The 72,089-nt window shown below is 38.3% G+C and overlaps 1 protein-coding gene across 1 annotated transcript; it reads left to right on the top strand.

Annotated features, from left to right (window-relative positions):
* Positions 1-48,310: 48,310 nt before the first annotated feature.
* PELI1 (pellino E3 ubiquitin protein ligase 1) lies at positions 48,311-63,844 on the top strand. The gene is made up of 6 exons (XM_072409555.1): positions 48,311-49,325; positions 53,980-54,109; positions 54,873-54,974; positions 55,832-56,029; positions 56,895-57,083; positions 58,463-63,844. The coding sequence occupies exons 1-6, from the start codon at positions 49,255-49,257 to the stop codon at positions 59,027-59,029; spliced, it is 1,257 nt and encodes a 418-aa protein (XP_072265656.1). The 5' UTR covers positions 48,311-49,254; the 3' UTR covers positions 59,030-63,844.
* The last annotated feature ends 8,245 nt before the right edge of the window (positions 63,845-72,089 follow it).

The raw sequence follows: 72,089 nt of genomic DNA, 5'->3' as shown, positions 1-72,089 counted from the left end.
AGCTGTAATTAAAGCAAGAAAATCTCACCAATAAAGTTCCTAAAAATGGATAGAACTTGGGGTTGGTTCACATCACTACTAACTACATAAATGTGGACTTTCCAGACAGTCGTAAGAATAAAAGTAGGTCTAGCTGGTATACTCACCTCTTTTGTGCCACCTTTCCTTATATGAGGTTAAGGCCATGGTAAGAGCTGAGGGGACCCAGGGGATCAGCACTCCCCTGTGTCCTTTCCTAACTGAATATGTGGTATGCAGACTTCTTTTACATGTGTAAAATGTATACTCTAGAACAGTGGTCGCCAACCTTTTCAGACCCACGGACCACTAAATATACCGGCTCCAGACCGCAAGGGGAAGAAACTCCATAGTGATGTCATAATGCCAGAATCCGCCCACTCCCCCATCGTAGGTTTGAGCCTGTGATGGGAGAGTGGGCGGGTTCTGTCCAGAGACACAACTCACCCACTTCCCTAAGCCTGGGATTCATACAGGATACATTGTCTGCGGCTCTGGTCGGTGTGCACCCCCAGCGGGGTACTTCTCCTGACACCACTCGGGGCACACCAGCCAGAGCCGCGGATCACCAAAATTTTCTCGCGGACCACCAGTTGGCGACCACTGCCATAGAAAGCTATAAAGCAAAAATGTACTCAGAAGGGGAAAATTTACCATGGTAACATCTTGAAATGTTGATGGTACCCAAGCAGTACGCTAAAAATGTACATTTGTCCTGCTTTTTTCATGAAAAATAGCCATGCATTTCCTGGTAGTTGATGGTGCCCAGGCATTGCTTTGTCCACAGCATGAGATCTAAAGCTACAGACACGTGTTCAAGGCTGGAAACAATGATTAGGGAACTTTCTTCTTGGTAATTTAAAAGTATGTCCCTATGTAATTGATCATAGTTTCATACTGAAGTCATGGGTGGAAAGATTAGGTTCAGAGATACAACTGGCAAAACCAATGACTAGTTCTTTTTTTGTGCACAGACAGTTGCCATAAATCAAATAAATCTAGTTTGGAATCCATACATAATATATTGTAAAAAAAATTTTAATTTATGAAAGAAATAAAAGAAATTTATGTTAAACTTTGGAGAAAGGTCTTCAACATTTATGGTATAAAAAGGTATTAAAAATAATATATATATATATATATATGTATATATATATATGTATATATATATATATATATATATATATGATAAAGTGGTACATGAAAAGAACAACCCAATAAAACAAGTAAAACAGAAAGAAGAAAAACAAAAAGGAAAACCTTGTAGGGGAAAAATAGGGGAAAAATGTGACAACAACTGAAAGTCATTGCCTAAACATTACTTGGCATTACAAGGAGTCAGAACAGAGGAGATGCAGAGTCATAATGCTGAAAAACGAAATAAATCTTATAATCTCCCAGTTTTCAATCCACCAGTCCAGACGATCTGTCAGATTTGATACACGTATGTGATGTGTTATTAGAAACTGTTAAGGTGTGTTTGAAATGGATGAAGTCATATTTCAGGTTTAGTTCACCTCTAATGCTCCGTATTAATCTGGAGCATTTGGCTGCAGAGCAAACAATGATTGAAGACAACAAAACAGTATCATTTACCTGACACTCCTTTTTATAAAAAATCCAAGCCGTCCTTTTGAAAAAAACAGTAGCAGGTAGCATGTAAATGAATAAAGATGAGGACATTAGATTGGAATCAGACATTAGAATTCAGAGGGCAAGAACTAATGTGAACTGATCTGCAGAAATGAAAAAAAGTGCAAATAAAATGTTAAAAAACCCAAATAGGTACAAAAATAACACAAACAGCCTCAATCTACTAAAGCCTAATAGTATTTGTGGTCCTGTATTATGTGTTTTTAATTTTTCATTTTCCTTAAAGTTTTTTTTTCCTACAACCTAATTAATTAGTTCTGACATTACTTTTAGTTTCTGAAATATATCAATAATTACAACATAAAGTTAAGTAGTCTAAAGTAGACATTTCCCTTTGCCTATAAACATTTTTATTGCAATATAAACACAATCACAAGACAAGAAAACATTTGGAAAATTCCAAGAAATCACTCAGAGGTTTAATAGAGTCCGAAAAAGTAGGAAGGCACATTGTGACGTCGGGGTAGTCTTAAGTTGTATGAGGCAACCTTTCCGAGTCGTACGCTTCAGTATTGTTTCAACCAATACAACAGTCACCCCGCTCCGAGAATACCGATTCGCATAAGATTGTTTTATTTGTATATTTCTCAGATGCTCTTTTAGGAAAGTATGAGCTTACCTGTGTATTTTCTTTAATTGGTATATTTAATGGCATCAAATAGTTTGACTTTGATAACTATCATTTCTTGTTTGGTCTTAGATTCTAATGAAATAAACCCATAATGAGTGAGAAAAGCAAATAAATATTTAGCATTTCTTTAGTAATACCAAAGATAAAGCAACTAATCATAATAGTAACAATATTAATACTTCACTTAACCGTGAGCTGATCAATGAATCAGAGTCTCCACAGTCCTCGCCAGGCACCATTAGGAAGATCATCATTTTACAAATGTATTTATCTTTTTTAAAACATTCATATTAATGGTCCGCGGGATTTTAAATTATGAATTTAGTGGTCCGTGAGGTCCGAAAAGGTTGGCGACTACGGCTATATAATAAAGTGCCTAATGTATACAGGTTTACTAATTAGTATTATAAAGGAAAATTGCTTTTTTATTTAACTCAGTATGTTTTATTCTACACGAGTCACACATGACTATTCTGTAGGACCAAGCATTATTAGGGTATCAAGCTTAATTGTACCAACTCAAAAATCTGCGTATTGCAGGTTTTGTGCTGACTTCTGTGTTATTTGGGTATAATTTGATCCGATGGTGGCCAGCTCTGTTCAGAATGCCTACAGCTGAATGAATCGGAGCAGGGTTGCAGCCCTCCCTGGATTTAGTTTACAGCTTTTTGTCTTTGTATAACTGATACTTTATACAATCTAAAAGTGAGCAGCTAGTGCTGGTTACCTTATTTACAGGGTTTTCTATAGCTGCAGCTGAAGCATCCTTTAAAGACGAATGGCACACTGAAGAATGAATACGTCTTTTTTTATTTGTAAAATAAATATAATATACAAAAATAAAACTATGATATTAAATAAAATTTTATAAAATGTAAACTTTTTTAAAATGTATTTTACATAAAACTGGCTTAAACCACTATAATGCTTATAATACTATAAGCGCTTTTTCTAGAGCTGTCATCTTTTTTTCAGTACTTATTGTCACTGATCAAGAGAAAACATTTTTTTTTCAGGTGTCTGTTTACCTGATGTCCAATGCTTGTTCCAGGTTAATGACTTACTAAAGTAGTGAAACCATTTCACAATATGGCGCCGTTCTGTTCTATGGAGGGGGGGGACGACAGACCAACAACACGCTGCTCTCTCTCCCCTTCACTTGCACTACGATCGTTTTTCGTCCATCGTCTGTGGATCGGCCATTCGGACTGGCACTGTACACACGCAAGATTCTCGTCTGATATCAGCCCTGAGCCAATTATTGGACAAGAACCATTGCACATGTGTACGTAGCCTAAGTAGTAAAGAAACAGTCCGCTCAGGCAGCTCCCACAATTCTAGTCTGACAGCTATTTAACACTTTAGCCAGAGACAGAAGAGTCAAGAAATTGCTGCCGTGATGCCTGGTTTTATTTTCTGTCTGTGATACCCTAGGAAGATGTTTCCACCCTTACTGTCCCTGTGACACCCAGAAAATGGGAAGTACAGAACAAAAACATTTTAGAAATTCATTCTTTCCTTACAATGTTTTTTTTCTGCATCCCTGTCTGGTAGGAAATCTTACTAATGGGCACACATATAGCAAAATATAACAAAATGTCCGGGGCTATAACCCTCCTCTGTTCCATCCAATTGTGAATGAAGTTCCAAGGTCAGTATTAATGGGGTAGCACCTAGTATTACAATCTAATTGCCATGTATTTTTTTAATGACTGCAAAACATTGATATTTCACAACTGTCTGTTATATAAAATATATAAAATAAATAACATTGTTGTTCAGTGATCATTTGTGTATATTTGCTGATCAGTTTAGGAAATGAGTAATGTAGTGCTGCAAAGGTACACAGCGTTTTCTCTTCCTAATTATAGTCAAGTTGTCTTTACATGTTGTTACATACAAGAAGGACCTGTCATACTTGAGTCAAGCTTACTAAATTTGAAATTCAAAAAAACAAATACAACCAGGGAGGTTTTTTATTGAAGAAGAGACAAGTGATGTCTCGTCTGCAATAAAACAAACACACCTGCCTGTTTGCAATCCTTTCCAAAAATTACACTGAAATGCATAGCGCAGGGTACAATCCCAACATAGCTGGCTCCCAGGAATAAATAAAATCTCATGAGCATGTGCAGGATCTATGTCATTCTGGCTTAGCCAATCAAAATGACTGGAGATCCTAAACTTGAAAGAGATTTATGTGAAGATGTCTGTGCCATTGAAGGATCTGCTTTAAGTCAAAATTCACATAAACCATCACTTGGAGAAACTAGACTATCAGAGGAGATCCTCAGAGTTTCAACAAAGCTGGAATTGATTTCTTACAAATATAATTTGCTATTAGATGTCAAATGTTTTCAATACTGGACCAGATTTTTTCCAGGTTTGCTGGATCACCCTAGTTCTCTCCTATTGTGTGGTAATCCCCCCACCTACTAGATTGTAAGCTCTTCGGGGCAGGGCCCTCTCTTCCTGTGTCACTGTCTGTATTCGTTTGTTATTTGCAACCCCTATTTAATGTACATAATACATTACATAATGTATATATATCCTGTATATTAATAATAGTAATAATAATAATGATGGTCTATCTTCTCCAGTCTTGGAGAACTTTAATAAATCAGGCTCAGTAGTTGACCTAGATCAAGAGCCTGCCATAATAATGGGGTACAAAGACAGTAGACTGTCTTTCCTATACTGTACACTATAAGTGGTTCTGGCTTTACTTATGCTTCTTTAAGCATCCATTGATATTCAGTGCAATGTGGTCATGCCCACCCTTGCCATGGCAAGCTGTGCACACCACATGTCTTCTCCTTCTTGAAGTTTCCCTCATTTTAAAGTTCCAGGGTTGGAAGCTATACCAGTAACAGACATTTCTAGAATTGGTCTTATTTGTCTACTACATATGGACAGATAAAAGGTACAACAAGGCTGGAAGAAACAGCAGGTAAAAATTGGAGAGCTGATGTGGGATTGAGCTGTCATGCTGACCATGCTATGCTGTCATTGCCATTTAAGACACAGGAAGACAATGGAGGCAATGCTTGATATGGAAACACAGAAAAAATATTTGTTGTAATATCTTACCAGTAGGTAGCAGAAGACGTAAAGAAGAGCTATCGAGGAAGCAGGCTCAAACTGACACAGGTGTACAATAACTGTAATTGTACTATAACACACGTAAAACTCAATCACATGGAACATCATTGACAATAGCTAAAATGAAGTTGAAGAGTCAAAGGAATGCCATATATTTGAAAAGGCACCAAAACAACTTAAAAATTATGAAGAAAAGCATAGAAATGTTTTTCACTCTCAATAAGTCTGTTAGGGCTTCTGACAATACATCCAAGACAGTGATGTCCAGCAGCAGTCTCATGTCTTTTGTATGTCTAAACATTTATATCCTATATATCAAATCTAATAAATGTACAAATAATTTTATGGAAAGATGGCTGCAAAACATGGTCTGGTGAAAGGGTCTCTTGCCCTTTGTATGGCAGCTCCAAGGTTGTCATAGATGGGTTGCTTCCAGTAATGACAGCTGACAAGTGGACAGAACGCCAAGCGAAATACTAAAATATAAAGTATATGTAGTATGTTTTTGGCTGATGGTTGAGGAACCAGAAAGACAAGCATTACCATCCAATGGTCAAACAAAATTAACAATCAAGACAGTCAAGGGATAGGCAAGGGAAAGAAGCACACAGGCACTGATCAAGCAAATTAAATATATTCAACATAATTTGTGTAATACAATGGAGCCTGATTTATTAAAGCTCTCCAAGGCTGGAGAGGATATACTTTCATCAGTGAAGCTGGGTGATCCACCAAACCTGGAAAGATTTCTTAAAAGTCATTTTCTATTTGTTAGCAAATGTTTTCAATCCTGGACCAGATGCATTCCAGGTTTGTTGGATCACCCAGGTTCACTGATGAAAGTGTATCTTCTCCAGCTATGTCACAAATTTACCCCCAAACCTCCATTCCCATGTATAGATCCAGTGCTAGCATTTTTTCTCTTTTACCTTGTTCCCATAGTGACAAAACACCTTTCATTTCTCCCTGTGACATGTTTACCAGTCTTGTCAAATTCTTGAAGGCTTAACTGCTGGGGTATCATATTTACAAAGGAACCCCTAGAGCTACTTCTGAGAACATTTTCCCAACACAGTCCATGTGGGTAGTCTTTTGGGTGTTGGTTAGGGCAGTAACTGCATTGCTTCATGAATAGATGGTGCAGAGGTAACCCGAGGGTGGGGAGAGGTGGTAGTCCAATAGACAGAACTAATGCTGGTTGTAATTTCAAAAGGTTCTTTATGCATGACTGTATATACGGTAGTCAAGGAAAAAGTAGTAATTGCAGTAATTATTAGCATGTGGATTCATTCCTATACTTTTACATAACTTTAAGCATCTCCATGTGCATCCATACACATCATACATATTAGCTTTGGAACATGTGCATATGACATTATAAGAAAAAAGGAAGAATGCTTCATTATTTTACACATTTTAAATATGTATGCAATAATTAGTGTCTATGACTTCTCTGTGTCTTAGTCAGTTGAACAAGCACATGAGAGTGAAGCTGCCATTTAGGGAAAGTCAGAATGGGCTCATAGAGGTACAATCAATTTAATGTGTTACCAAGATTTATGTACTGTATGGTGTATCTGCTGTTGGTATGATGTTTTACTGTTTCAGTAATTTAAATATAAAATAGACCTTTGGAGGGAAACACTTTGCTGCCAATGTGTAACTCAGTGTAGGATACTAGGATATGTCAGGTATCCCATCATCACCTGGGGCTGCTGGGAATGAATGATCCCCTGCGCACGTGCAGGAGTTTTTTCATTCTGGCCTAGCCAATCAAGATGGTGGAAGACCCAGCACCAGGAAGAAGACTGGGAGAGGATGATGGCACCTGTGATGGAGCAAAGGCAAATAAGTGTAATTTAAACAATTGCAATCAGACAGGTAAGTTTATTTTATTGCAGAAGAGATATCACCTGTCCTTCCTGCAATAAAATACCTGTCTGGGCATTTTTTTTAATTTGGAAGGTTTAGTTCTACTTTAACACATGACAAAGGTCTACCTAAGCACAGTGAGTAAACTAAGTTGCCAGCACAGTAGTAATGATTTCTTTTTCGGCATGCTTTGTTGCAATTAAACCTTAAATAGAAATTACCGCTCTGTGTACATTTTTGGCTTCAGCTGTTGTAAACTCAAGCAAATTATTGTTTTTAAATAAATATCAAAGAGTCAGAAAAAACATGAAAGATGAAGATTGGGTATTTGCCAGCTGCCTGGATAAAATACTAATTTATGTTCATATTTAATACATAACTACCTGGCTAATACAAAATATTTTTTAAAAATTGGCTAAAGTTGCACTGTAAATTTACTTTCCATATAGATAAGAGACTGAATCATATTTTTCTTGGATACATAACTACCAGAATAAAAAAAAATATATAAGAAATTTGGCTGAAGTTGGACTTACATTCTTCTATACAGAATGTACATTAAAAAGGCTGTCCTTTTGCTATGCCACTGCTGAAAACTTCAGCAAAACAAACTAAATTGTGTGAAGGTGTAAGTATAAGTTTGGATAGGTTTAAGGCAGATTTGAACACATTCGTAATAGCTGCATTAAAACTGCATGGGCAGTCACCATATGCCACAGTTTGTTTTAGATTCAACAATGGGCTTACCATAGTGATAATTTTTCTGATATCTTTTTTTTCTTTTAATTAAATTTTAGTAATGCCGTGTAGAAGATCTCCATGACAAACAGAACAGTCACCATGATCAAGATACCCAAAATATGACTTATATTTCCTTACTATTCTGCAGTTCATAAACAATAGGCCCTAGCTTGCCCTTTGTGAATCACTGACGTTCTTTGACGATGACTTAATGTTATTAGAAACAGGTTGAGTAAGTCCATGTATCTGGATTGCCTTTAGCTAATAGAGGATCTGGAAATACCTGATCCAGCAACGCAGCCAAATATCCTACAGAATGATCATGTGCTATGCTTACCATTACATGAGTTACAACACCACCAGAAAAGCTTAAGCATCAAGAATATATAGGAACAGTAGGGGATGACCCCCAATACCTGGAAAAACAAACATGATGTTCTTCCTGGAGCTGGAATTCAATTTGGTACATCTCACATTACTCAAATAGAAGTTACAGTCCAACCAACCAACTTTTGTATAGTCTCCTAAAGCAGAATTCTGTGCTTGTTCACTAGATGCTGCTCTGCCAGCACATAAAACCAACAGTCCCATCTGTCATAGACACATTCCCGGTGAGAGATGAGCTTCAAGGCAAATTGTCTAATGCTATAAATATAATAAATTATGATATAATATATGTTAATACATTGTGAATATACCCAACATCATTCAAACCTCTTGTTGTGAGCTCAGGGATGTCAAGGTCCTATATCCTAGAGAAACGTCATCAAGCTACCCTGAACTCACAGAAGAATGCATTTGATAAAAACAATTACAAAATATTTTTCGCTTTCCTTCCTTCCTTTTTTTGGTAGGATCAGTCCTTGAACAAATGCAAAAAAAAATCTAAATTAAATCTGAACTCTGGAAAAGCAAATACAGTGGTACCTTGGTATAAGTCATTAATCTATACCAGATCCATGGATTTATACCAAACAGGACTTATACCAAAGTTATAGTTATAGCGCGGGTTGTTCACTGAATGGTAGCAACTCGTGTACTGCTGCTCGTGGGCAGTCGTGGCTTTGTCTCAAGGGAGGTAAATAATGGTAGCGCTCGGTGTTATGACTCATTTTGACCCATACAAGTTCTAGCACAAAGTGCCAAGTGCTGTACCAAGTTGGACTTATTCCAAAGCAGACTTATTCCGAGGTACCACTGTAATATATATATACAAGAAGCATATGTACTTTTACCTGAATCTTGCAATTTGTGTATTTCTTTCAGGTCTGTGCAGTAATCCAGTGTGAAAGTTTACTTCAACCTTACTTGCGAGGACATTGTTGCTCACAAAGTGGATTATAAAACTTTTTTGCTGTTTAGGAATAGATTTAATACCTGTTCTCTGTGCACCTTTTGTAGCTTCTTACAGCTCTTCTAACATTTGATTTTGGGAATTTGATGGGCCTACTCCCAAAGTGCACCCACATGGGGGAAAAGTTACTGTATAGTTGTGTTGATATATTGTTAGTTAGTCTTTCCCCTGTCATTGTGGTATTCTTTTTTTATTCCCCATGTAAAAATGATATCTTAGTGACATTCTCCTTTTAAATGCCCAGCATTGTTGACATTTTCTATATGACTATATGAGCTAGAACTAGTGCCATATACTCACTAGAAGCATTGTAGGGAATATAGAATATTATTATTAATAAACAGGATTTATATAGCGCCAACATATTACGCCGTGCTGAACATTAAATAGGGGTTGTAAGTGACAGACTAATACAGACAGTGATACAGGAGGAGAGGACCCTGCCCCGAAGAGCTTACAATCTAGTAGGTGGGGGAATTTACACACAATAGGAGGGGATATGTAGTGGTGGGAAGCAGTGATGGTTTCAAAAGACAGAGGAAGGTGGGTAGGCAAGTTTGAAAAAATGGGTTTTGAGTGCTCTTTTTAATGAGCAGAAAGTAGGAGCAAGCCAAATAGGACGAGGATTGCTTTACTCCCTTTTGGGGCAGCTCTAGAGAAGTCTTGTCTTCATGTGTGTGATGAGACCATGAGTGAGGAAGTCACCAGTAGGTCACCGGAGGAGCGGAGAGAGCGGCTGGGGGAGTACTCCCCTACCAGGTCAGAAAGGTAAGTGGGACAATAACTGTGGAAGAGGAATCCAGTGTAGAGATCTGCAAAGAGACGCAGCAGAAGAGGAGCGGAGGGAAGGATGGATGAGTCTGGCTGCAGCATTCATAATAGATTGTGGAGGAGAGAGTTGGGTTAGTGGAATACCAGAGAGGAGGATGTTACAGTAGTCCAGATGAGAGATGATAAGAGCGTGCATAAAGAGTTTGGTGGTCTCAGGGGACAGGTAGGGGCGGATTTTGGAGATGTTGCGTAGGTGAAAGTGACAGGATGAGCTGTGGCTAACTTTACAGATTTGATTCAATAATACTTTCATTAAATTTTCAGTCATTAGGACCCCATTAACACTTTACCATAATGTGGTGCACTATAATGCAAGTACATATCGCCGGTTGTACTGCCATTTAACACATTGTCGCAAGTACATAACTTCTACACATAAGTGCAAATGGGTCCTGAATATGCAAAGGACCAATTCACCTACAAAAACAAGAACAGTGAGGGTAAAATCAACCTCACAAAAGTTTTAACCATGACCTATTGGATGCAAGAAAATATTTTTATATATATTTTACCATGGCCATACTCCTTGGAACCCTAAGGAGGTAGCAAGGGGTTACATACATTACTGGGGATTAACCTTTCATCAGATGGTACCCACCTAGTTTTATGTACAATAGAGCCAATAAGCATTATGCCAATTATCAATTTAGCTGTCTGCAAAGGTTAAATTATGAACCATTATTTTCACTCAGTAACCACCTAAGTAAGTCTTATTACACTCACTGACCCCCAATTATTACTAGTTTCAGGAGTTCCTAGTAATTATTTCAAGGTTTCCTCTGGGTTACAAAAATTAAAAAATGTTGCCATATATTATCCACTATTATCACTACCAGCAACACTCTTTTTTCTGCTGTACATTTCAAATACGTCAGAGAGATGTGTATTTATAACCACCCAGTAGTTAGCAATACCAATCTTAGTAAATTTTACATGGACAATGCCAGAAAAAAACTAATAAATACCAAAATTATGATTGCTATACCGCAACCTTAAAATAAAACTTAAGAAGAAAAAAGGAATTAAATATATATAGAAACCCACCATGCCTAACCTAACCAAATATTACTGTGGTAAACTAATTACTTTACATGTATTACTTGGCCCTGTATTTTAGGATTCAAGGAAACTTGTAAAAGTAGAGACTTCTGCAATGGCAAATTGTGTAATTTTTACAGTACAAGATTCTATTTTTAAAAGGCCTTATTACTATGCAAATTACACTGACATTAGATGATTGTGTGCCTTTGTTTATCCAAATAGTAAGGGCCTATTAGAAGATATTTATTAAAGCAGCCTATTCATTTTGAAAGTGCTGGCAGTACACCATAAACCATAAAACAGACAAAACCCTTTAGTTATTGCCATGGTGGGTTGTAGTGTGGTAGTATTGCTACCTATTGTAGCCATACGTTGGTGTACCAATCTAAAAAATAGAAACACAAGTGTGTGCATTTAACTTTACATTACAGTAATGGATCAATGTAAAATAACCTGAAATATCAAGTTGTTCTTTTGCAAACCTGAACCATGGCCACCTGAAGCTACCACTTTTACCTTGTAACACTAGGGACCCAGTACACAAATCTTGGCCAGCACATAATCAACATGGAGTTTTTAATGTTCTTCCTGTGTTTTTTGGGGTTTTCATCCCAAAACCAAACTAGAAGCCTAATTGCTCTCCTCCACTCAAAAAAGAGCATGTTAGGGACATTACACTATGATTAAATTGTGAGCTCCTCTGAGTGACATAGTACCATAGTATGCCTGTGCTTTATAAATACATAGTTACATAAGTTCATTATGTAACATACATAAGTTACATACATAGTTAAGTTCAACCACTAGGGAAATAAACATATCCCAGATATAAAACCTTATGGACATAGTTGGTCCAGAGGAAGACAAAATAAAATTTTGCTTCAACAGGGCAAAAAAATTCCTGATTCAATAGCGCATTTGGATGTTCCCTGGATCAATGGCCTCTGCTATCTTTACTTTAAAGCTTTATTACCCATTTATATTCTGTGCTTCTAGAAAGGCATCCAGCCTTTTCTTTAAGCAATCTATAGTAGTTGTTGAAAACTACATCCTGAGGGAGCGGATTCCACATTTTCACAGACCTTACAGTGAAGAATCCCTTCCTTATTCGGAGCTTAAACTTCTTTTTCTCCAGACGCAAAGAGTGCCCTCTTGTTCTTTGTAATGATCTCAAAGTGAATAATTGGGAAGAGAGTTCTCTATATGAACATTTATATATTAATACCAGGTGATCATATCCCCTCTTGACATATTATTAATATGGTGACATAAAGCACTGTCAAAGATGCATGGAAAACCATGGGAGAAATGACACACAGAATGGAACAATGTGGAAAACACAAACAAAACGGAATGATTCAGAAATAAAAGTTTGAGAATGGAACTCCTTTGAGTCAGTTGGTGAAGGTGACCTATCCATCCCATCAGTTTCACAACACAAAAATGTGTCTGGATGACATCTGTGATGGTTCAGCTCTCTACTTTCTAGAAGTGAGATAATTTTCCCACAGCAAGTTCACAGAAATGCTATATATAGTCAGCGGACATCTGTGAATAGCAGGAAACTGTCCTCGGTCTATACTGGAATTCTGACTCAGCTTGGTGATGCACGTTGAGTATAACTAAGGAGGCTTCATACATGCATTTAATTTAATGCCTCCTACACAGAAATGCTAAAAAGCATACTTGGTGTAAGTGATGCTTGGTGTTAAAAAGATGGAAAATGAGGGCACTGTGTGCTTAATCTGTTCACATTACTCCACCTAGCAGCACCATAAACCAGAACTACACATGGAGTTCTGGGTGGAGAACTGTGCCATAATCATAGCTAAACACCTATAGTTCCTAGCAGTGCCATGTAAAGCAGAACTACTCATTGGTGCTGTGTATACTTGCTCATTATGGCACAGACTTACCTTTGTGCAGCCACCCTGCAGTGATGGTGAGGATGTAACTCCTGTGCATGGCTCTGTATATGGCACTGCCACACACAGAACTTAGCTCTACACGGCACATGTGTAGTTTAGTGTAGTAGGAATAAAAAGGGAAGGTAAGTTTAATACTGAAGCATGTAAGCAAATAAATTCACTTTGTATTCTTTGCAGATTTTTTTGTTAATATTTACACACACAGCATTACATCACATACATAAACATTATCATTAATGTATGCACTGCATTGCATACATAGACACAATCTAAACATTACACACAAACATATTGCATTACATACGTACATACAAACCTGTCTGTACAATATATACAATCACAACCCAGGCCCCCTACTTCCAAGAATTCTTACAGATTAAGAAGGAAGATCTCGCCTTCCAGCATCTTCTGATGTGAATAAACAAGGAGGTTAGCAGAGGCAGGCTTAACAGGTACTAGAGAGCTCTCAGGGGCCCTTAGAAATACGAGGGCCCTAGTCAACCACCCAGTTTGCCCCCCCATTACAAGCCCTGACCCCCCCATCCCCAGCCCATTTTGTGCCTGCCCATAAATAAAGAGGTGCAAAAGGTATAGGAGAGATAAAGGAAAATGATTAAGAGAAGGTAGATAGTGAGTAAGTGAAGTTTTTACAGCCACCCAGATCATCTCCACTGCATTGTTATGGTTATGCTTAGTTTTAAAACATGTCCACAGCAGCCTTAAGGTTGTTTAAACCCTTTGCTCGTCTTGAAGTATATGATTCAAAATATACACAATCATTCCACCTGCACTGAAAACAATAAAAGGCAACCGTCATGGAATTTATTTGACTTCATTCTTTCTATTGAAATATTAACAGACACTTACTACCACTAGTCACATTGCACCCAGAAAATCTATATTTCATCCCATACTAAACCAATGGATGCTGTATCATGTTGCATGTAAAGTGCGACACATGATAACATGAATTACCTAATGCATTCAATATATTTATAAAAGTGTTGTAAATAGGTTGAATGCTCGGTCACATGTAATGAAAGAGTTTAGATAACACTGTGATTTTTATCCTAAGAGAAAGAATTGAGTCATCAGAGCTATTTACTTCTGTCTGCCTTTTGTTATTTTAAGCACTATTTAGATCCTGCTCTATATATTTTGGACCTGTATCAGGACATACAACTATTGTGAAATGTTTTTCTACTTTGTATTCTAGATCAGTCTTTCTGAACCGTGGAACACTTAAAATTATTTTCAGGTCTCAGGGATGCCCTGCTAAAACAAAATCCCTGGGTCAATGGAAAAGATGTCTCTTATATTTGAGGTCAGTTGAAAAAATAAACCCCCCTTCCTTATAGCGGTGTCATGTCACTGCTTTATTGGTTTTGAAACTATGCAGGTGTCAATAAATGGGAAGTTTGTCACAGCTCAATAAACCCAATGCAACTTCTGGAGCAACTCTACGGTTTATGGTTGAAAATGGCTATTCTAGACATTACAGTGAACTTGTACCTTGTTCATTTGTGGCACAGAAATGATTGATTGATAGTTCTATTGGTGGCCAATTGTTACTCTGATCCATTGCTCACCTCTTGGAGCTCCTTAAAAAATCGCTCAGTCAGTGAATGAATAAACTCTTTCCTTGCCATCAAGTGCCCGTGCTGATCTTTAAAAACTGGATGATCATTCACCCAGCGCTGCAATATGGGATTTCAATTTGGACCTATCACCACATTTTTAAAGTTATATAAAAGCGTGGCTACCCCTTTTGTATAGATGTGTTTTTTAACTTTTTGGTTCCCTTTCATCTTTCCTGCTGCAGGGAACACCGTAGCCTTCTGGGATACATGCATCACATGTGTAGGCTGCTCCTTCTGTGCATGCCTTATATTAAACATATGTCATAGGGGCTTTCTAGGCATGAGCAGTGAGATCAGGACTTTTATGTGTTACATTTTCAGGAAAACACAACATTCAATTTCAGCCCTGCATCCATTGGTGTCGAAAAGAAGGAATCCAGGATGACACGGGACCTACTGGACTCAGATTGTGGAGGTATTGAGGACTTTTAAAAAGTAAATGTATTTGTTATTATTTTTTTTTCAATTGAGTTCACTTTAAGTAGAGAAAGCCACATACTGCCCCATAGCCCAAAATACCATATATTTCCTGGGATTCAGGGCAGGCAAGCAGGGGAGCATGAGAAAGGTAAGTATCAGCAGCAGTGGGGTGAGTTAACTAGTAAGCATGTTACTTTCCTCTAAATGGCAAAGGTTAAATTTACCAATGCACAAAATAAACCTGAACAAATGTTAGAAGGATATTTGTAATCAGCACAGAGCTATTCTATCTCAACTAAACTGGAGTTTCCTATCTCAACCAAATTGCAAGATGGAGCACCATTACAGAAACACTGTGCTACATTACCTTTACAGACATAGAATGGCAACTAGAAGCAGACAATGTAACAGAGGTTTCCTGAATTCTGGCTAGGGAAATAACACAGGAAGCCATAATGGATATCTGTGTGTGCACAGTAACACACTACAATAATGCCAAAAGTAAAGTATCAGTGTGTTACTAAGGCCTACTAAATGAACACTAAACAGTTTGAAGAGTACATTAGAAAGGATTCTGGAACATAAAATTGAACCCAATGTACCAAGCCGTATAATTATATTTTTATACAAATATATCTTCCAATAAATTATATTTGCAAAATATATTTTATTTAAATTGTAGGTCTGGAAAAAATAAACAAAATATTATTAAATATATATTGGTAAAACTTGAAAATTTTTCTATTTGTTTTACAGAAAAATATTTGGTAATCTTGCATGAAATCCAATGAGCTGCTAATGTTGTATTTAAGTTGACACAGTCCCACAGCTGCACTGAAATTCCAAGAAACGTCACCTCTGCATAAGTTCTATATTATATTAATTTTATTAGTATTTATATAGCTCCAACATATTATGCAGCGCTGTACATTACATGGGGGTTGCAGACAGTGACACAGGAGGAGGAGAGGACCCAGAAGAGCTTACAATCTTAACATTGTAACAATGCTTCTTTTGTTCTAAATGTGCATTTATACATGTCACAAACCTGCAGAAAACACACATAGCATGTTACATTGATAACACCCAATTAAGCTTAATTTGGGGTTACTAGTTAAGTACTGTTCTTTGGTATGTTAACAGCCGAACTCTGAGCAGGTAATTAGTAATACCCCTCTGACATCCTTTTTCAATTGTGGGGGTGGGGGACAGTTTATTATTCCCCTACTGTCTAAAAAAAGGCTTTAATATTTCATAAAGATTATGAAAAAAAAAAAATTTTCTAAATATTGCTGCCGAGCCATGTAAGTGAGAATTTACCCTTACTGTGCTACTACACTAAAATGGGGGCCTATCTGTAAATTTACAATCTGCATGAATAAATTCATGTCATGTCATTGTAAGGGAAAAAAACTGTATCTTTTGAGTAGGTTGAGAGGATGAATGTCATTAGGAGAATGATGTCATTAGTCTATTGTAGGCAGGAGAAAAGCATTTTGTGCAATCCACCCTCCCCAGTAATCTTGCTGATGAGGCTAATACTATTAGGAGACAGCACAAAATGAAGCCTTGGCTGCAACTAAACTAAAAAGAGTTACCAGTGTTCTCTCTGGGCTTTCAATATTTATAATATAATGGTGCATTGTGTAATACAATGGGGTATTATTACCACCACTATATACCAGTGCTAATGTATCCTTTCCACCAAACACCAGTTCTGATAATTAGTTCTTGCCACTTAATGCCCAAGCTAATTTTTTTTTTTAACATTCTTTATTATATTTTGACAATTGTTAACATACAAAATACAGCAACAAAACTGGAAAAATAAGGGTGGGTATAACAAACATACAAAAACCAGTATATTGCGCATTGTACAGAAAACAAATTAAAGTCGTGGTGAAAATAAATAAAGCATATCAAACCAGCATTTAAATGTACATATAAGAACATAGAAAAAACATACCCCCGTAGGGGGACTAGTCGTCAGGGGAAAATACAGAATACAATAGTACAGGGCAGTGAAGAAGAAAACCTCCGTACTCTGAACGAGTCGGGTCCAGGTGGCGCTTAAACTCCTGAGTGTCTCGGTAGTACAGGCATGGGCAAACTATGGCCCGCATGCCGTATACGGCCCAATACAGTTGTTTCTCTGGCCCTTTAGGTGTTCCATGGCTCTGGCTGGTGCCACCCCGAGCAGGTTCAGAAGAAGGACCCCGCTGGTGGGGGTGCAACGTTGTGTCCCTGCACACAACCCGCCCACTCTCCCATCACAGGTTCTTAGCTGCGATGGGAGAGTGGGAAGGGTTATGCCATCATGACATCACGTTCAGTAGCGTCATGATGGCATAACCCTGCCCACTCTCCCATTGGCCTGGCCCTTCTTTCAAATTTTATATTGTGGCCCCTGACTGAAAAAGTTTGCCCACCCCTGCCGTAGTAGATCCAGCTACTCCACATTACATTAAATTTGTCTTGGGTACCCCTCCGAAGATCCTCCATCAGCATGATATTGTTAACCCTGTGAAGCCACATGCCAAAGCTAAATTATTCTTACAACTGAATGCCAATGTAAATGTAGACTTGATTTTGAATACCAATGCAGATTTATTATTTCTGCTGAACACCAATTCTAATTTATTCTTACCACTGAACATAGATACAAATTTAGAGTTGTAACTAAACACCGATGTTCTTACTACTAAATGCCACTGCTTACTAAATTTTTGCTACTGAAAACCAATGCAGATTTGGTCTTGCTGTAATACGTTTGCAAAATTGTCTCCTTTAGTTTTTTTTCCGAACTGATTACAATTGTAAGGACACTACAAAACAGAAAGTGAGAGGAACGTTCTCCAAAGTGTAGGAAATCTCCTCTTATACGGCTGTCAGCAAAACCTCCTGGAAGATTTCCCTTCTATTCTTCTTCTGGCCAAACTTACTTTTGTATATTTTCCCAGAGATTCTCTCCTGGTGAGTGTTACCAGGAAATAAAAACAGATGGTAAGGGCTCTTTTACACCTGTGATGGAAAACTTTGTGCTTGACAGCAAACTGCCTGAAGCGACAAACTGCACTTCAGGTGAAAAGATTTGTACCAGCTATAGCCACAGTGCAAAATCTTAAAACAACTCTGTGGCTAAAAGAAGCCACTTTTGGGAAACTTGCCGCTACCATGTGCAGCCACATGCAAAATCTAGTTCCCAACTTCTCCCATTCAAGTGACTTGGGACCACAGTTGAGCCTGTGGCAGAACACTCTGGCTCAATACAGGTCTGAATTGGCCCTCCTTTTCTCTAGAAGGGGCCACAAATTATTTGCCGCAAATATTATAAACCCGAAAGAATATTAACTGCCTGACAGTATCTTCTAAATGCAGGTTGAAATCTAATATTGAGCTGCAGAAACCCACAAATACTAAATTTATTATGTTGCACAGTTTAGAAGGTCACAAGGGTAACTTTGTAGCAGTTACAGAATCATTCTCCTTGTAATACAAAAAAATAAATTTATGTCATTGTGAGAGTGAGGGTCATCAATGGAAAAAAAATTGGTGACCTCAAGCCTGTGCAGTGCTATTTCCGGTGATGCAGGAAGAACAGAGAAGACGACGGTGCCCGGTGCTTCCTTTGCACCAGACCCAAGACAGATACTGGGATGAGGCAGGACACGACGGAAGAACCTTCTGACTTATCTGCAGGTTTAAAGGTAAGTGTGTTATTTTAATTTTGGGTTTTGTTCTGCTTTAAAGAGAAACTATACTCCAAAACAAAAAAAAAAAAAAACACACTTACCTTCAATCCTGCAGGGCAGTCCGATCACTCCAGGGGCGTCCGGCATCGGGTCCCGCGTCGTCTCGGCATCCGTCCCAGAGATGGCGCTCCAGGCGTCGCCATTTCATCTTCTCTTACAGGTTCATCATCCTACGTCACCCGACCCAGACGCGAGATCGGGAGACGTAGGCTGAAAAAAAATTTGCCAATCTCCATACGCATGCATGAGATCGGCAAATTTTTCTATTTGAGCAAAAAGGCTCATTCTGCTCGGGCATGTGCAGAAAGAACGCCCAGGAGCCTACGTCAGGCATCCTGGCAGGCTTTGCGGTCCCTAGGCGGCTGAGAATTGGAGGGAGGTTGCACTTAAAAAAAACAGAATTTTTACCCTACATAATAGGTACCCTTTCAGTACAGGCTCACATCGCTTCTTCATTGCATATTTTCATGTGGCCCTGAGCATTTGCATGGCAGACCTAATTGAAAAAGAAGAAGTGTCTGCACATGTTAAAGGCGGCGGGAGTGATTGGTACTACTACTGCTTACTGCAGGCCCCATTTATTCCCTATGGTGTTGCTGCAGGAATCATGTAGCGTCTACATGTAACGTCTCCCTATGTGTCAGCGCTTCCTGGTAACAGTTTTGTAGCAGGGATATGGAATAACTACAAATCTCTCTTCTCGTTTTCTCCAGACATTTCCCACTAGTTGCTGTTGTAGGTGTACACTTGCATGACAACATTACACATATATAGAACAGACTGTTGGGCAAACCCCGCCCCATTTTAGCTACGGAACCACAACTCCCATGATCTTTCACACCGGACGTACGTGGTGACGTCATTCCGAGCCATTCCTCTCCTCTGTGTTTATGGCCTTACGTGCTGACGTTACCGGGTAGGGATAGCTTCGCCTCCGGCAGACTGAGCTTCGTTGTTGCAGCCTCAACTGTGTGTCAGCCGGCAGCCAGAGAGCGCTGCACTGCCACAGGCGGCTCCGGTACAGGCCGGGCTTATCGGTGAAGGGAGGCGGATCCAGGCCGCTGTCTGTGTCATTGTTAGCATTGCTGTCATCGTGACTCCGCCAGCAGGCCTGTGACTCGGGCTCGCGGACCAGTTCTCCGCTCCAGGGCTGGGTGAGTAGCGGGGAGCCGGGATGTCTGGGAGGGGGAGGGTAAATATACACCCCATGGTCTCCCCTATGCCCCCTATAGGCAACAAGCGACCTACCCAGCTGCTATTTACCTCCTGGGCTATTGTTCAGGCAGGAGGGGAGATGGGATGGGTTCTAATTCCATTTATTTCTATGCAACTTTTCTTTGCCTATAATCTGATCGCTGTGTGTGGTCATTGTGTGACTATTAAATCATGCAAACTGAATATGTTGGTGCTATATAAATCCTATTTATTAATAATAATAACCGATAATTACCTCCATGGGTGGCAGTAAAGGCGCAGCATCCAGACCCAACATTGTGGCATTTTCATTATTTTGTGAGCAGCAGCAGAACGCAAAGCTAGCCTGTGAGGATTTATGCCTCCGCGAGGAGTCACTGGCTTCTCTGCAGCTCAACCATCACCCGGTCTGTTTCCTCAAGGTTGATGAGATGTGTAGACTCAGGGAGGTTGACATGCTGGTTTTCACTTCTGGGGATGTAATAATTTAAAAGGAGAAATACCTTCCTTTATTATTAAACAGGATTTATATAGCGCCAACATATTATGCAGCGCTGTACATTAAATAGGGGTTGCAAATGACAGTGACACAGGAGGAGAGGACTCCTTACAATCTAGGAGGTGGAGAAGTCTCACACAAAAGTCTCCCCTCTAGGTTTAGGATACAAATATTCCTTATTCCAAATATTGTCACCACCTCCATCGCCCCTCTTTTTCTGCATGGTTGTCGGTAGCAGAAGTGGTCCTTACATTTTCTTGCAATCTCAGTTCCAGTGGCATTGTGATGCCCAATGCTGGCCACTTTCATCTTTTCCAACCAACTGTCTGGCACAGTTGGCAGCTTTGCCATCTTGTATGACAGCTGTGTGTGTTGGGACATCTGCAGAGGAAGTGGAAGAGTCAGCGGACCCATCACAACCTGTAGTTCCTCAACAGCTGTGTAGTGACGAGTTAGCCAAGCATGCTTGTTATGTACATGGGTTATGTGTTACACATTATGTGTTACATGTGTACATGCTTGTTTTGTACATGTGGGCATTGCCTTCTGTGTGCTGCCAGCATACCCTGAGCTGCTTCATGGTGGGCAGATTCTGATTTATCTGCTGGTTGGATTATCATTACGTTATTAGAATTATTCAAGGTATATATGAGGAAAGAAAGGAATATCTGGCACAGGTACATCCCAAGCTGCTGCTACATGTGGACAGCAAAAAGCAATGACTTACAAATATAAAAAAGTGCCATACATATTAAATTTCTGTCTGATTTGATATGGAGAAAGCCTTTGTGTCCTGCTCACCTTCAGATAAGCCATCGCTGTGATGAACAAGGCAGAGATTTGTGTGTCCCAGATGATCCCTTCATTATAAATGTGAACGGGCCAAGTGAAATGTCCCAGTATCATGTATAATATACCGATCTAGAGAGAAACCCAAAGACACACATGGGTTACGTTACTTTGTACATTCGTTTTCTTCATATCTAATTCAAATGAGTATCTGCTTCCAGTCATTGTCAGTGATGTGGATCCTGATTTGTATTTTCCACATTCATAATAATTTTCAGTTTCTGATTTGTTTAAAAATGTGTCTGCTGTTCCCTTTTTAAGGTCACACAATAGGTTTGTTGCTTTGTGTGCTGGATATTCTATTTAGACGTGTTTGCCGTTCTTACTTATTGATCGGTTTGTTTGGGTTGGCTCTTCGCGAAGGGTTGTAGGGCGTGATTGGTTATTAGTATTTTGTAAAGATATTTATTTGACATAGGATCAACACAATAAAGCTTCTCATTGCAAAGAGTTAGTAACCCGTTGTCACTGTTAGGCAAATAAAGGGTTTTGCTGCTTCTTTGTCCATCAATTCAGCGTCCCATCCTGCCCCCTCCGGAGGGGCTTACATCTGTCTTCCTTGGCAGGACCACAAGTCTTTGTCATGAATGCTGTTGCCATGGGATCCGGAGGTTCTTTGCATATAACTCTCTTTACCATTTCATTTTTATATGCTCATCCTTCTAAATGTGTTGGCAGAGTCATTTTCACTGTTGATAGGTTTGTGTTTACATTTTGGACCTAATAGACCTTCATGGCTTTATTGCTCTGTCTAATATTACTTTTTATTTGTTTAAAAAAAAAAAAAAATCTATGTTCCAGAATAACTGGATTCACTTTTATTCCAGGTTATAGTACTTGTGCTAAGGCAATAAAGTTACAAAAATTAGGGGGAGGCTGGAAAACATACAATAACATGCAGAGGCAATCATATGGTTTGTAATGTCTTCTCTCTTCTTCTCTCTCTGTCTTTCTCTGTCTGTTTCTCTCTCTCTCTCTCTCTCTCTCTCTCTCTCCTAGGTTACAGTAGTTGTGTTAAGACAATAAAGATACAAAAATTAGGGAGGATGGAAAACAATACAATACCATGCAGAGGCAGTCATATGGTTTGTAATGTCTTCTCTCTCTTCTTTTCTCTCTCTCTCTCTCTCTCTCTCTCTCTCTCTCTTCGTAAACTCCCTCTCGCTCTTCTTTTCTCTCTCTTCTTTTCTTTCTCTCTGTCTCTCTCTTCTCTCTCAAATCCATTCCAGGTTTGCTGGATCACCCAGCTTCACCAATAAAAGTGTATTCTCTCCAGTCTTGGGGACCCTTAAATCATGCCCTCTGTCTCTTGTCTCTTCTTCTGACTTCTGTGTTTCTTAGGTCTCTCCTCCCTTCTGTCTTTGTCTTTCATTCCTTTCTCTCTAGCTCTCTCTAGCTCTCTCTTGTCTCTCTTAATTTATATATATATACATACCTGTGTGTGTGTGTGTGTGTGTCACCAGATATGTTTGGTAGAGGATGAAATGCCTGTTTAAATGTCATATCTGGAGGAAGTGTTAAACACTTTGTTTTTTATAGTATGCATATAAAAACCAGTAAAAAGTTGACTAGATGGATTTATCTGACATCAAAACAAATGACACGTGATGCATCTTGACACATCATGTTTTGTGTCTATTTTTATTTACATTCTGTCCCTTTTTTGAAAAGCTGTAAAAAATCAATGATTTCATTTCAGCCTTAGACATGTGTCTGAAAAATAAATGATCCTTTTATTTACAAAAGATATCACTGTGATAATGACAATTATAAACCCAGCTGGTGAAGGTGTGTGATAGTATACAGATGATTCCTGCACAATTTATCAACAATGTAAGAATCTGTGAGCTTTCAACTATTGTCTAGAAAAAATTCTTAGTTTTTTTTCTGTTTGCCTAACTGGTCAACTCTTTTGGGTTGAAACCTAGGATGTTCATCTAGTTTTATTTTGCATTGTAGTTGTGTATGATTGGTGGCAAAAGGTCACCTGAAATTTATTTTAGAAGGGGTTAAATATTTCTGCAACCCTTCAGCTTGTATAGAATAGACACGGTTAAAACAGCTTTGTATGTTTGGCATTTAGTAGATTTCCCTTTATCTTCTGTTCTGTTCCTCTTAGCAATAGTGGAACACCAATGGGGGCACCATGGAAAAGAGTGAGAGTGTTTTATTGCCGTTATTGTCCCTGATGAGGGGTTTGCCTTTAGCACCTGTTCAATTGGGGGAAAATCTCATTGCCAGGGATATAACCTTTTCCTGCTCTATCCAAAATGTACAAAATAAAATTCTAGTTGAACTTCTTTCAAAGTGGGTACTGCGAACATCTTGCAAGTGTCTGTATGAGGAGATCAGCCAGGCTTCAGTTTAGCATTCTTTTCTGCAAAAGAAATAAATGTAATTTTCAAGGGTTGAAATAAGGAAAAAATTTTTGTGTGTTACTTCCTCATCTCCTAGATTGTAATCTCTTCGGGACAGGGTCCTCTGTTCTTCCTGTATCACTGTCTGTAGTTGTCTGTCATTTGCAACCCCTATTTAATGTACAGCGCTGCATAATATGTTGGCGTATATAAATCCTGTTTATTAATAATTTTTGCTTGGTTTGGAATTGCTGCTTTGAGTAAGCCTATTTCGAAATGAGGCAATTTGGTTTTGGTTAGTATAGGGGATGGTTAAACCCCTTGCTTTTTTTTGCCATCCATGTAGCATTGGGTAAATTTGCCCTCATTTTATTTCCTGTAGATTCCCCAAAATAAAGGGAATTCCCCATGTAGATGTTTCATATCTTGTCCAAACCACTTTTTTACTTCAGGTGATTTAGAAACTGGAAAATAAGGTTTTCTTTCTTGACAACCACATGTCACAATAATCAGATCCAGAGATACAGGCAAATGAAATGTACAAATCCCAACTTTAAAAGAAAATTAATGGTTTGCCTCACCTCTTTCTGTTTTCCATGCCTCCTGTTGGCTGAATTGGCTAAGCAGTAATTCTTTTAAAGGAATAGTTTGCTTTACATTTTTTCCATCTTATTCTAATATTGTGCCCAGGTTTACTGCTTCACATGATGGTGTTCAAGCCTGGAAATTGGCCCACTGAAGCCTGAGCACTTACAATGAGATGGTCAGATGCTCCCCAATATCCAGAAGCTTCCCTCCATTAAAGCACCTAAAAAAAGGAGACGGCAAGGGAAATGTTGTGTGTACCTTGGGGGTGGAACTTGCTATCAGAAGTCAATCTCTCTTTTAATGGAGAATGTTGTGTGTTTTTATTATTTATCCTTCCATTTGCAGAATATGTTTTAAAAACATCACTTTTGTAAGACATGTTTAAACTGCAGTTAATGAAGAGCCTTTATAAAAAAAAATTTACCATTGACCATATAGAGACGCACAACATTTACATTACAACACATACATTACCTTGTATGAGTGGGCAATACAGCTACAACCAGTTTTCTACCATCATTTATTCCTCACCTTCACAAGTCACTGATTTAAATAAATAATATCAGGACGTCTTCAGTGTTTCCTGGAACGTTCTTTCTGCCGTCACAGATTATTATATTTTAGTTACCATGCTGCTGCATTTTTCCGAGAATATAGAACAGAACCACCCACTCCAGGGAAGATCATGAATGTCGATCCCACAAAAAAAAAAAAAAATCACGTAATAAAATGTAGAAAACCTGCTTCCTTGTGAAAAGGAGTCTGTGTAAAGATATGTGAAATGTTTCTGAAGATGTTTGGAGTAACATTGTGATCACATGGCCAGATTTTTTCACAATTATGGGCACACTTACATCTTTTGGATATGGGGATCACAGGAAACTGAAAGTATTCAGCTCATATTTTGCACTTGGTTGCTTACATCACATAAATAGAATGTCAGACATCTGGAACTTTGTAAAGTGTGGGAATTTACACATTTCTCAGTGTTTCTGGATGTTTTCATGGTTTTGTATTTAACATGGGACATTGTATATGACTTCAGATATATATATATATATATATATATATATATATATATATATATATATATGTTTTTTTTTTTGTTTGTCTCAATGGAGCCTTTAAGGTGGAGTGAAAGAGAACTATAATGCAAATGTAAGAATTTTTTGTTTCAACTGGAGGTCATAGCTTTACTTCGAACAGTGTAGTGTCTTTTATTTACTTCTTTCAGACTTTTTCTTTTTTTTTTTTTCGCCTGTTGCTATTGCCAGTTACACTCATTCTGTTCTGAAGTGAAGTTTTTTATTTTTTGTTTGATTTTATCTCCTTTTGTCCCTAATGAGGCAATTTCTCCCTCGTTATTTGTTCTGATATCCCCAGAATCACTGGAACAGAAATTGTGGGAAAAGCCAAGTTACATTTGTCACCAGATTGGTAGTATAAGTGACCCCTTCTTTTATAAAAGCGCTGGCTCTGGTGACAACTATCAAAACTTAATTTTTCTCAATTTGCATGAGATTTCTTAGTTTCTTTCTTGTCTCTAGGACAGGAAATAATAGAAAAGGAATGTTCCCCAAGATAACATAACTGGTAAAAACATTAATATTATTTTGTATTCAGATCTCTCCCAACATATTGTGCAGCACTGTACAGCGTCCATAGTCATGTAACTAACAGTCCTTTACATCCAATGTCCCCACCATAGTCATTAGCACAGTCTGAGGGAAAGCCACTTAACCTACCTGCATGTGTTTGGGATGTCGGAGAAAACCCACACAAACTCTGTGCAGATAGTGTGACTTGGCTGTGGTTCCCACAAAGACCAGGGTTCTTGCCACTGAGACAGCTATGCCACCAATGACAGAGAACATGACAGAGGTACTATGAATCTATCCCCTCTAACCAAAATTCAAAATAATTTGTCTGAAATGTTACTGTAAACACGATACACTGTAAGCAGACAGCTAAATACAAAGTTAAAATACCTGTTTGACAACTATGTTAACAACAATCTAGACTTGTTATGCACAGCTACTCTTGTGAAATAAGAATGGGCAGCTCTTTGGCTATTACTGCAGAAGGACAGTTTGGTCACGGTGGCTCAGTGGTTAGCACTCTCTGACAAGGTCCCAGGTTTGAGTCTTGGTCAGGACACTATCTGCATGGAGTTTGGAGGTTCTCCCCGTGTCTGCTTGGGTTTCCTCCCACGTTCCAAAAACATGCAGCTAGGTTAATTGGCTTCCCCCAAAAATGTACATTAGACTGTAATAAAGACATATGACTATGGTAGGGACATTAGAGTGTCAGCTCCTTTGAGGGACAGCTAGTGACATGACTATGGACTTTGTAAAGCGCTGATTAATATGTCAGCTCCATATAAATACTGGATAATAATATTAATACAGGGTCAAAGCATACACTCCAGTTTGCTGATCAGACAAGAAAGAAGCAGAGGAATACTGGTAAATGCATCCTTCTGCTTACCCTGCCCCCTCCCTCCTGGAAGTAAGTTCTCCATTAGCACATGTGGAATAGTTAAAAGCTGAGGCTGTTATTTTTAGGCCTCTGTCACAAGCATTGATTTACCGGTATCTGTAGACAGTTAAAATATAATTAAGGCCAAAACATTTGTTTATTGGTATTGTTCATTTTTTTGCCAGGTTTGTATTACTGCCTGTACTGTTAGACAGATTTCCATGCACTTCCTTTGGGAGGAATCTTTTTATGGGGATACAACACAATAAAAATCAGTGGGATAAGTGACAGGATGAAAGTTGGTGGCATCCGGAGGGGTTTTTTTCTGCGTCATTTTGTCAGTTTTGTAGCTGAAGGTCCCTTTTTAATTTGTCACTTGGGTATTCCTAAATTCACAGTAAATTTATCCAAAATAAAAAAAAGTGTGAGTCTTTTATTTTCTTTCTGCTCAGAATAGAATTCTTTTTAATAGCTGCCAATGTGAAAATACTGTCTGTCTTGAAAGTCTGTGCTGGGAAATATCAGTAATACTAGAAAAGGACATTTGTTTAGATACATAATGTCTGCTCACCAGAACTATTTGCATGTAAGCTAAGTTTGGTAAATGTAGTTAGGGACTTACCTGATGGATCACAGCCCTAGAAAAATGTCAGCTGGATATCTGTTTGATGTGGAGATATTATCCTTTCCTATGTTTGTATCTCAGGTTTCCTGTAATATTTGTTTTAGACTAGAAAGTAAGTGGCCCCACTAATCAGAAAGCAAGGAATGGTTCATACTTATAGCTGTGTTTCCTCTGAGACTGTGCAATCAAGCTGCAATCTTTGAAATAAGCCATTCTGTGGTTACAGCCAGCACTTGCAAATAAAAAACATACTCTGCTCTTTTTTCTTTTTTTTACCTTTGTAAACTTTGCTAGTAGAGACTTAGTTTTACTTTACATTGCATAAACCACATAGTATATTACGTTGAAAGTAAGTGGCTTTCTGCACTTGGTTGGTTCCTAGGTTGCATTCAGTGTGTTATTTACACCTTAATATGGTGGAATGAAGTATTTCTGCTTGCCCTCTCATCATTTTTTTTTTCCTTCTTCCTGTGTGCGGGTGTCTTATTTGCTTTTTACAGTCCTGTGTAGCCCAGTTGTTGCCACCTTTTTGTGCTCTATCCCAGGAAGGTGCCACCTGTGCCAACACAAAGTGTCAACTGCACATGTGATAGGAGTTATGTGAGACGTGTGTGACCTTTTGGTGGGGGAAACAGCACTTTGGCTGCAAAAATAATAAAAATAGACATTCATTGGTCTTTAAACTCATGGGCTACTTTTAAACATAAAAGTGTAAATAACAAAAAAAAAAAGTATAGTTCCCCATATAGAGCCGAACTAAATACACAATACTGAACTGTCCCGGTTCCGTTGCAGGGCACAGCCATCTTTTTCTGGTTTCATTCTTTGGCCATCTTGATTGACCTGGCTGAGATGGCGTAACTTGCGCACAGGCGTTCATTCATTTCTGGCACGTGTAGGGGAATCAGGATTGCTGGGTATCCTGACAACCAATTCTGCACATGCGCAGCTCAGCTTTTTGCCGGATACCCAGGGTGATCAGACAAGGAGGGATTCTTGCAGAAGGCACATTACCCGTTCCTTTTTTCAGTAATGACTTGCCTGATCGTGGATTTTTAAAAGTGGAACTTTAGTTCTGCTTTAACAAAATTTGAGTTTTACATTCCAATGTTCTTTCCAGCCTCGGAGATGGCAGATTTATGTAAGATGGCAGAACACACAATGCATAACCTTCTCAGACAACCTAAAATGACTTGTAACATGACGTACGTGATCTTTTTTTTTTTTGTATTGAGTTACATTAGTGACCTTTTTCCTTCCTGAATTATATTTTCTTTATTTTCTCTCTGGAGAAAACGTCTTTCCTGTTCTCCATTCCCAGTCTTTCCGTCCTTAAGGAATGTTTCATGTTTGTTTCTCTGGTCTTTAAGCCACATTTAATTTTAGCCATCATTTATCAGACCCTGTTCAGATTTTTAAACATAGCAGAGCCTATACACATTGCACTTTGTCTTTCATTTGATCTCTGAAATCTCAGCAACGTTTATTAAATGCCAGTGCATTGCTTTTACTGCAGAGAAGATATTCTGCCTTCCCTCCTTTCGCTGCATACATCCTGCCATGTTCTGAAAAGTCCCCTTTTGGAGACAGAGTTCTCAGTGTAAACCAGGGCAGGTCTCTAGTATCTTAACATCACTCCTAAATGTTGAAAGTGAATATTCTATGTTAATACAGAAAAGGTCTTCCATCTGCAAACAGCAGTAGAGACTGAATACTTGGTTTAATACAGAGTTGGTCTCCTGTTTCCAAACCGCATCCTAACTTGTGCGCAGAATGAGTGACTTGTTTTTTTTGATTGTTGGTATGCAGCTCAGTCGTGTGGAACGGCCCCATAGAAGTCTGTAAGGTCTCAGTATGTAGGTGCCAGTGAGGAAAACATTGCACAGGACACAGCTCTGCTAAAGAGTTGTGGAGTTAGGTGAGGCTTATGCAAGACCAGTCCAGCCACCCGATGGACATTTTTTTTTTTTTGAAGAAGAAGTTCACAATTACAATATATAAACCCGTAAGGTATTTTCTTCAAATTGCCTACTTGTACAATGACATTACAGTGTGATGCTGCACCAAGAAATGGTTATGTTGCCTCTCAGACCAGAAAGTGTGGTAGAACTATGTGTATTACAAGACTGGCTGAACCGAAATTCTGCTTTAACATATGTAGGTTAGTGCTCCTTTAGTAATTGATGCCCTTGCTTATGAACTGTCTAGAGGTGCAAACAGAGATCATATTCTAATCTATAGGTTAATGAAAATAAAAAAACAAATTAATTCTTAGTATTGACAAAGATTTTGTATTTCTATCCATTCAGAGTTCCACAGCTCTGCCGTACAGTACAGAATTGTGTATGCAAGGGCACAAAATCTGTTTTTTCTCTGCTTTGAGTTACACTTACAGATCCTTCTCACTCCCATTCCTGAGCAGTAAATGCACCACAGCATACCTGATAGGCTCCTTTGTGGTGTTTAAGTCTTTGCTTCTTTTGCGAAAATTCAAATTCAAGTGCTTCTTTCTACACATTTAGTGATGTGTTAATAGATACAGAGCTGAGCTAATTTGTACATTTGCCATCAGCTTTAGATAAGGTTTGCTGAGCTTTACATTTTTAAAGTGTGTCTGAAAATCCCCTTGAACGGATTGGCAGAATTGTACCTGGAGGTGATGTGGCAGGATATCCGGCAATTTACCAAATTCTTGTCACATCCTTGTATTTCTGTGACCCGTGTTCAGCCTGCACAATGTTTGAGGTCAGGGATTTGCACATATAGCCCTGTAAATGAATTTTATAAGCTTCCTCCAGGCCTGTATGAGGCAGGGACATTGTTTGCACTCTCGCATGTTCAGGCTCCATGTCTTCCAGTCTCATTTGATTTGTGTTGCACAGTAACTAGGTCAAAGAATCACAAAACTGCCTCATTTTCAGATCAATTGTTCATATTTCAGGATTAGAAAGGCATTCTTAGCAAGATTTGTATTGGCTTCTGTATGTGGCTTTCTGCCAACAACCAGTCCATGTACAGATTTGTTCTGGGGACACGGTGACTTTTCTTTCTTTGGAATAGAGCTGCTGTACGTGGGTTTTTCCTTTGGCAGGAAAAGAAATTGGACCACCAGAAAAAGAAAAATAAACGAAAGATTTAAAAGCTCTGGAATGATATTTTATTAGTTATATTTACAAACAATTTGCATACTTGTGTGACCTGTGATCAGCCTGTGGGGAAATTGTTTATTCACCAACATCTCACTTTGTTATTCCAGCCAAAACATTTTCCTCCTAACCTGCAGGTAGTGTGGGAAAGGTGAGAGCCTCTGGCAGGCTATTTGTACCCCTATCAGACCCAATGTAAAGATTTCCCTGTCCTGAGAGCGCCTGTCCTGGTGGTAGGTGTCAAATCTTCAATTTTTCTTCACTTTAAAGCCTGTCCTGTCATTGAACCGCCCATAGGTGAAATCATGCAAATCTACTTAATATGAATTTTGCTGATAGTTCCTAATAATGATTGCTTAATGGTCACACCGTACATACACAATGCTGCTTTTATCACTTGTCTCTCGTGTTAAAAGTATATCTAAACCACAAAGATTTAATTACGGCTTATCAGTTCTCAGATGTATTTTTTCCACATGTATACCTAGTGTTCCAGTTAGTACTACTTTGTGTTGTGTTTATGGTGACCACTCTGTACTGTTTGTGGAGGTGCAGCGTTGTCACTCAGGGACAGGAAGTATGATGGGCCTATGGAATACCCCAAAATGTCACGTTATGTGTGCTGGTGATCTCACGGGCAAGACTTGTTCTCAGAAGTCAGATTAGCTAATATATGAGATATTTTGTGCTGATGATAAAGATAAACTCCAGTTATAAAATGAAACAATGCCATTATGCATATAAATAAACCTTTATTTACCACATTGTTTAATGCAAGTTGTCAATGTAACTGAACTTGATTTGGTATCAGCCTCTTATGTGTAAGAGAGCCCTCCTATGTTTGCAATAAAGCTTAAACTAGGAAAAGGACGGACAATATTGGGAGGCTGTCTCCATGCTAGGAGTAGAAGAGAGCAAAGTGAGCAAGAGATGAACTCATCAGTGTTGTTTCTTTTTTTTTTTTTTTTTTTGGAGATTAGCAAGCTGTACTCTAATAAATGAAAGACAGGTCATCAGCCTGGCAGGACTGTTTGTAAAAAATGAGAAATGGACAATTCCCCTGCAAGTTAAAAAAACTCCTATCATTTTATTTCAGCCATGTAATTGCCGCTTGCCTGACGTTTGGCTTTAAAGGAAGGAAATCCCCTACTGTAGTTTGCAGTATTGGGTTAAGCTGTAATTTGGTCCACACCCTCCACCATACATCAGAAACTAGATAATTACATAGCTGATCGTGAGATGCTTCTTCTATGATGTACATATCACATAATGCTGATGAAGATGGAGCCAAGCTGTATAACAATATCAAGATGTCAGCTTGGCCTGTGCAGATATAATGTCCAGTCTATGTTCAATAACCCAGCTTCATGTGTTGTCTATAGGAAAACTATACATTGGGAGCGATCATGAAATTTGGGGGGATATAATGCAATATCATTGTGTGGATGAGAACAATCATTTTAGTATTCCCAAAAACTTTTTTTTTTCTTACAGCTCATCTCGCCTCTGTGTAAAACAGAATCCTTTCTATAGGTATAGAGATGATAGAAGGCAGTGTTTTGTAGTTCTAACATTCTTTCAGTTCTAGGGTGACAATGCTCTCCCTCCATAGAAGTAAAGCTACGTACACACTTCCAATTATTATCGTTGGAAAACAAACGACGAACGATCCTGCACGATATCTAAGAACGATCGTATAGCACCGATCCTGCACATAGAGATAATGACACGATCGTTCGTAGATATTGTACACACAATAGATACGATCGTTTGAGCGATAGAGGAACTATGTGCACGACAGGAAGTGAACGAACGTTCGTTCATTACGCATGCTCAGACCATGGACGATCAACGAACGATCGTACACACGAACGATGGTCAACGATCGTCGTCCGGTCGTTCGTTTCCAACAACTTTCCTCGTTCGTCAGCGTCGTTGGTTACTTTTTTTACGAACTATTTTTGCCCAATCGATCGTTCGTCGTTAATTTTGAACGATAAAAATTGGAAGTGTGTACGCACCTTAGGTGAGATTCCCATAGGACAGGAATTATCACTGGTAAGATCATCCGGTAAAAATAAAGGAGAAAAAATAAACTAGTGCAGCTTCATTATACACAACTCTGTTTTTAAACACCTATGTGTGTCCGTTTCTGTCAGTAAAGGATATTCAGTTGAATGGACTACCCAACATGCACAAAGTTTTTAAAAACACAGCAACACATGGTAGTTTGTTTGTTGCATTGCTGTACGCGTGGCGTGCAAATAAGAATAAATAGCAATACATTGACATGTGTGGGAATGTGTATGCTTTACTAAATGCACATGCATTGCTGTTTGCGCTACCATGCACTGTGGTTGGCAACCTATTCAAATGAACACAAGCACTGTGCACTAATTTAGTGCATTTTCTGTTTTTTAAAGAGCAGCAGTGCATTCTCATGGACTGTTTTCAGGTGCCATTAACAATGAATAGCAACCCATCCTATGATCTGTGCATTGCTGCTCTTTGCCTTAACTCATTAATATAAATGAGCCCTAAGAGACGATAAGCTGTAACATGTTCTGTTTTTATTGTTACATTTACAGACAATAGAAGTTCACCTTTTGTAATAGGAGGGAATAAAATGAATACAAAGTGTCAGAATGGCAGATGATACAGTAAAATAGTAAGAGTTTATTATCTGAAGAATCTCATTACCTGTTTGGAAATACAAGTCATTTTTTATCTGCTTTAGACTGGAAATTGATCTCCCTTTGTAGATGGACCCTTGAAGATGTCTGGATTGCGGATCACATGACAAAGCCAGGCTTGTATTCCTTGCTTTCCATCAGCACTCGGCGCTGTCTGTGCTATGTAGGAGGTGTGTGTTAGAAGCTGTTGGCAAAGTCGTGCATCCTTTCACTTCCTTTTCTTCCTTTTGAAGCCACAGATTATTGTGTGGAAGCTCATGAGCTATGAGTCAGAAGCCAGCCTGCCCCTTGGTTGCAGCGTGGTGTTTACCTGTTTTGCATAGCACCTTCCCACCCGTCTGAGTCAGCATGCCTCACCAAACACATAAGTAAAAGAAAAGCAGGCAATCAGGATATTGTGCATGCCAGCAGGTTTGCGAAAGGATATTGCTACATTTTCTCTGGATATTTTGTTCACTGTGCAATTCAAAGCGGTTTCCTTTATGGGTGAAATAGAGGTATGGAATCCTATTGTTTTCTGGGTGTTTTGTGTTCTCGTGTTTATTTAAAGTATTGAGAAGACTTGTTGTGTTTCTATAGGCAGTGACAAGGCTTTGTATATCACCTGGTGTGAATATCTGCCAAGGATATCTAGTGGGTCATGTAGTTGCTGTATGTGTGTGTTTATATGTATAGGTGTGTGTTTGTTTTTAATCTTTTTCTTTTTTTTTTTTTACATATCGCCAATATATTTGTCACTACTTATGTGTGTGCCCTGGCTTGAGTATGTTGAGTTACTGATTACAGAACAAATTAAGAGCATAGAGAGTTTGATCATTTCGTTTTCTTTGCTTCTTGCTTGTTCTAAGGACAGGTGTACATGTATTACCTTAATGGATTTTTTTTTACCTTTTTCTGTCCAGCCAACTTTGGAATCCACAAAAAGGTAGTTGGTTCCTTTCCTGTAGATGTTTACTTAGCACATTTAACCATATCTTAATAACCTTAAAGTTCTTCTCTTCTCTCTTTTCTCTTCTCTTCTCTCTTTTCTCTTCTCTTCTCTCTTTTCTCTTCTCTTCTCTCTTTTCTCTTTTCTCTTCTCTCTTTTCTCTTGTTTCTCAAATATTTATAATATATCCTTCAAGATATTTTAAAGGGAAGCTATGCATCTTTAGTTTTAAAAATTCCTCTTCAGTAGGTGACTGTAGAAGTATTGTGTTCTTTAATTTTGTTCTCTGTGTGTCACTATCATCTAACTTTATATGCAACACCTTGTAAAAGCATTGTTTTGCTATTATTCATAAACATTAGAACACTGTTTCCATTTAATCCCCTCTATTCATCTGAAAGGAATCTCAGGTCTTAAAAAGTTGTTTAGTATTTTTTCTAACCAGCCCTTCCTTCTGTTAGCCTTCAATGTTATATTGTGTGGGATCATTACCAGCACAGAATGTTTCTAGCAAATGTCTCCTGTCCTGAGTTAGCCTTTTTTTTTTTTTTTCTTTACATGGTCTCTTTTTGCACATGGTATAGATTTTTTGCACAGAGCCCTAATCAAGACCTCCTCCATGACAGTCCTAGCAAACAGCTGCTTGGTGTCTATGTTGGACAGATGGCTTCTGTGGCATGGCCTCCCTACACTTCTCCACCTGTTACTGGTGTGAAATCGGGGAGTTATTTTAGAAAGAAGTCAAAGCAGTACATTTGTGTTAGTGTATGATTATGTTGGGATAGGTTTCTGACCTTCCTTAAGAAAGGCCAGGTGATTCTGCATTTGATTTTTACAACAGGTAGATAAAGCCGTAATTATACAATAGACATCGTGTGATTATATATCTACTGACGTCATGCAGAGTGCACATATTGTCCTAATTATAAAGTCCACAATTGTGGGCGCTTTAAATGTTACATCTGTAACATCTGGATAAATGATATTTTGTCCACTCTAGCAAGCAAACCAAAGTAACTTGAGTTGGAATAAAAGCAGAAGACTTTATTTCCATATATCTAGTAGTATATTCTTGCATTCCCATTGCACCTTATTCACCAAGAACTTCTCTTCTGCTTTGTACTGAAGGAGATACCTGGAACTTCAGGGTTAAAGGAGCATGTGACTCCTTCCATGTGACCGTGCTTGGCCAATCTGTGTAAACAATGGTTTCGGTGACGCATAGCTCAATAGAGCCGCCGGGGAAGTGAAAGGTTGATAAGTATATGCTGCCAGGAAAATAAAAAAATTAAGCCTGCTCATTTGCTGAAGTTCCTCTGTTTTTACATGGTAAATTGAAGCATTTGTTCTTAATCCTGGATTGCAGGATACTGTTGCAATGTGGAATTGGAACAAGACAAGAGATGGGGACACCTGTTCATTGATACCTAAGAGTGATACTTCCTTTACTTTGGAGGCATTACCCCTTACTTCCTGTAGCATCTTTTAGAGAGAAATCATAAGGAAATCTAATGGCACACGGACAGAATTCAATAAAATTAGGGACTTTAACCCTTCCTGATTTTATGTGTCTTTTCAGTCTTGCCAGTGACTAACTTCTTCCAAAATCAGCACTAGTGTATGCATGCCTGTGTTAAGGACATTAGATTGTAAGCTCCTTACGACAAATAATGATGCTAAAATTTTGGTGTCATTTTGCCAAAATGACATATAAAATTAGTGCTATAAAAACCCAGGAATAAAATGACAGTGAAATATTGATTCATAATAAGCTGTTGACATGACGGAAGGCTACTGATTAACATTTTACTCTGGTTTGTACTTCAGTTCCTGACGTGTTGAAATCTGTGTTTGCTTCTCCCCATTGCTTTAGGCTGATACACATTTACTTTGCAAATTTACCTACAGATAGGCGAAGAGGACACGCAAGCAGAATTCAGACTTTTCTCTGCTTCTGTACAATGACATTTTAGTAGCAAATACATTTGTATACAAAAAAGGAAATGCTGACCATACAAAAGGTCAAAGCAAACCAAGAAGAACACAAGCATTTAGCACATTATCAAGCTCTGCCACCTGAACTGCTTTGATATGATATCTGTTGTTTGATTTATTCTTTGCTCTAAATATCCACCAAACACTTCAAATGAGCTCCTACCTTGACAATCTGCTTCTCTGATTATGTATTTATTGAAGTGACTAACTTGTCAGCTTTTCCCCGTAGTCCTCTTACCCCTTAATCTCCGTGGTGTCTTCATTCACATTGACATTTGATAGCGCGGGTTATGTAATGAGATTGTTCTGAGATACAGTGATTGGCGCTGTAGTCATTCGCCTCCCAGCTAATTATATTGCTCTGCTTATTGTAAAATGTTTTATGTTTGTATGGTCATTAAAAGATATCACTTATTTTATACTTATGTTCTCAACCTTCTCTAATATAGATAACATTTGGTGCTGGATACCCAGAGTAACCAGGAGTCTACACTGAACTGCCCATGTTTTATTACAGAGGTGATATCGCCTGTGCCTTCTGCAATAAAAACCCAGCCTGCAATTTTCAAATACAAACTATAGGAAAATGGCTGATTTATGACCCTTTTCTCCCCATTTCTTTACAGGAATGAGTGGGTCCGTTTTGAGTTGGCTGAAATATTCTTATGTGATGGACTTGTTTTATAAGCAGGTTCTTTTTTTATTTCTCTACCCTGTGCAAGTCTGTAAGGTGGCTGACTCATTGAAAACAATGCACCCCCTGTGTGGCTGTTAAGAGAGACAGAGTAATTGCACTGAGAACTCCCTCTTGGCTGCTTTAGGTTTTCAAATTTAATATGATGGAAGAACAAGGTTGAAAGAAAAAGTGTGAAAGTCATACAAGAAAGTATACTAAACTGTTCTAAATTTTTTCTATATAGAGACATATTCCTTTGCTCATTCAGGGTGAAGTGTCAATGTATGTGAAAGGACTGTTACCTCCCCAAATTCCTAACCTTCTGATGCTCACTTCTCTAATGATCCTCTGATGCTTCTTGGATGCTATCAATGCAAAATATGTAGTGCTACCAGCTATGAAGGAGCTTGTCATTGCCTCCAATTCTTGAGTCCAGCAGGCATCTGGTCATATGACTGTGTTAATGATATATTCCAAGTGGAAGGCCTTTTCACAAACACAGTGTCTCTAAAAACTGAAAAGAGAATTTGGTGTTTGTTTATGGTCATTCTGCATAGAAAAGCAGTTTGTTAAACAAGTAAATGATATAGTAAGAAAAGTATGAAGGTGGCTGCTGTATGAACATGGTGGTTGCTTGGCTGCCGTGCTTACACTCTTACTTCAATACTTCGAGTAGTGGACTGATCACTGATATGTACCTTTTCCTGATCTGCATACTTGTATTACGGCAAGACAACTACATACTCATAGGAGCAGTTGTAGCCCCTATGCAGCGCCAGCACGTGTTGGTGTTCTGCATTTCCATTCAATGATTAGGGCACCCTAATGTAGCAGAGCCCCACGACTCTTGGTGATCCAGCAGTTCCAATAAGAATTCTATAACTCCTCTTCTGTTTATTTCTTGATCCAGTGCTGGTTGGCTTCAAGGTGGCTGTCAGAAAGAAGTTTGCGCTGGCAAGCTATTACTGGGCAGCTGTTCTGTTCCTAAAACCCACCCATGATGATGATCACAAATCGGCGTTAGCACTGGGTGTGATATATTTCCAATGATATAAAAATCCTAATAGACCCCTGTGAGGTCAACAACAAAACATCACATGTGCGGAAGTGCTTTCCTGCTACAATCACTCTTTGTGTTCTGCTAAAGGAAATTTTTGTAAACTGACTTCTTTTTCACAATAAATTGTAATAATCGCTGAGAGAAATGTATGGTGTTATCATCGTTTGCCTGTGTCGTGTTTTATATAGATAGATGTAATTTATAAACTATAGAAGTGGCTTCTCCTTTGCTTGTAATATTTAGTCTTCTTAAATGCATTCACAGTAAATGTTCCAAATACATCAGCTAAGCTTTTTTTTTTTTTACAGATTCGTGATCTAGGCCTGCTTGTATGTTTGGAAGCAGCATGTTCTTTTCACCCCGGCTGTGTCATCCGACTTTGTTGCCGGTACAATAAAATAACAGATGCTTTGGTGTGATGTCAGCCTGTCGCCCAGCTGCTCACCTATGGATCCGATCATACAGAGGATGTGTATTTTAGTGCAATCATCGATGTGAATTGCCTGACAGCAGATCCTTTACAAATAATGCTATAATGATAGGCAGTAATCCGCTGACACGTATTTGAAATGTCTACTTGTTCTTTCAAGTGTGGGTTTATCTTTTTGGTTCTGGCAAATTGTGGCAGCTGCTTTAAATATCCATCTTATTAACATGTTAAATGTTCCAGCCAGCCCACACACAGTTACTGAGATGTGATGTGGAGGAAGGCAGCATTGTGGTTTAGTGAGGGGAGCATCAGCTGTTATCTCTAAGTTTCCAATGTGGGGTTTGTTACAAGTTTTGAAGCAGCCTAAAGCTACGTACACACTTCCAATTTTTATCGTTGGTAAACGAACGACGAACGATCCTGCACGATATCTGCGAACGATTGTATGGCACCGATCCTGTACATACAGATAACGACACGATCGTTCAAAGATATTGTACACACGATAGATGCGATCGTTTGAACGATACAGGAAGTGACGTGCACCACAGGAAGTGAGCGAACGTTCGTTCACCGCGCATGCTCAGACCATGGACGATCACTGAACGACCGTACACACGATAGATGGTCAACGATCGTCGTCCAATCCGATCCGCCGGTCCGGTCGTTCATTTCCAACGACTATCCTCGTTCGTCGGCGTCGTTGGTTACTTTTTTTACGAACGATTTTTGGCCAATCTGTCGTTCGTCGTTCGTTCGTCGTTCATTTCCAACGATAAAAATTGGAAGTGTGTACGCAGCTTAAGGCGTTTGGCATCCCTTGTTTATTTATATGATCCTGGAGCTTAGGTTCACTTACATGCACACATACAGTAATGGGTTAGTAGTGTTCAGCCCAGAAATACAGAAAGCTTTAGGTGGGTGGCAGGCTCTGTACGGTGACCTAACTCTTCAGTAGCCATCCAAAAACATCTGGGTATTTACTGAAAAGTGCCGGGTGGTGCACCCAGCTAAAAGAGGCTGGGGAGTACAATGTGGGTGATCACCAAAGCAGAACCAGTTTCTTTTTACTGGTGACTATTAAAAGTGTATCTTGAAATCTATTATGTGACAGCCCACTGCCCATTAGTTTATAGCAACGAAAAGAAAGCATTGGAAATTAAGTTTGGTTCTGGAAGATTTCCTATGACTGAAAAATTACATTTAAAAGCTGGCCCTTGCTTGAACAAGAATGCTGTAAAGTAAGGTATTGTTTGATTATTCAGTATTCTCCCCAGAATTGTTTTTTAAAGCTTGGTGGGAAGAAGCTGTAAGCGGGTGGCAGCCCCTGTATTGTGACCCAAGTTGTCAGTACCCACCTAAAAACAGCCCGGTGGTCACTAAAAAGTGCCGGGTAGTGTGCCCAGTTAAAACGAGTTGGGGAGAACAGTCATGTTTTTGAATTTAATATATATCTCTATCCAGATAACTTGACTCCAATCTTAATGAATTTATAGTCCATGTAAATAAAATGGCGAATGAGTATTTCTCTTGTGCTATACCCAGGAAGAATGAAGCCTTTCAAGATTAATATTGGAGACGCAGAAGCCCTTTTCTGTACATGGAAGACTTAGTTGCTTGTGGATCACTTCACCCACACAATTTAGACTAGGTTTGATGCCAAAATACTTGGTAGCTTTTACACCAACCTCAGAAACTTCTAGGTCATCTCCCAGGTTCCATCTAACAGAACTGATATGTTTGCCTCATTTTGGAAGCTTTCATAGTATAGAAGTTATTGTATATTTTAAAATTTGAATGAGACGTTGTTTTTTTTTTTAGACCTTATGGTTTTTGTGACAGGTATGTGTGATGATTAATTTATAAAGAGAAGTAGCTTTGATCCTATGCAGGAGAGGATTTATGTAAAAGTGCTTCTTCTCATCAGCATTAGGCAGCTGACAACTCTGGCTTTATAGTTGTTTTGTTAAAGTAAAACTTTGGCCTACAAAAATGCAGCAGTTTTATACAGGATTTATAAAGCGCCAAAATATTAAGAAGTGCTGTACATTAAACAGGGACTTAATTGAAGGTGCATCTGGAGCTTCTGTTTTCTCTTGCTGTCCATGCAGTCTCATAAATCTGCATTGATTCTGCCAGCAAAGCTAACTTTATGCATGTTCCAGTCATTGCTCATCAATATTTCACTTTAAAATTTAGGAAAACTTTGTCGCCCTTATGTAGGATGTGCCTTCTTATTCTACAGTAAGGCTTACGTACACACGTGCAATGGTTCTCGTCCGATAATCGGCTCAGGGCTAATATCAGAAGCTAATCTTGTGTGTGTACAGGGCTCCTCGTCCATCGTCCGAACAATTGTCCTAGCGGATCCACGGATGTTGAACGATTGTAATGCAAGTGAAGGGAAGAGAGCACAGTGGGGTGCCGCGTCGTCTTTCCCCGCCTCCCCTTTCCATAGAGGAGAACGGTGCTGTATGTACAGGACTTTGAGTCTTAAAGAAATCTCTATAAGATCATGCTGTTTCCTGAAATATTTGCCATAAATGCCAGCAAAGCCAAAGCAAACAATTTTAGTTGTATCTCTTTAAACTAGTCATGCATGCGAGATATACACCATGGTCTTCACATCCCCACCTCCTAGATTGTTAGCTCTTGGGAGCAGGGTCCTCTTCTCCTCCTGTGTCTGTATCTGTCTGTCATTTGCTACCCCTATTTAATGTACAGTGCTGCGTAATATGTCGGCGCTATATAAATCCTACTTAATAATATTCATATGATAAACTTAGAATAGAATATTATTTCATCCAAGGTCAGGTTGGGTTAGTGGACCTTCCACTGCCATTTCTCACCTGTTCGTACAAAATACAGCTTGTCTGGTTGGTGTTCTGATATTCCGCCTTTAACACCTTCTGAATCACTGACCCAGAATCAATGTTCAGCTAATTGTGACAATAATCTGCATGCTGGTGCTAGGGGTGTGTGACTGACACTACTGACAAAAGATCAGCTTTATATCCAATTAACATTCCATACAGACTTTTCAGTAAGAGTAGATTTATAAAGCTGTAAATATGATATTCATCAAACATTCACTGCTATCTGCATGTGTTTTTTTTAATATTTGTAATGATTTACCTGCAGTAAATGTTTGATGAATGTCAGGTTTGTTGCTTCATAAATATACCTCCTTTTCTTTTATAGGAATGATAAGTGTGATATGAAACATTTGAAGAGTTATCGGTCAGCAAGGCAAAGTGACAAACTGTAAAATACTATAGGCAAGGCACATATTAATGGCCCCCTTGAACCAACCATTGGGTACATTGACTAGCAAGCACCTGAGATCGTCTAATTCTACTGCCATCTTATCAAGTTCAGTATATATCCTCCCACCTCCTAGAATGTTAGCTCTTCGGGGCAGGGTCCTCTACTCCTCCTGTGTCTGTATCTGTTTGTCATTGGCAACCCCTATTTAATGTACAGCGCTGTGTAATATTTTGGCACTATATAAATCCTGTTTATTAATAATATTATATATGGTAATATTTATGACTTTTGAGTGCAGTTGCATCTCTCGGGTCTCTCTGGCACCCAGGGTACCTGACATTACTGGTTTAATGTTTTTGTACCATCTCTATTGTAGTAATATTAGCAAGGCATTAAATCTATCACTACAGGGTTGGATCAAAGTCACTGAACTACATTTTTTGTTTTATGAGATATTCGAGACTCTGGAAACTTTCTGCTTAATTTATGAGTGGACTGCCATGTAGGGTAGGAACATGGTTTGATCTCCCCGTGTTTCCTCTCTTCTCACAGGACCTAAATACTACATTTTTATGTGGCCTCATAACTGTTACTGGTAGACAGATGAACAGTGTGACTTCCAGAAGTATGGAGTTCTCCTTCTAGGAATTATTACAGCTTTCTTTACTGTACTTTGTCTTCATCACTGCTGTGACCGATAAAAGCTACTTTTGTCCGTGCATCGCTGTTAGAATAAACTAGCGCATTATCTTAGGCTGTGTAGTAGCTGGCACATCTGCATTTTAATTATTCATGTATGTAATTACCGTGTTTCCCCGAAAATAAGACACTGTCTTATATTTTTTTGGGCTTCCAAAAACACACTAGGTCTTATTTTCAGGGTAGGTCTTATATACTTTTTTTAATGAAAAAAAACACTTACCATATTCATGTATGAATATGGCCATCACATTACCTGTTTTATAAGTATTCCCTAAATTTAAAGCGGAACCAGCTTTGAAAATTGGTGATTAGGTAGGTGTTTACTGCAGAATGGGACAGACGATGTCTCTTGAATACCTATTCTTTACCTGTCTGATCACTGTGCAGCTGTCAAGTTTTGCTGGGCCGTGCATTTGCTTGTATTCAGGGAAACCTGGCAATCCTGCCTTACCCTGAGGATACTGAATGATATCCCATCCCATCCCGGCCCAGCCAATCTAGATGGCTGAAGATCATAATACAGAAAAAAGGAGGAAGAAGTTGGTGGCACCCCAGAGAGAATTGGGACAATGGACTATTGACTGGGTTTAGTTCTTATTTAATGGTATTGGTTACCTTTCACCATTTTACTGAACCATGCTATTCAACCATTTAACTAGCAAGAAGTTTAATATCCTCCGGAACTCCAGATGTGAGGTGAAAGAGACAAACCACGAACTGAATACTGGAAAATCTTATCACAGCTTCCTAACATTTTAGCAGCTAATATTGATTGCTGGCTAATGAATGATCATCCCATACTTTTCGAACTAAACCCTTTGATACGCACCTGTGGCTGTTGTGTCACAGGGCACCGTCATCTTCTACCTTCTTCTTTTTCTTTGTGATCTTGGGCATTAACATAACTCACAAGCCGGAGTTCAATCAGTTCCAGCAATTGCAGGGAAAGCTGGGATATGCACATAGGTTTTTGACCGCTCCAAAAAGTGATCAGGCAGGTAAGAATTCTTATTGCAAAAGGGACATAGCCCTGCCTGATTACAAATATAAGTTCCACTTGAAGCCTTTTCTAAATTCAAAAACAGGATTTCAACATTTTAACTATGTAACTGGATGTAGTGCCTGAATTATTTTCAGACAGAAATCCCAGCGTCACTGTAGATTGGTACAGTTACAGCTATTTTGAAATGATGCTGTCATGAACAATAGATGCAAAAGTTTAATGTGTACAATTGATCGTTTATCATTAGGAAAACTGCTAAAAGGGATATAGAGACTGTCATTGCTGACAATTGCTTGATGTGTTTGATGCTGAACTCGCTGTGGAGTCTGCTGCACTTCAGGCTCCACATTACGACATGCATTTTATAGGTAGGCCATATACTACTGTCTGCTCCTCATTTTAACTGAGCTCCTATTTGTGTGTCTAACTTTAGCGTTCACTAGGTGTTCATCCCAGACCATTCCTGCCACCATCTTTAATTCTGAGCTCCAGAGACCACAGTGCATGCAAATCCTGGATAGATGAGCTGTTTCTGTGGAGCTGCAGCCACTGTGATCACAGTCATTTCACAGTATATAATCACTGCTGTAATGCCCGGACCATCTTACATTTAACGCTTTTTGTATTATGTGGCAACCGAATGATTTTACCATTTGTCCCTTTTGACATTAACGAGCCAGCGTTCCTAATAAAATGGCCACCTAGTGCAATTGTGGTATGTTGCTGTAGCTGGTAATGTTCTGTACAGCATTGTGTTCATTCTCTTAGCAAATTAATATCACAGGTATGTAATTGAATCCCAAATCACATCCTCCGTTCACTTTTCCGAACATGTCTTTTGTAATGAAGCAGTAGGGTGCAAAGTCAGGTCTGAATCATAGTTCATAGGAGCATATAATGATAGTGCAATGACTCCCACTTCTGTATTGCTCTTTATGCCTCAGACTCTTTGATTTATTGCAGCCAGCTTAGTTTATATCTCCCGTGTCTTGCTGCTCTTAGATACAGTTGCTATGTTCTGCACATTGGTTTGACACAGCACTGAGGAAATTTGAGCCTAAAGTTTTCTTACAGATTAATTTCTGCTGGCCTTACTTTCTAATTAACCCTTGAATGTTAATGGGGATTAACAACGGGGCAACTGGCAAGCTGTAAATATTTACTTGCGTTCCACTTTAGTATCCTAGGTCATTCATTCAGTACATTTAGTTTAGGAAAAACTGCATCATTTTTTCTTATTTTAATGATATTTTTAATGCTGAACCACAGACAAGCAACTAAATGAAATGTTTAAATAGTGTTTTGTATATCTATGCAACTTTCTTAGTCAACCAGGCTTACAACATAATCAAATCTTTGATCTCCATTGCAGCACCACCACAAATTGTACACAAACATACACTGAGCATACTGATAGGAAAATAAAGCTTCAGTGGACTGATAAATCCTCCTTGTGCTCTGACTTCCAGTGTTGGGATTACTGCATTTGTTATAGTTGTACTTTTCCCACAGAAATCATCCATTGTGGACAGATGCATATTTTTGGTTTCAAAGAAATGAAACAAATATCTAATTTCTGCTCTCCAAAGTTTTAACTTGATTGTAATGGAAAGGATGTTTCAAGCAAACTTCTCTAGAGAAGATGTTGGTTATTAAATGCTCACAATTTAGCAACCTTTCTGTGTGTTAGATAAATAGGGAAGTTGGGCTCCATGGGACTATTCTGAGCCAACCAAGGTTCTCAAAAAAACACTGAACCTGCTTGTTACCAGTAAGGCGGCACTGTATTGCATTGATTGTTTGTACAATATAATATATCTATGTATCTGTAGCTTCTAGTCATGTAAAAAGATGAATGTCATAATATTATAGGTGTAAGGCTATGCACACACGTTAGATTTTTTTAGGACCTTTCACGATCCTTTCTAACGACAAAAGACTGAAAGAGGCATGAATGAGTGCTGTACAAACGGCACCATTCTGCTCTATGAAGAGGTAAGGGGGAGAATGAGCGAGCTGCACCCTGCTGTGCTCTCCCCTTGCATTGTGGTCATTCATCTTTCATCGTTCGTGGATCTGCTGTGACCTCAGAAGACTGCTGTACACACGTCAGATTCTGGTCTGATACTAGCCGAGAATCAGGCGAGAGTCATCTGACCTGTGTATGTACCCTAAGATCCTGTTAGTGAAATGTGTTCTGTAGATGTAGGGCGGGGTTCAACCCGGAATTTTTTTTTATGTTGGGTGGGAAAAAATTGTAAGCGGGAGGCAGCCCCTGTATTGTGACTCAACTCATCAGTAACCATCCCAAAATAGTCGGGTGGTTACTGAGAAGTGCCGAGTGGTGCACCCAGCTAAAAGGGGCTGGGGAGAACACTGTAGGGAGAGGGGTAAGCATGTATATATGGCATGAGGAACACTGCCTGTCCTTTCTCCAATAAAAATCCTGCCTGCTCACAATTTGGGAATGCAGAATTATAGTTCCACTAGGATCCGCTACATGGTAATAGTACAACATTTTTTGTATGCATCACCCATGTTTTATTGTATATTTTAAAATTCAAACTGTTAAGTAATGTTGTGTATAAAGTGAATATAAACCGAAATGTAGTATTTCTGATGAAAATCAATGCTTATTGAAGGTTATTATCCTCTTCATCATCTCTCCTCATCACTTAAACTTTGCATTGCCATGTTAGCTGTTCCATGAAAATGTATACGATTAATATTAATAAAATGAAGTGTTCCTATAGGACACATTTCATTGTTTGATTACAAACTGGTTTGACGCCATCCATGTTCCATCTATGTGTGTTCCTTGTCATCGTCACTTTTCACTGATGTGTTTGGCACGGATAATAACTGCAGTTATGTGTTAGTAGAAATTCCTTCATTGCCTAGTGTTTAAGGAAAGTTAGGTCCCACGGAAGTTGTAAGTTAAACATCCAGTACATAACCCCAAGCACAGCTCTTCATGTACAATGTGTCCGATGCTAATCTGGGAACTGACGCCTTCCAAAATGTTATTTTTATAGATACATTTATAATTCATATTCCTTTGCAGTCTGAAGCAACATCCCCATTTTGAGCCTCATTTGTGATCCATTTTTATCCTGCTCATGTGTATGATGAATGAATTATGATAATAAATCATGACAATACATAAGAATTTGGTTTTTAAAGGGCAACTAACTTGTTGAATAAAGGGCCTATGTGTAGGGAGCATAGAAAAAGAAATACATTTTGTCCACAACTGCTCATATAGCAGATTTCAGTTGTTGTTTTCCTACCTTTAGAATACAAATAACATCTGGTCATGTAAAACTTTTGTTTTCCTATTACCTCTTTTCATATGTTAGATCACCTAACCAATTTGTCATGATATCCCTGCACATCACCATTACCTCTGGGAGAACATGGACATGCATTGGAGTCCATCACTCTGGGTGCACTACAATAAAGATTATGAATCTTTTACACATTTTGTTTTCTCTCTGAAAGATACCTTAATCAACTTATTTAGCACTCGTGTATTTTGAGTCTTCAACTAGCCATACATACAACTAGCCATACCCACAACTAGCCATACCCACAACTAGCCATACCCACAACTAGCCATACATACAACTAGCATGGTTTGAGCAGCAATTTTCATGCCCTGCATTTTTATGTTGAGATTTTCCTGAGACACACCTAAACTAATGATGAATGCTATGACTGTTCATATTGGAGCCATTGTTTTTTGTATATGAGGTAATTACAAGGCAAGTACATTTTCAAGCAAAGTGTTTTTATCCTTTGTGTTCCAAACCTGCTATGCTAAACTAGCCCACCTCCACCTGCAGATCTTTAGTGTATTGACCTAGTCTACAGTATTGTCCTTGAGTGAGGGTAAAGGATCAGTGCATATGATTTAAAAGTAGAATTAAACCCATGATTACTTCTTTATCCCCAGTCCATTGAAGGGCGCCTCCATCTTCCTGCTTTTTAATAATATAGGTGTAAGGCTGTGTACACAGGTTAGATTTTTTAGGACCTATCACAATCCTTTCTAATGACAAAAGACTGAAAGATGCATGAACAAGCAATGTACATACAGGGCCATTCTGCTCTATGGGGAGGAAAGGGGGGAGAACGAGCGAGCGGCACCCCATTGTTCTCTCTCCCCTTTACTTGCATTGTGGTCGTTCGTCTTTCGTAGTTCGTGGATCCACCATGATCCACCATAAAAGTTGAACTTTAGTTCCAGGTTAAGTTAAAATCTGGGCTTATTTGTATGATTTGATATATTTCTTACGTGAATCTCATGTAATTTGTTTAGTTATCCAAAATGATCCACCTCACTGTAGTTTTTTGCACATGCTGTTGTGATGGCGGTGTTACATTTACAAGCTAGTATCTGGGTTTTCTACAGTATCTTGGTAGTCTGATCTTTGTTATTTTAAATTTGCCTATATTTAGCTCTTTGTTACATTGTATATTGTATATTAACTGGTCTCATATCTTCATTCTTTCTTTTCCAGACAAAATAATGAAAAAAGCCCACCAAAGCTCTTGATAAGACTGGTTGGGGTATAAGCAACAGCTACGCTCATGTTTTCTCCCGATCAAGAAAACCATCCTGCTAAGGCACCTGTGAAGTATGGGGAGCTCATTGTACTGGGGTAAGTGCTGTGTTTTTCTTCCTTTATCTAGTAAGACTCATGATTGATATTTCTTTTGCCTTGTCCCCCAGGCAAGAATGGCCTGTATTGCTGATGTTGATATATTATTAGCATTATGATTATTATTATTATTAATATTATTACATACATACAACTAGCATGGTTTGAGCAGCAATTTTCATGCCCTGCATTTTTATGTTGAGATTTTCCTGAGACACACCTAAACTAATGATGAATGCTATGACTGTTCATATTGGAGCCATTGTTTTTTGTATATGAGGTAATTACAAGGCAAGTACATTTTCAAGCAAAGTGTTTTTATCCTTTGTGTTCCAAACCTGCTATGCTAAACTAGCCCACCTCCACCTGCAGATCTTTAGTGTATTGACCTAGTCTACAGTATTGTCCTTGAGTGAGGGTAAAGGATCAGTGCATATGATTTAAAAGTAGAATTAAACCCATGATTACTTCTTTATCCCCAGTCCATTGAAGGGCGCCTCCATCTTCCTGCTTTTTAATATAGGTGTAAGGCTGTGTACACAGGTTAGATTTTTTAGGACCTATCACAATCCTTTCTAATGACAAAAGACTGAAAGATGCATGAACAAGCAATGTACATACAGGGCCATTCTGCTCTATGGGGAGGAAAGGGGGGAGAACGAGCGAGCGGCACCCCATTGTTCTCTCTCCCCTTTACTTGCATTGTGGTCGTTCGTCTTTCGTAGTTCGTGGATCCACCATGATCCACCATAAAAGTTGAACTTTAGTTCCAGGTTAAGTTAAAATCTGGGCTTATTTGTATGATTTGATATATTTCTTACGTGAATCTCATGTAATTTGTTTAGTTATCCAAAATGATCCACCTCACTGTAGTTTTTTGCACATGCTGTTGTGATGGCGGTGTTACATTTACAAGCTAGTATCTGGGTTTTCTACAGTATCTTGGTAGTCTGATCTTTGTTATTTTAAATTTGCCTATATTTAGCTCTTTGTTACATTGTATATTGTATATTAACTGGTCTCATATCTTCATTCTTTCTTTTCCAGACAAAATAATGAAAAAAGCCCACCAAAGCTCTTGATAAGACTGGTTGGGGTATAAGCAACAGCTACGCTCATGTTTTCTCCCGATCAAGAAAACCATCCTGCTAAGGCACCTGTGAAGTATGGGGAGCTCATTGTACTGGGGTAAGTGCTGTGTTTTTCTTCCTTTATCTAGTAAGACTCATGATTGATATTTCTTTTGCCTTGTCCCCCAGGCAAGAATGGCCTGTATTGCTGATGTTGATATATTATTAGCATTATGATTATTATTATTATTAATATTATTATTAAATAAGATTTATATAGCACCAACATATACCTCAGCACTGTACATTAAATATGGGTTGCAAATGACAGACAGACCGTGACACAGGAGGAGGGGACCCTTTCCAGAAGAGAGTCCTCTTACAATCCAGGAGGTGGGGAAAGTATCACACAATAGGAAGGGCATATGAAATGGTGGGAAGTAGTTTAAGAGACCGAAAAAGACAGGTAGGCAAGGTTGAAAAGATGGGTTTTGAGTGCTCTTTTAAGTGAGCAGAAAGTAGAAGTAAGCCAAATAGGATGAGGAAGACTGTTCCAGGGAGTCGGGGCAGCTCTAGAAGACTTTTTCCAACTACGATGAAAGCCAATTTTTTTTACTGGTAACATCTGCTAGGGCTTGTGTACCCCAGACCCATTGAAGCATCTAATACATTATGCCTGCAGGGCGTGTGATCATTCATTGAAACATTGTAAGTATACATGGTAAAGCAATGTACAGGAGCTGCTACAGTGAGGTTAAGGTTGTTGCTTCCTCACACCACTGCCTTGGAAGGAGACACTACACAGGGTTTATCTCCAGCAAAACCAATAGAGTTCAGTACCACTTCAGTCTGCTATCAAATCTTAATAAAATGTCTTCTTATTTAAACTCTAGTTAACCCTCAGTTAGTAATCATCCCTAGTGAACTATTTCATCCCCTGTTTGTCCTTTGATTTACTGTGTCTTTTTGTGTCAATGTTTCTGTGTCATAAAGCAAGAAAATAAATGTAAAATCTTATATCATAAGTTATGACAAATGGCAGGTAGGTATAAGAACTAAAATGGTTAAAGGACACCGTGTACTTTCAGTACTTTCTGTGCAGTAAATCCTGTAGACTCTTGACTAGAACCCACTGCAGTTCTGTATTTAGAAACTAGAGAATGGGTATCTGTTTAATGTGGTCTTGTGGTGAATTTTTTACAACCTGAAACCAATTCCCTTTCCCTGAAGCCAGATACTTCTAAAAGAAATTCTGTTACAGGAAAGGCACAGGCTCTAATTTTGATAAAAGTACGGTATATTTGTTTTTTAATCCCTAATCCTGACCCCTGTACACACTGCATAAATTTTATTTTTGCATTCATTGGCCTTACCTAAATGCCAACCAGTGTGGTCATTTACATATTGATATATTTTAGAATCTATTCTAAGCTGCAAGAAGATTTTGTGTACCATAAGTAAGTCCGTGGTAAACTAGATTTAGATTTTCAGAAAAGTCCATTTTTGGGGGACTTAACACTTTAATAGATTACCTACTTCACAACACATAATTTCTTTCAGTATCTCCTGGGTTTATTTGTAAGTATAACCTCTTACCTCTGCTTGTTCTTTCCTTATACTTTGAAAGAGGTAATCACAAATCCACACCAGTATAAACATTGCTTTGTTTGAAAGCTTCAAGACTGGCGTTTGTTCTGTACAGTGTAGGAAAGAACACGTTTCCAGAACAGAACTGTGCATTCTGCTTTCCAGGCTGTGATGTCTGGAATCCTACAATCCTTCCCACATAACAGATTTACTAAAAATGTTCTAAAATTCTCTTTGTGCTTTTTTTGAACATTGAGGTCCACTAATATACATTATTCACAAATGTAAACAAATTTAAAATAGGATGACCTGTGCGTTACCCTAGATCCTTGTAATTGTGCCAGAAAACGCAATTGCATGTTTCATAAAACTGCCATATAAACTAGTGGCTTCAAATAAAAAAAAAAAAAAAAAGGTTAAAAAATGTGTGTGTGTGTATATGTATGTACGGTATGTATGTGTGTGTGTGTGTGTGTGTATATATATATATATATATATACTTGATCTGTAGTTCTCACTTTTTTCCTAACACTATCTGGCTTTGAAACTCTGCTCCCTTTTATAAATGCCCATCCACTTCCAGGTTAAATGAGTCCCAGCCTCACTCAACCTGGTAATTGGTGCACAGGCAGTCATGGTTAAAACCTCCATAGTTGTTTGGACTACAGAAAGTGTGATCATTACCCAGTCTGCCAGTGCTGGTGTTCACAGATTTCACTCAAAGGATTGGTCTGGTTCAAGAGTACGCTGCCTGGAATAAAATTTTGAGGTAGCAGGCTATAAAGAAAAATACTATGTGCAGAAAAGAGAAGGTGTTTATCTATTAACTTAAGAAATAGGCCTTAAAGTACACTTCTGTTCAAAAGTTTTTAAAGGATTAGAATTTCCTGTCAAGTTTATTTCTGTGCTGCCCTGGTAACCATATTTGATTGTACAGTATGTGATAGGAGATCGTAAATGTTTCTTAACCAGAAAGTGGAATTCTTCCAGTGGGTACAACTTTCTGAAGGTATTCTTACTTTAAACTTCTTATTTCCCATCTCTGTCCCTAAGTTTTAACATTTTTTCACCTACTCATCCAAAACAGGAAAGAGAGGAGGGAGCTAGGGATGCACTTAAATGTAATGCTTGTTTAGTTTAGTTAGTTTTTAAACTGACCAACTGAAAACTTTTTTAGAAGTGCAGTGGAGCCTGTTCTCCCAGGATCTTCTGCGTAGTGTGTTGAAGCTGGAGCAGCTTGATGGAGTTGAAACTTCAAAGGATTGATGTCTGTTTATATGGAACATTTGCACTTGTCGGCTCTCAGCCGAGGACTTCTGAAATAGATGGTTGTTGGACTGTGTTATATTAACCCCTTCAGTGATGCTGCACTCCTAAAATTGAATTAGTCTCTGTAGATCAAAGCATAGGATGTGACCAGATATAAATGCTGGGTGATATGATCTGGTGTTGGATGTTAAGCACACATTAGGTGTTGGATCCATTTATGCTTTTGAAGGGAGAATGCCACTTTGCCTCACATGACAATATCTGCTCCTCGCACTATTATGGGCTGCATGGTTGCTCAGTGGTTAGCACTGGCTTTTGTAGTGTTAGGTCCCAAGTTCAAATCTTGGCCAGGACACTATCTGCATGGAGTTTGCAGGTTCTCCCCATGTTTGTGTTGGTTTCCTCGGTGTACTTTGTTTTCCTCCTACATTCCAAAAACATGCAGTTAGGTTAAGTGGCTTCCCCTCCAAAGCTAACCTTAGACTTTTATAATGATATATGACTATGGTAGGGACTTTATTTTGTGAGAGACAGCTAGTGACATGACTATGGACTTTGTACAGCACTGCATAATATATCAGAGCTATATAAATACTGTGTAGTAATAATAATATTAGTAATAATAATAATATGTGTGGATCTGGCAGTAATTCACTCAAAACATAGCACTACTTTGCTTGTGTAGGGACCTCACCAGCAACTCTTGAAAAAACAACTATATATATATATATATAAGTTATGAGAGGAATAATGGACCCTGACCCAGAACATACACTCAGCTAATAAAGTCTATAAAGTGTAAAAGAATCTATAAAGTGTTGTCTCGCTCTTACTTCACATAGCCATAAAACAATACAATAGATGATTCACAAGCATATATGTACTGCTACAAAAATATTTACTTGGCAAGGAGTTTGTAATATGTTTCATTACAGTAGTTTGGAGACATGAGACCTGTTCTTGTTGATCTTCATAATCATGTGATCTAGAAGATGTTTTGTGCGGCTAATTAAGGGGAAGGTTTCTTCGCAATCCCTTATGTGTTTTTTTTGTTTTTTTAATAAATAATGACTCATTTTTTTTTTCATTTTTTTTTTTTTTTGATAACGGTGATAGTTTACCTAAACATTGAGCTGAGGTAGGGACTGTTGACAACAGACCGTGTCCTTCAAAGCCCTGCAAAAAAAAGGCGCTATACAAATCTCAAAGTAAACCACCATTCCCTGACCAAAGTGCATATGTACCCCAATACTATGGCTGCAGACCGCCATGATCTTCACATCCTGCTACCTAAAACTTTTCGTTGGTCATGCCTTCCTAGTTGAACATCTGTGTTGTCCTCCCAAATACAAAAGACATTCTGGAGGTGGCCCTAGCTCTGTGGAGGTCAACTGCACAGGTACTACCATTGGAAATAAGATTACCACAGTATTTTAACAATGCAGAGATTGTACACATCTGTGTTGGTGAGGGGTGTTAATCAGGAAGGATAACTGGAATTTATATATGTCCAAATATTCTTTAAATAGGATTCTATGCTTTGGGTTAGTTTCATTTTTCATTTTCTTTTTTTTTTGTGTCTACTTTTTTGAATTTCTAATTCAGAAACATTTTAATACATGCTTAAAAGTTTTCAGACTGCTATGCCTTAGCAAAAGAGACAGAGCAGCTTACTCTGCATTAGAAGAAATCTCAGGCTCAGCCATTTAATAAAGTCTTGTCTTGTGTGATGACTTTTTTTTAGCACTGTATGCGTGGATGGAAGATACAAACATAATTTAAACCTGTATGTATAGTAATGGATTTAAATAAAATATGTGCAAACCCAGTAAAAATTCTTTCATTTGGTTACTATGCTATGATTTGACTCTCGTTTCATTTAGAATTACAATTCTCCTTTTTTTTTTTTTTTCCAGGTACAATGGCTCTCTACCAAATGGAGACAGAGGAAGAAGGAAAAGCAGGTTTGCATTATTGAAAAGACTTAAAGCCAATGGGGTGAAGCCGAGTACTGTTCACATTGCCTGTACTCCTCAGGCAGCCAAGGTAAATCTTCACCTTATTTTTACACTTTAAGCTCAAGTCTTAAATTCGAGCTAAAGTCACACTTTGAAAATTTGTGATGAGGGAGGTGCGTATTGCAGAAAGAGACGGGGGAAGTCCCTTCTGCAGTAACTATTTATACCTGCCTTATCTCTGCCCAGCTGTCAGATGTTTTTTTGCCAGGTATACATAGTAATGTCAGCTTCCCTTTTGGGTGCCGACAGGGGATGAACTCCTGTGCGAATTTGTTATCCTGGCCCAGGGAATTAGGATGGCCAAAGATCTAGATACAGAAGGAAAGAATGGAGAAGATGGCAGCGTCTGTGATGGAATGGGGACAACTGAATATTGACAGGGTTTAGTTCTGCTTTGACATCTACCATGTGTAATAACAGAGCTATTTATTGTTTTTGAACCAAAGCAGTGATATTGTTTTTGTGTGTCTGCTGAATGCTTTCTTCTCCAATGAAGAAGCTAGATGCAAAAACACCGTCATCAATGTGTTTAATCCACTATTTTGAATATCTATTTTGTTCCTTTTTATCCAGTATTGGTCTTTTACCTTGGGGTTGGGTAAAGCCACATGATGAGAAACTGTTTATTTGTTTAATCTAGAATGTAGCGATCTATATCAACCAGACAGATCTTGAAACTTTTTGAAGAATGTATCATTAGTCACCTTTGTCAGTTAGCCATGTTCCTGACTTTTGTGGTTTATGTCAAACAATATCCTTGTTTATTAATGTGCAGTTTTGTTTTTTTTCAGGCAATAAGTAACAAGGACCAGCACAGTATATCCTACACATTGTCAAGGGCGCAGACGGTGGTAGTAGAATACACCCATGACAGTAACACTGATATGTTTCAGGTAAAGAACTTCAACATGGGTTTTCTGCATTGTTTATAAGGCTGTTGTCCCCAAGATTTTCTTTTAGTAGCCTGTTCTGATACTCTGAAAAGTCCCCATCATTGTTTGCAATATAATGAGCCAATTAAAAGACTTTATTATTCTTCCCTTTGAGTAAAGTGAGTGACATGGTGCCTTTGCTCAACTCTGTCACTCTTAACACACTAATAAATATGTTTGATTTAAAACATTTTGTAAATTGGCCTTTTGTTGTAATAGGTTGAGTACCCCTCGACTTTATCTTTGTAATATTTATTAGTCTTGTTGCTGCAGTGAATATTATTGCTATTCATAAATGTTCCACCCACCTACCACACACCTTGCCATTGGACCTGGTAGGGTGGCACATTGTAATGCTTACCTTTGTCAACAGGGCTCCCTGGAGAAGCCAGTCAAGCATATGTGGCTATTGAATCATTTACCACAGGGTGCTGGGTTGCTTTGGGTTACTAATAAGGTGTACATGGACAAATAAACTGCTTTAATCAAATAGATGAGATTCGCTCATGTATTTAGGAGCTGACAAATGCAGCCATTCTTACCAGATATGAATTCGAGAAATGATCGTCATGCATGTGGATAATTTTCTGAGTTTAAGAAAATGGCCATTAGTATCTTTACTCTCATTTTAGCTACAGTTTCCCACATCTCTAGTAAACGAATGAAACATCACAAGAAGTTTTCCTTTAGATCATCAGAAGAGATTTCATCTTCACAATACTCAGCCATGACAAGGTTCTCGTTGTCTTGACAAGTCATTCTCTGTATGTTGCTGTTTCTGTACAATGATTCCTATCTCTCTTCTAATGCATTTCTAGATTGGAAGGTCAACAGAAAGCCCTATTGATTTTGTGGTAACTGACACAGTTCCAGGAAGCCAGAGCAACTCGGATACACAGTCTGTGCAAAGCACCATCTCGAGATTCGCATGCAGAATTATCTGTGAAAGAAATCCTCCGTTTACTGCCAGAATATACGCTGCAGGCTTTGACTCTTCTAAGAATATCTTTCTTGGGGTAACTTTTTTTCTTTTAATATATTAAACGATTGCACCAACCCTTAATGTTAGGGTTGCCTCTTTCTCCATGGAGAGAATACATATATTTATACAATTTAAAAGTCAGCGTATACCCTAATAATAACCATAATTCGCAGAAAGGGTAGGGATATAGGTGCAGTTCGAAGGAATCAAAATTCAGCGCTACAATATGTATAGTGTTTGTGTATCTCAAAGCACTGTAATATGACCAAATATTTACAATCATAATATTCAAAGTGGGGTGAGCTTATCAGTGAGTGCATTGATTACCTGTCAAATGAGGAGTGCTTTTTTTCCCCTTTTCTAAAACTACTGTAAAAATGCCCCAAAATATAAGATTTGCAGCCTGATTACAACAGTGTCATGTTTTTGTCTGTTGTCACTGGCTACTATTCTGGGGGGAATGTTATTAATTAGATAAGCAAGAATACCTTGGTCACTATTCTCCCCTTCCACCACCACCGATCCTTTGCAGGTAGGCCAGCACTATTGCAATCATGATGCAGCTTGCTGAGCTTTCTCTCTCTCCACAGAATAATTAGAAATCTGTCATTAGCGTAACATGACGGTTACCATTACTGACCTCTTCAGCTAAAAATGCAGAAATATTTACACATACATACAACAAAAAAAGTTTCATAGTGTTTCAGGTCTGGATTGTAATGGCCTTCAGTAACAAGGAGAGTGGGCAAAAGTGGGTGTTAACTACAGTATTGACTTCTGTAGTTAAAATATTTAGTTTATTCCCTAATAAAAGAAGAGTTCTTCCCTATTTTTTTCTGTGCGGCATGTGATGTTCTGTAACCATGTGTGATTGTTCCTGGCTTCTTTCCTCCTAATAGGAAAAGGCTGCCAAATGGAAGACGATAGATGGGCAGATGGATGGGTTAACGACAAATGGAGTCCTTGTTATGCATCCACGCAAAGGATTCACTGAGGACTCAAAGCCAGGGGTGTGGAGAGAGATATCCGTATGCGGGAATGTGTTTAGCCTAAGAGAGACCCGCTCCGCTCAGCAGAGAGGAAAGATGGTATGTGCCACCCAGCAGCCTTTCTTCTGTCAGTTTAACTTCTAAGAGATTTTTTTACTTCCCAGAATCTACTTTATTCAGCCTATAAAATGCAATGTTTATTTGATTAAATAACTTCTTTTAAATTAAAGTCGGTTTTCTCATGCTCTAAATTTATTTATAGCATTTTTCAAGTGAATTTCATCTCGTCAATCTTAGAACATACTGTTTCTTCCATGGAACAAAATAAATGTTGGATGATGATGATTCATCTTAACATATTTTCCTTTATATAACTGGGCTGTTCTTTGACAGATTGAGTTGCAAAGGGCTGGCACGTGAAGTCACTGTGGAGTCATTGACATGTTGCAATTTATTTTTCTTTAAGTACTTGTTTTTTCTTACGTTTTGAGTTTTGTAGAATTTATTTTAGTTACATTCAGCAGCATTTTAATTGTGCTGGTTAGGATTGTAGCCTCTTGCATCATTAAGAGCCTTGCTATGCTTTGGGAGTTGTACTAGACTGCAGTAAGAAGAGGGGTTGACAAAAATTTCACATGTGTAGATTCAGAGCCATGCATATAACAAGCATGGGAACATACAGAAGGGTTTGCTAGCAGATTGTTAAAAATGCCAAAAAGGGTGCATAGTGACATCAGTGTTAATGTAATGTGTTTAGTTTAAGAAGGACTAAAGACTCCAATACTCACCTCAGCTGCAGCAAGAAATGTAAGCTCCTTTGCTGGCACTGACATCTTCCTTTGGGTTCTGCATCCATGCCAATCCTAATTGGGTAGCCTGATATCATGTAATTTCTGCACATGTGTGTGGGAGTTCATTTATTTAAGAATGCAGAAAAATGTACATTGAGGGGATCATTTTTGGAGTCCTATTGGGCTTTTTTCCCCTTACGTACTGTCCCTGACAGTGACAACAGTTTATTTAGAAAGGAAGTGAAGAAAAATCTACAGCAGAACTTTTATTTTTGGTGTGATAGCCCTAAAATGTTCAAGTTGTCATTGCTTTCTGTCGGGGAATAACCCCAGCAGCAACATAGACCACTTATTACATGTCAAATACTGCTCTGTTTCTTTAGAGAATAGTGAAAGCTTTAGTTTACTATATCATTTGCAACCCATTAATAATGTGGAAGGTTCTCCGTAAACCACTTCATCTTTTGGTCTTCTTGCAACTAACACACAGCTACAAACACATAGGAGGGAAACTTCCTTGTAGATGTCTGAGAATTGTTTGATGTATAGCGTTTCTGTATGTGTATTCTGTTTGGCTGAGGTTTTCTCATGAAATAGTTTTGATAAATATATGTTTGAGTGTTCTAGTTTTATATGTTTGATTGTTCTAGTTTGAACACGAATGACTGGAATCTTTACATTTTACAGGTGGAAAATGAAAGCAACGAGCTTCAGGATGGTTCCCTTATTGACCTGTGTGGAGCTACTTTATTATGGCGCACCGCTGAAGGGCTGGCCAGAACTCCAACTGTAAAACACTTGGAAGCACTGAGACAGGAGATCAATGCAGCAAGACCCCAGTGTCCTGTTGGCTTTAATACTCTGGCTTTTCCAAGCATGAAAAGAAAGGAAGTTGTTGATGAAAAACAGCCTTGGGTATATCTGAACTGTGGCCATGTGCACGGCTACCATAACTGGGGAAACAAAGAGGAGCGGGATGGAAAGGATCGGGAGTGTCCAATGTGTCGCTCTGTGGGCCCATATGTTCCACTATGGCTGGGTTGTGAAGCTGGATTTTATGTGGATGCAGGCCCTCCTACTCATGCCTTCAGCCCCTGTGGACACGTGTGCTCAGAAAAAACAACTGCCTACTGGTCTCAAATCCCACTTCCCCATGGTACTCATACTTTCCATGCAGCCTGTCCATTCTGCGCACACCAGCTTGCAGGGGAACAGGGGTATATCAGACTCATTTTCCAAGGACCTCTAGACTAGTGTTTCTCTTTTGGGGCTTGCATTGAACACATAAGCTAAGAAAGGTTTGGTTTGCTTCCCGCCGGCCGGTCTTCTCCAAGTCATCGAGACCTTTTTGGCAAGTTTGCATAATACAGAGGAAAAAAAAATGCTACAGAAGCTCCAAGTGTTGTGAAAAACAAGACACAGCGATATAACTATTTTTTTTTCTGTTTGCAAGCAGATGTTACAAAATGGGATTATGCAGATTTGATTTAAAATGCCTTCATTAATTTTTTCTGAATGACCCACCTCAGTATTAAATTATTTTGGAAAACTGGGGAGAATAGTCAGCTCAAACTACATTAGTTTACAGTTCAACACGCATTGTAAAATATAGCTTACAGCAGTTTTATATTTATCTTTAGTATGGAAAATGCCAATGACTTGATAGCGTTGTCCTATAAACCGACCCATGTACTTTGGAAGCTTAAAGTAGCGGGGACAATATCAGAAAACACCGATATGGACAATCTTTCCTTTTACCTGTTTATTTTAGCTATTTGATCATCAGATTAGCCCGTTCTATCACTGAATCATGTGACCAGTTAGGAAATCATAAATGGGGTCTGAGGGGTCTGTAAATATTCTGTTTCGATTACAATGTCCATGTTTAGTCTTAACAGGCGCTTATAATTTTTTTGCATACATTTCAGGGTTTTATTTATCTCATATTTTTATTTCTGAAGTCATTTTGCTAGTGACATGACCTATTTATCCTCTTTTGAGCCATTTTTTGGGTTTCATTAAATCACAAACAAAAAAAACATGTTCGAGCAGGTAAGATTAGAATGTTTTGTACAATTGTATTTTTCTCGGGGACGTTGCGTATTTTTTATTAGAGCCTACATCCATTGTGATAAACTGTAAATTTCCTGTTCCAGAAACAGTTGGTAGTTTAGTTTTTTGTTTTTGTTTTTTTTTTTCCTTTATCTTTTTTTTTTTCTATTTTTTTCCCTTGCATGTTTTTATGATTGTAGCATTGGCTTTAACACAGCTTGTCCTCAGCTGGGTAGGTGAAATACCTATGTTATAGGTGGAGTATTTTGTGGCTTTTTTAAACAGAGAAATACACATGGGCATCCTTTCTTTCTCGAGTTTCCTTTTGCACACACTCAGGAAAAAAAAACTACAAAGATAGCTAAAATTCTAGTTCTAATTTTTAGCCAATCGTTTTCTAAGAGCAAAACTGAACCCCTATGTGAAAAGTTCAGGTGGCATTATCAAACATGGACCTGAATAAAAGCATGAAGTGTTTTAAAGTGTACCTGTCACAGTCTGTGGCCTAAATATGGTAATTCGGACTTGTTTAGAATCCAGAAACCAGAATATCATTTCTTATCAATGCCTTGGTTGTGTTGGTGTTGAGCTGCATGTAATCCCTAGTGGGGCACATGGAAATATTTTGTGAATAAATCTTTGTGAGCATTCTTAAAATGCTTGCTAGGCCACAGTTTCTTTGTTCTATCTGTGCTAAAATGCCTGTCAGCTCTTTAATGCACCCTTCAGCTTACAGCAATCCTCATATAGCAGCTGTGAAAACAGCTGTATAGAAATCCACCTCACTTTCAGAAGTTTGTTGTCTTTATGCACAGATACAATCACATCATCTTTCCCTATCGGATTGGCTAATTTTATACTACTCAACAGCCAGTCATTTAGGCAGGTTCTGGCCTGCTTCAGGATCGAGCCATCTAGGTAGGCTCCTCGCAGCTGGTACCTTGCGGCTCTGTCACTCACCACAGTTGTGGTTCCTAATGAACAGCATCTGCAGAATTGACACTGGCAGCAGTGAGCAGTACTAGAATTCATTCTGTACGCTTCTGCCACCAGGAGAAGATACACAAAGGTAAATGCAGCACAACCTCATGGTCAGTGTAAACCGAGCCTCAATGTAATGAAGTGTTTTGAGGTTTTGCAGAAGACTTGATAACCCCTAATAGAAACAAGAGAACCCCTAAGAAACAATGAGGATTATATCCTGTTTTTAAACAATACATTTCATATTGCTGTCAGAAATATCATTGTTGGTGCATAATAGTTTCTGTTTTCAGTATCTGAAGTCTTTTTGGCTAAAGTCTCTTTCCAGCTATTTGCATTAGACGACTCTGGTCTTTTAAAATTAATACAAGGTCTCACTGAATAAACAGGGGTTCGTTGTTGACATTACCATCATATTGTGCTTGCAGTGATTAAAAAGCTGTACTACGGCTGAGCTTTCTCATGTTTCAGCCTAGGTCAGCCTACCCAGAACATTATGGGTGTTCTACCTCAATGAAGACTGCATAGTGTCGCTTTAACATAGACTTGCAGTGAGATCAGTGAATCAGAAAGACATAAAGCTGTGCATTACAACAATGTCTAGATGTGTAATGATCACTAAATGCTGCCTCCATACTTATCTAGAATGGTTTGTTAAAACAAGGTTTTTTAATACATTAGCACATGTGTAAGTGCCCCCCAAAAGGAGATGTGGGTTTTTTTTATTTCTTGATTACCTCTGGAGCTAAAACATTTTCTTTTTGAATACTGGGATGCCAGGTTACCCACGCTGGTGAATGCATTATCCCTCTCGCTCCTCTCTAGTAGAGATGGTGCTGCCTTTATTTGTCAGTTTTCACAAGCTATCAACAAGCATGCAGGCAGTGCTAAGCTCTCTTATTGGAAAGTCTAGCATGCATTCAGACTGAATGTCGTGGATGCACTTGATAAAGGGCTTTGTTTTAATTCAATATGAAATATTAGTTTTAGACATTAAAAGTTAATAAGAAGGACTTAGACATTATACTTTGACACTAAACTCCAGGCAAACAACATGGATGAATTGCATGTATCTAAGCTGGTTTACTTTCCAAAGGATTAGTATTTTTGGTCAGTTAGTTCTGAGATTTGCAAAGCCCTGTCTGGCAGGAGTCCTTCGCTACAGCCTCTGACTGGTCAGCAAAAGGAGAAACTACAGACTGATGAGCTTACCTTTGTGGTCAGCATGTTCCTTAGTACATATACACTGCTCTACATCTGATTGGATGCTTATGCTTCCCCTCCTTTTCAAAGTCTGAGTTCTGCTGTACAGAGGATTGGAGGAGGGTGATACCGGATCAAATTTGGGTGCTTACACTGCCTGCAGTTAAAGAGATGATGTATTAATAAATACAGAGCTGCAATAATGTGTCTTTAGAACTGCCTGGAGGTCAGCTGTACATTATTATTGTTATTATTATTATTACTATTATTAATTAATAGGATTTATATAGCGCCAACATATTACGCAGCGCTGTACATTAAATAGGGTTAGCAAATTACAGAAAAGGGAGAGGACCCTGGCCCAATCTAGAAGCTGGGTGTGAAAGCCTTTGTTTTTTATTTTAAACCCGGATGCAGTTAAGATTCAAACTATAGCCAGAAACTGTAAGAAGCTATAAAATCTCCCATTGTAAAGGGTTTTTTAGTCCTTGAAGTAATGGATTTATGGAAGGCCTTCAGATAAAGGATCAATCATTGTTTGCACATTTGTTGTCCTGTAAATAGAAAACAATTTTAATCAGGAGAAACGCCAATCACTGCTCTTGGCACACATTAAAGGAATTAGTAGCACTGTCCTCGATGTTGATGAAAATGTCAACTTACTCCTGCCTTTCTTTATGATTAACTCACCATGCAGAATATCCACCTCTGCTGCAGACGTGACTGGTACACTTTATGATTGCTTCCTGCACCCAATAGCTGCTTTGTGTTAACATGTAAATAACCTGCAAATGATTTTTATATATACAGTATGTAAAGAGTCCATTCTGTAAAATGTTAGATTATTTGGTTTACAGCATAATTTATTCACTTTTTAAAGGAGTCCTAGCTTACAGTCGTGTTTGGGAGAAGTACTAGCAGAGATTTTAAAGCGTTTATTCATATTTTTTTTGTTTTTGGGGTGGGAGCGGTATGGGGTGGATAAGTGGGGTTTGGGGAGGGACTTTATTTTACAAAAACCCTATTTGAAGGATAAAAAAAAAAGAAAATTGTCTACTATGCATTTAACTTACGGCATAAAAGATTGTGATTGTAGTTGTCAACTCATTTTCTCTTGCTTTTTGTGTAAGCTGTGGCGACTTTTTTGGAGATGTATGTTAAATTATGCAATTTCTGGTCAGCATTTAGTATGCCTTTTTGTTTCTGGTTTACACCTGCAACCTGTACATTGGTGAATGTGTATCCACATTGCGAGAGATATCAGGAATATCTTCTGTATTAGGTGGAACATTTTGATTTCAAGCATTTATAAAGCATTCCTTCTATAAAGAGATAAAAAAAACTCTGTTTTAGAGCTAAGCCATAATTGGTGCCCTTTGTGCAGACAAGCATACTATGTATGGAGCCTACATTGAAAATATCTATAAATGGGGCCATTACTGAGAAATCCTAAGTATATTTGCATATTAAATGAATTATGTGAAACTTGACATTCTCATATAAGCGTCCACTTTTATTAAAGGTTTACATATGCTCTCTGTTAGTGATTCGTATTGATAACACAAATTCACCACGCTGATGGTTACTTGATCTTATTTCTGCAGGAGCAGGAATGGCCTTTGATCTACTGCAGTGGTGCCCAACCTTTTTTCATCTGGGGGCTGCTGTTGACATTGAGATACAACTTGTGGGCCACAATGCTAACAAACATTAAAGATGTATGTTTAAAACTAGAATGTTTTTCATTTAAAATTAAATGAAATTGAAATGTTTCCAGTTAACGTAACGTAAATAATACGTACCAAATAAAAAAAAAAAAATGACAAATCAAGATTTTCTGCACTCACCATTTGATGATTATTTTATTATTGCAACATTTTATTAATGAAAGATACAAAATGAAAGCTATCATACAGTGCAGGCCATTTCTGTACCAAAGAGCAGAAACCATACAATGCTTCCTGTCAGTTATGGGGACACTAACCTTTGTACCCCAAAATCCCAGCAATGGATATTTCCAGAGAAATGCAATTTGTGTGACAGCCAAGGGGGACATGTTCTTACTACTATATCATCAAGTCCCTACATCCCCCTGTTCCTGAGAAATTAGGGTTCATTGGAGATAGGTGGCCAGCTATATGTGACAGGGTAGCATGGTATGGCAGGTGTAGTTTTCCACATCTTGTGATGGATCTGTAGTGATTAAATTTTAGGGGGAGTTAACCACAAGAAGTTACATTTCCATTTGAAGTTACATTTCCATTTTCTTTTAGAGAAATTTGGGTTCATAGTATGAGGAAAGCTATGTGTGACAAGGTAGCGTAATATGATGGGTATACCATTGTAATGGGGAAGTGGAGGACAAAAGGGGTTTTCTACTTGCTCCCACATTTCCATTTGCCAACATCCCTCTGTTCTAGAGAAACTGGGGTTCACACAAGGTAAGTGGCCAGTTTTGTGTAACAGGCACCCCACAGGCTGCTCAGTCTCTCGCACCGTAGAGTCTGCAGATTTGTGAGTGATACTGAGTGTTTACCCCTAGGCTGGGTTCTGTGGCATGAGGAAGGGGTAACTGCACTGCAACCTCACTGCCACTGCTTAAAGTTTTGTGAACAAGCAAGTATGTATTGCTTGTTCACAGCTAAGAGCAAATTGACAGTACCCTAATGTTCATTGCCAAGAAAGTGGCCCCTTAGGGGGTCCCTCACATGCAAACTCAATTTGGGGGACCCAGGTCTTGGAATTGCCCCCCGTCCCTTCATGAGAAAATATCCCTGATTGTTGTTAGGACTTTATGCTTCTGGCCCCGTATCTGGCAATTTATGTTTGGGGGCTCCCCTCTGTACCCTGAAAGTTTCATGTTTCTATGACAATCGGTGTGGGATATTTTAAGGTTTATACATAGGGTTAATGACAGCTGATTTCTGAGGTCCATAGTACACACCCAATCTTAGGGAGCTCACACTCCTGGTAGCACAATCTCATAGAGAACATAGGAGATGTGCGGGCCCCATCCTCCGCAAGACAACAAGCAGAGAGGGTACGAGGAGAGGGACAGATATGGCAGCTCTGCGGGCCGTAGGTTGGGCACCCTTGATCTACTGCAGCTGATCATTGGTCTTGCAGTGTATGGGAATCAGTGTGACTTGGCTACCTGAGGGACGGAGACTTGCAGCCAGTTTTATCATAGGGTTTAGCTTTTCAGCCTTTAATGGTTGCATTTAGAATCAGTAGCTAGTCATACATTTACATTTTTTTTCCACTAATCATGACAATCTTGGATAGAAAAAAAATCCAGAAGTCAAAAATGTACGATGTCTACCATCAATGGCATTAAAGGTGCAGAGAAAATACTAACCTGCTTTTATGTAGATAATGCCCTACTGGTCATTAAATAACATACCATTTAGTACACATCTATAGAGTACTGGGGATACTGAAAAATTATGATTAAATTATATCTAAGCCCAAAAACAAAATGTAACACACTGTAGCTTAACAAGTTGTATAGGTGTGTGTATGGTATTCTTTCAGGTAACACACTTGCTGTCCTAGGTTGGCAACGTTTTCTCCCCCTGGGTGCCTGTAAAGGGAGCATTGGTTGCCACCCAGACTGGATATCAAACATGGTCCTTGATAGGATGCTTTCCTTACATCACTTTAGGTGAACTTTACAAACAAGTTACACAGAATGTCAGGGTGCCTGTACCAGATCAGATGTTTAACTAAAACTTAAAGGTGTTGGGTTTGCCACTTATGGCAGCACAGCTACCTAGATTGCACTGTTTAAAAGCTTGCATTCCTTAAATGCATTTACACAGTTTGCAATAGATCCCTATTTAATGTACAGCGCTATGTAATATGTTGGCGCTTTAAAAATCCTGGTACAGCAGAATGTGTAAATACCTAATGGTCCCAGTTAGTTCAGTGTGTACTTGTCAGACAACTCCACTCCAGTTGCCACATTCATTGATTGATTAAAATGCTTACAAATGCTTTTGTTTCTTTCCTATTTCAGATGACTCTGCATGCATGATCTATGATTTAATACATATGTCCATAATGTGATTATTAGCCGAGCTTAGCAGATTTTGGGAAGGACTACAGATGCGATCTTGCAGACATTTTGCATTTATCAACTTACAGCCAGCCACACATTTGTGGTCCTGTATTTTATCTTTCATGATCTAGCAACATCTGTACAGAATTGTTAAGATGAACAATACTCAGCTGGGTGAATTCTATATTGCTTGTGGGTACCGAACACTCATCATGATCTGTCATTTCAGTATAATTGTCTTCTGAATGAACAATTATTTGATGTTCTGCAGGTAATTCATTTGAACTTTTATTCCTGTTCCAGTGACTAATCAAAATTTTGGATTTCCCTCTATTTCCGTCATAGTCATTAAAGTTTTCTCAGAAAAGATAAAAAAGTGAGAAACTTTACATACATATATCATACAGTGTCATCAAATGCCTAAAAATTGCTATAAATGCAGTTTTAGAGCCTTACTGTATCTTTCAAAAGAAATTAAGGGGTCTTGGAAACAATATGGTATTTGTATTCCAAATTAGTCTAAAGTGCTTTTTAACCATTTAAAAAAAATTGGCAAGCATCTGGAAAGCCTCTTATTCCATAACCTTATAGCTGAATCATTAAAGGACCAACCTAAGATGCAGCATGGAGTTTGTGTGGTGACAGAATCACAACCACGCTGCTGGTAAATACCTATTTTTATAGCATTTTAAACACTCCTTTTAGTTTCAGTGTCAGGCCTTTGCAATTATTTTTATGTTTAAAAACGTTAACTGTGGTACCACTTACTTCATCATTCCTCTAAACTTCTCCTAAATGGGTCTTTTGGCTTGATTTAATTTAAGCATCTACATAGCTTTTTTCTAAGAATTTTGTACAGAGCAAAACTGAAAATGGTAAAGGAGGAATAACACCCATTAACATGTCGGGGGGCCCTTTTTGTTCTGAAACTTGTCAGAGTTTTTGTACAGTATAGCAAAGATGAAAAAAAAGTGAGGTCTGAAAAAAGTGCGTTTCTGACTCGGCTGAAACATAAACTGGAGTAGATGGTTTTGCTAAACAGTTTGCATTCCCATGCCCTAATGACACAATAAGGAGCATATGTCTAAAAGTAGACTGCCCCCCACTTTGTGGGATTTCCTCCTAATACCTCTTACATCTGTGGATCAGAAAGTAAAGATACATTTCCTTATTGGTACACAGAGACTGATGAATAAATTGGCAGGCATTTAAGCCTTAATTCCACCTTGACTGAATCCAAAACAAAAATTAAAGTTTTGGCTATACATGCAAATTATTCTGCACTTTTTACTCACAGCAGACCACACCTCACACATATACAAAGTAACATTGCTGTAAGGGCTAGGTCATGCTCAATGATATTTCATATCCCATGACCATAAAGTCAATATAGAATTAAAGAACAGGGTGAACAAGTATTTGTTTGACTTTCATTAAACATATCTCAGGAATTCAGGAAGCAAGTTCCCAGCAGTTTCTCTATCTATAATTTCTAGACGATGGAGATGGGAGCTGGTGGTACATATTCATGCTTTGTTTGGATATGTTCTGTATCACTATAAGATCAATGCTACATTATACATACAGCTGGGTGTTTTTGTTGAGATAATTGACCCATTTAGTGATGTCTGACTTTATAGAAGTGTGTAGTGCTAGTGAAAGATCCTTGTGGTGTTGTTATTATGGAGTTAGATAACAGCCCTTATAAAAAAATGAATCAGTAAAACTTTTAACAATATTCTTCTTTGGATGGTTTATTTTCTTCTATTTAGATGATAAAATGTGCAGTGATGTCATGTTGTCCTTAATGAAGACTGGCTTTCTTGGTTGGCATCCTACGTCAGGACAGCAAATTCACAACTTGTTTTTCTTGTTTTTGTTTTTAGTATGAATTTGGTCTTGATTACACCAAGTCTATTCTTGGTAAATAATGAGCTAAGCCAGGTAATAGCTGTACAGGATGCTTCCCCTTGATCACACAGAACGTTGGTTCGAGACCACACACAGGTGTTACAGAATTGGTAGGAAATATTTTCTATTGTTTAGTTTGAGTTCCCTGGGATTTATAGACAAAATCTAGCTGCTGAAGCTCCTAGTTTGGTTTTATATTTTGGACAGAATACAAAGATCTGGTGGGATCAAAATGAAGAATGCTAGGATGCAGGCATATGGTAGAAATAGTGTAAAATTTAAAGGTTTTTGGAAGAGATTGAGCAACTTGAGTTGTTGTGAAACAAAAAAAGGTTAGCTCATGAGCAGAAAAAAAATGTTGAAGGATAGGATGCATCGTTCAAGAAAATGGGCCTATGGAACTGGACCCCTTTTAGTGCTAAACAGCAGATAACAGATAGCACACTTGCAAAGTTTGAAGTCTACTATTGTAATGGCTAGTACCTGAAAATCAGTAGGGAACAGATATTATATTATCATGTATTTAGATAGCTTAGGTAACATAGATAAGATACAGTATACCCTCAATTGATTGAGGTGGCCTCCCCCTCTTTAGAACAAAAAGCAAAAAGGAGAAAAGTAGATATTCCCTAAAGTCCAAGGCTACGTAGACACGTCAGATGAATCTGGCGTGTGTACAGTGTTTGTCCCATATTTCCTTTGGGAAGAGTATAGGAAGGAGAGGGGTTTGTTTGAGGGCCAATAGATGTTTATGTATCAAGGTGGTCTAGTTTTTATTCATTTATAGTTACCGTAAGTTTTTACCGGTACAAAATACACAGTGAAACAAATTTATAAATCAAACTTGTACAACAAGCCATTTGTACAGAAATCAAATATCCATATTTAGTGAATTAAAGATGGTCAAAAATAGTAAGGAAGTATGGTCTTTCTAAACAGTCACTCCTAATTGTTTTTTTTCGAGAAATTTAGTACACATAGGGTCTCTAGTCCTTTTGCGTTTTGCCTCCTTGGCTTCCTCAGGGGTACTTGGGGAGAATGATATATACACTATATAATGAGCAAAATAAACAATTGTGAAAACATCCATAAAATAGGTCAAATACAAAACCAAAACCAACTTTTTGGATTTCTCAGAACGACTAGTGGTTGAAGAATTTTGAATCTTCAGCAGGTAAAGTGATGATAAAATCTAACAAGTTCCAAGTTAAGTAAGCTGACAGACATGTTCTTCACCAGAGCCTCCAAATTGCGAGGATATATTTAGGCTTCTGAGCTTTCCCAAGCAACATCAACTAGATCCAGAAATGGATAATCAGAATGTACAGTTGGATCAGAAAAATTCTAAAAACAAGTTTTTGATCTCTATAAGCAAGACTAGGACCAAGCTGAAGACAGGACTCCTATCAAATGGCTGATCTAGACAAAAGCGAGTGTGCAGGTGCTGATGACGTGGGGGCAGTAAGTGCCAACAGCCAAAATCCAAGGGTTGTTTGTAATAAAAATGGTAGATATGGAGATCCAGCACTACAGTAATATTGCTTTACTACTTAAGCTTGGAATCTCTATTAATCCAACTCCATAGACTGCATAAGAACAAGAGATCATGCAAAATTCTTTACAATTAATCACACAGCACTTATGATGTAATACCCGATATTAGAGATTCCCGTATTTCTACTATGGTCTTTTTATGTACGAATGATGAGATCATCCTGATGAATTGTGAAGATACTCCAGCTGCTCTCAATGGAGCATTCATAGCGCTCAGCCCCAGCTGCTCACTGTTTCCAATGGTATTCCCTGCTTCATTTTTAACTGGTGCTGAGTATTTACAGAACCCAACTGTTCTGAATGGGTATTCAAAATGCACAAGGCATGCCAATGATATCTTCTTCTAAAGAAAAACAGGCTAATGGGAAACAGGATATTGTTTTAGGATAAAGGGCTGGTGGAATCACTAAAAAGAATTGCTAAACAGAGTTACCCCATATTAATAATATACAGTCCTTGGGTTTGAAACTCAGATGAAGTGTTGAGTCTGTGCCCTGCTCCCCTAGTACATCATAGATTATACATATAGGAGATTAGAGGAAGCTCTTATTGCAGCGTGGGAACAAAATCTTAATCCCCGGTGGAAGATGAACCATCACCACCACCATTTTTCGTATGGCACAGATACTGTATGTTTACACACATGTCATTTTCACATTAAACGCAGATGTTAGTGTGATAGTGTTACTATTGTCATGATGATATGTTATGACTGGTTTTAAGATTTAGTATACGAGTAAAGTATGTGTAAAACTTAAAGTTTACCTTTTTTTTCTTTCGGTTGAGTGTGGAAAGGTTAAAAGGAAAGGAGTCACACATTTATAATTAAGTTATAACCTTAAATGTTCACATAGAGGAATATACAGAATAATACAAACATTCCCTAGCACACTTTCCACATTGTGAGCACAAAAAGTCAACTGAAATGATTTCAATGTTTTAGTTGAGTCATGGCTTCTAGTGTCCCGTTGTAATTTGAAGAACTATAGGGCTATCTCAAAGGCTGAATGCCTAAACCTTTTATTAGGGCTTATAATGCTAACAAGCTGGAGCGTGTAATGGGAATTTTTGTATTTGGAATAAGGGATACAATTGGAGAAAAGTAGATGGTTCCTAGATAGTCCAAGGCTATGTACACGCCTCAGGTGATTCTCATCCAATAATCGCCTCAAGGCTGATATTGGACAAGAATCTGGTGTGTGTACAGCATTTGTTGTTCATGGTGAAGGGGAGAGAGCGCAGTGGGGTGCAGCTCCATCGTTCTCCCCCCTCTCCATAGAGCAGAATGGCGCTTGTTCATGCATCGTGCAGTCTTTTTTCGTTGGAAAGGATCCTGAAAGATTCTCTCTTTCCAACTACATTATTTGCACGTGTGTACGTAGCCTAATGCTGGAAACACAATGTAATGTTCTTTTGATAATATGATCGTAACTAGGATCAAATCTGATCCCTGTGATCAACTACAAATATTTATTGTACCACTTGTTCAGTATTCAATTGGTATTCTACTTCTATTCTATTGTAAATCCAATATTTCTTTCAATTTTTGATCAAGTCAGTGTTTTTGTAAAATCGATTTTTTATTTATAAATATCACGTATATATCTAGTTTGAAAGCTTCTTTAAGACCTTTGAGGTCTGTTGCAGTGTGCTAGTGCAAGCACAATGAGCCTAATTTATTAAAGCTCATTAGGTCTGGAGAAGTTAGACTTTCATCAGAGAACCTGGGTGATTCAGCAAACCTGGCAAATGTTTTCTAACAAATAGAAAATGACTTTGAACAAATCCATACCAAGCTTGGCGGATCACCTAGGTTTGCTGATAAAAGTGTATCTTCTCCAGCCTTGGAGAGCTTTAATAAATCAGGCCCAATGTGTTTTGATTTAAGTTCTCAAGTCTTTGCTTTGGCACCTACTAATCCTGTCCATGGGGTGCTGTTTTAAATTATTGCACAAAGTACCATACCTAGATGTAAAATACAGCAAGAAACACTTAGATTACTAAACCTCAGGGCAAAAGTGTATCATTGCAGTAAATACTTTTTTTAACAATAAATTCCATGAGGACAATACTAATGGTGAAAAAACCATCACAATTAACACACCCTTACAAAGTTCTAAATTATGTTGATTTATGAAATGATTAGTACATATGATTTGTGAAATTATTTGTTACGGTATATATGGTCCATGGAATTATCTGATACAATATATGATACAGTACAAAATACATGATCTATTAAACGATCTGGTACAGTATATATGATCCATAAAATGACCCAGTACAGTATCTATGATCGATAAAATAATTCTATACAATATATTATCTATGAAATGATCAGGTTCTGTATACAAGGTCCAATAAATATATATCCATATACTATGCTATGTTTTAGTAAGATCCAACTGTAGCAATAACTATTTTATCAATAAGTTAATATAAAAATAAATATGCCAGACCCCCTCAATGGTACAAATATTGGATTCAAAAAAGAACATATGTGAGATGTTATATTGTTTCTTTACAATATGTTGCATTACTTGGATTAATATA

This window comes from Pyxicephalus adspersus, chromosome 4, assembly GCF_032062135.1.
Source record: "Pyxicephalus adspersus chromosome 4, UCB_Pads_2.0, whole genome shotgun sequence".
NCBI lineage: Eukaryota > Metazoa > Chordata > Amphibia > Anura > Pyxicephalidae > Pyxicephalus > Pyxicephalus adspersus.
This window is presented reverse-complemented; position numbering and strand designations above follow the sequence as displayed.

What these genes read in the sequence shown, in the direction of transcription:
- PELI1 (XM_072409555.1), top strand. Translation starts at nt 49,255, where the DNA reads ATGTTTTCTCCCGATCAAGAAAACCATCCTGCTAAGGCACCTGTGAAG. An exon ending in CTAAGAATATCTTTCTTGGG is followed by an intron (nt 56,030 to 56,894) that starts GTAACTTTTTTT and finishes TCCTCCTAATAG; the next exon opens with GAAAAGGCTGCCAAATGGAA. An exon ending in CTCAGCAGAGAGGAAAGATG is followed by an intron (nt 57,084 to 58,462) that starts GTATGTGCCACC and finishes TACATTTTACAG; the next exon opens with GTGGAAAATGAAAGCAACGA.